Source organism: Ascaphus truei, chromosome 6, assembly GCF_040206685.1.
Source record: "Ascaphus truei isolate aAscTru1 chromosome 6, aAscTru1.hap1, whole genome shotgun sequence".
In the NCBI taxonomy this organism is placed as follows: Eukaryota; Metazoa; Chordata; class Amphibia; order Anura; family Ascaphidae; genus Ascaphus; species Ascaphus truei.
In genome coordinates, this window is record NC_134488.1 from 21,477,008 (window position 1) to 21,544,879 (window position 67,872).

The 67,872-nt window shown below is 45.1% G+C and overlaps 1 protein-coding gene across 4 annotated transcripts; it reads right to left on the reverse strand.

Annotated features, from left to right (window-relative positions):
- Positions 1–14,288: 14,288 nt before the first annotated feature.
- On the reverse strand, positions 14,289–48,762 carry LOC142496731 (GDH/6PGL endoplasmic bifunctional protein-like). Of its 4 annotated transcripts, none has more exons than XM_075603592.1 (6): positions 48,646–48,674; positions 32,921–33,007; positions 30,693–31,339; positions 29,614–29,731; positions 23,144–23,410; positions 14,289–19,154 (listed from the first exon to the last, which is right to left on the reverse strand). In XM_075603592.1, exons 3-6 carry the CDS (start codon positions 31,317–31,319, stop codon positions 17,800–17,802), a joined length of 2,367 nt encoding a protein of 788 aa, XP_075459707.1. In that variant the 5' UTR covers positions 31,320–31,339; positions 32,921–33,007; positions 48,646–48,674; the 3' UTR covers positions 14,289–17,799. The 4 variants fall into 4 exon arrangements, with proteins under 4 accessions (XP_075459707.1, XP_075459706.1, XP_075459708.1 ...); XM_075603591.1 differs by lacking the exon at positions 48,646–48,674 and adding an exon at positions 44,095–44,191; XM_075603593.1 differs by lacking the exon at positions 32,921–33,007 and having other exon boundaries at positions 48,646–48,762.
- Between the last annotated feature and the right edge of the window lie 19,110 nt (positions 48,763–67,872).

Consider the following 67,872-nt stretch of genomic DNA (forward strand, 5'->3'; position numbering starts at 1 on the left):
CGGGGGGGGGGGGTGTCCCTTATAAAAGCAGCACTCCTGAAGCCACTTAAAAAAAGTTTGAAGCAGGGGGGTTATCGGAGCTGAACCGAGTTCATTTCAGTTCCGGGCATTCCCCGGAAGGGGGTGCTGGTAGCAGCTCTGGCTGGGCTAGTTGGGGTTACCATAATGGCAGCTCTAAATGGTCATGCGGGCCAATAGGAAGTGGTGATGTCATCCCTTTGCTGCTTCCTATTGGCCCACGTGACCTGGGACATTTAAACTGAGCAGAGGTACCTACGGAGGCATTTATCTCAGGAAGCAGGGGGTCCCTGGAGCAGCTCCAGAGACAACCCCCCCCCCACCCTGTTACAATCAGATTTGTATTTTTGTTTTAACAACCCTTGTAATGCTGCTTTAACCTTTCACAGACTATATATGAAATTGGTAAATGAGTAACCAGCCCTCCTAGTCTAGTGATATAGTATTATACACTTCTATAACTGACACTCACAGCAGTAAAGGTGATTAGTCTCAAGCACATGTACTGCAGAGGTGCATGGTGCACTAGGTAGGAGGTGAAGGCAAAGACTCACTGGCATATAAACACTGGACTCAAATTAGCCAAGTGTCAGGAACTGTACACACTGACCCAGGAACCTATAAACACTACATTAAAACAGCTCCAAGTAGGAGACTGACAACATTGCGCGTCCAACGCGCGTTTCCCTCCAGCAAAGGAGCTTCTTCAGGGACAAGTTTTGCTAAGGGGAGTGAAAACAGCATTTTTATACCCTGCCGGTACCATAATTGCAAAATCGATTATTTGCAGCTGTTGCGCATGCGCCGCGTTCGCGTCCACAACGGCAGATTTATCAAGTCACATACTCTTAAAACTAATTAGCAGTATGATGTTATACATGTTACCTTGATGGAGCCGTTATTGGTGACGTTCCCGAGCATTTTAGTGACTTATAATGCCGTTCTACCGACGTACCCGCATACACCGAGTACTGCACATGCGCGTGGACTTAGAAATTTTTCAGTCCAAGCATATACAGATTGCGCATGCGCGAACCAGTATAGGAACGTCTAATGCGCAGAAGTGGACTGTTGGTAATAAACAGCCACCCCTAAGCAGATCCTATGCCTCTATATTAAGTATAAAGGCATAATGAAGGGTACTAGCCATGAGGACAGGCAGAGAAAAGATGCTGATTCTAACATCATGGTCCTAGCATGCCACTGGTGCATGCAAAGGGGATAAAGGACCCCCCTATTGTATAGTGCAGAGCAATGTGTCACAAAAATGCAGTGATGAACAGAGGACTTATAAAGAGTTGAAAAATAAATGAAACTATATATGCATGCAACCTAGGTATAAGTAATTTATTCTAGCATACTGTAATAGTACTAGACCCCAAGTGTATGCACACGTTACATAACGCTGCAGTATTATAGTCACTGATTAATGGGATAGCAAATAGTAATAAAGTAATATCATTCAATACCAGAAGACTGACTACCAAAACTATTGACATGGAAAATGGCACAACTGGTCAGGACGAGGGAACATAATGGGTTAACATACTTAAGGGTGGTAAATAAATAAAGGGATCAGACCAAGATAACTCAGATTAAATAAATGGTGTGAAAGTAAACCCTTCATTAAGACCATTAGGGCTCCTTGTTTTTAATTTATAAATCCATTCTGCTTCGATACGAAGTAGAGATAGGTCAGTGTTACCACCTCTCATGGGACATTTAAGTTGATAAATGCCCATGAACTTGTGTAAAAGCTTGAATAACAAAACACAAGTCTGAGGATATATTTTGCAGAATGACAAATAAGTTTATTGCTTGTGCGGTGCACACGCAGAGGAGAGTTTCAAAATAAAACCCTCCCAAAGACATGTTGCATACAGGGCTTATTTATACACAAAATACTAAACCCACGCCCCCTATACAAGGTTGCGTGTCGTCACTACGTAAGCGTAAAAGGTAAACAAATTATGCACACGAATTAATTGAGTTAATGACATTATGGGATGTCTAAATGAGATGATTCAGCAATAATACTTTATTAAGGTGGTGACCTTTTCTCTACATACAGAACCTCAAAAGCCCCCACCTTCGGAATGGGAAATCATGCCTTTCTGTCTTGTATTTTTCATAACATTGGCACATTGCTCTTGTTCTCAAGGTTTTTTGCTTAGCTGAACCGCTCAATATCAATTGGAACTTCAGAAGAAAAAAATGTATTTTAAACTAACGTTCATTCCACTTTCATACAGACAATAGACAATATCAGGCACCTAAGATGGATGCTGACTCAAAATGGTTGCTTAGATCCCAGTGCTGTTATGTCAGACCCCCCCTTACGTCATATTCTCACTTTGTCACTCCCTCCTTTTTTATTCTTAAAACATAGTTTTTGAGAATGAAGTTCATGCTGATAGTCCAGGGATAACTCAGAGGACAAGGGCGCGTGCCCTTCACTGTCATAGTCTCGTAAGGCGCTGCGGCCAATATGTCTTTTGGAGTTGAATAACTGTGATCGGCATCTTCTTTCTTCAAGGGACTGCTGTTTTCTGGCATCTGTAAAGAGTGGCATCCGAATGGAGGAGGGGGTCGCACACCTGTGGATCATACCTTTGCAACACGTGACACACACATATAACAAGTAACACTCCCACACATCCAAGCATTCAAAAGTTTTTGCTCCAAGTGATCTAAGCCATTCAGCTAACCCCAAGGGTGATAATCTGTCACTTCCCTTTGTAACCCTCTTTTGAATCTCTTGTATTTAATCAGGTTCATGCTGCACATTGCTACACTGATCTGGAATAAAAACACAACATTGTTCCTCAATTAGGACACATACCCCTCCTTTTGAAGCTAAAACATAGTCTAAAGCAATTCTGTTTTGTAAGGCCATAAGCCTAATCTGAACCTGTTCTTGGTTTAATGATGAAATTAAAAACTGCAAAATTAAGGCCACATCCTTCCTGTAAATTATTATCTGACTAAACATACATTTTTACACAGGTTTCATTGGTTGGTGGAGACACTTGACCCATAAATTGATTCTTGTTCCTACTGTGGGATACACCCTTTAAAGAGGTTCCCTTAAAAAAATTGGAAAAATACAGAAATTATACACAATACTAAAAACCTTATTTTATGCAAGCAACCTTTCTTTGGATATGCAGTTGCTAGATAAAAGAAATTGCATCTATCTCTATCATCATATTTTCAGAATCATCACAACATTCTATTACTGAGAATTGAGGGGGTTTGGTATCTGTGGAAGCGAAATGCATGATCCTCACCCCTGCACACATTTTATACATCATTCACTCAGAATATCAGAACAGACGATGTCTGCGATGGGTCAACATGGCTGACTTATGATCCTTTCCTTGTGGCTGACACACGCCCCTGGGTGACCCCCTCCTTTCGGTGGAGGTGCAACACACTTCTGGATCAAAGTTTTGCTGCACATGACACATACATAGAGAGTGATGAGTACTGCCAAAACACATACAAGAGCTTTCACAAGCCACGCTTCCAGGAAACCAATCCTCCCATCAAGGCTCAATTCTACATACACCTTAAATTTCTAACTTAACACACTCTAAAGAATAAAAATATTGAGTCTCTGAAAAAATGAAATGTTCTGATAAAACCTGGCCTTAGCCTGGTGTCTTATTTTCCTCGTTGGTTAACGGTTAGAGTTTTGACTCGGCAAGACGTTAACTTGATGCGACTGTGCTTTAGGTGACTTTGGTCTTTGGTGGCGCTGGAACGAGCTTTACGTGCTGTGGGTCCAGGAAAATGACTCTGCCGCTTTAATTGCTGTATTAGTGATTACTTTAGGCCTTTTCACCTGGGATGAAAAGCATGCTTGCGCAGGAAATATGTGACTATTAACCCCATCTCGAGTAGGTGCACTTTCAACTTTGCCTAGAGAGACTCAAAAATGTATTAGTTGCATACAACTTATTGTTTTATTACCAATAACATGGTCCTTAATTCGTTTCTTTGGACTGCTGATAGTCACAAGTCATCCCATATGTGTCTCATAGGGAGATAATTTATACCTAGGACTAAATTCTTGTATCAATGTGTTTACTCCTGTCTTAGCATCCACATATAGACAGAAGTATTCCCTATTAATGTTCCTCAAATTAAAACTAAGTAGCCAATGTGAACCTGACTTTGATACAATCTAAGTTCCTGAAACTTTAGGGCCTCATCCCTTGCTAACCCACTTGCTTCCATAATTAATTCTATCCTGTCTGCAGGCCATATCCCTAAGACCTGGGAAACTACCAGAGTTTGTCCCAATCTTCAAAAGTGGGGACAAAAAACACTATCTCAGACTACAGGCCAATATCCCTTTTCCCAATACTATCCACTGTTATGGAAAAATATTCACTCCCAATTAAGCAATTATGTTACCCCTACAAATTTCCCTAGCCACTCCCTATCTGGTTTTTACCCCAAACACTCCACTGTAATTATTCTGCTAAAAATTGAAATGCCTTGTATATAATGCATACCTTATTCACTTATGTAACTGCTTTTGCAACTACGTATCCCCTGTATTTAACCCTATACACACGACACACCCACAAATGAGAGGTGACTCCCAAATTCACCCCTTCCTGGTAAACCCATTCTAGATTACACAGCAATTTTGACACAACTGCTTACGGACACCTTTGGCAAAAATAAATGGTTAATTCGTTATAACATACATCACATTCAGTTAATAGACAAATGATTTTGTATAAGACTTCACACTAATGTCTTGCTTTATATAATCTCTTTGCACAGTGCTGAGCACACGGTCAGCTTTATCATTTTAAAGACACTCTGCATATTCATCTGACTAAAGAACAAATATTTTCTATAAGACTTGTTTCCGGGCAAAGAGCCATTTTGTTTCTGGGCGTTTCGCCAATTGACCCTGAAAAGATAAGATAACGGTACACCACGGCTTCTTCCTGAAAAATAATAATTATTAGCTTGAAACTTTCGCTTAAAGTTTAAATACATGGAGCTTTATCCAGAGCCCTAAGAACTACATTTTTTATGGCCTTTTAAAAATTAACCCACGGGCTTTTATATAGCTAAGGTTTATATAACTTCTTAACACACAAATAACTCCACACGCTCATGCTATCTCCCTACACTCAGTTCTTTTTAATGCCTTCTGTTTTAACTTTCATAGTTTCACTAACTTAATTCACTACAAATTTATGCTATCTTGTTGCAATTCTGTCCTTTCTCAAGCTACACACACCTATTTCTCTCCATTAGTCAACACTCACAAGTCTAACCCTCACTAACTCTTCCTTCATCTCACCTCAGGACTTTTGCTGAGTTGAATCCATACACCAGAATATTCCCTCTGTTTCCTCCTTCCCTACTTTGCTTCCTACTCTCTTCCTGCTTTCTTGACTCTTTTTCCACTGTATCAGAAGAGAATGTCACCATCACTGTTGATCTCCTCTTCTCCCTCTAATCTGCTACATTTCCATTCTCCTTCCAACATGTAATAGTTATACCATGACTCAAAAATAGCAAGCTTGACCCTACTTATCTTTCTAACTACTTTAAGTACTGAACTTGTCTTGTATTCTCTTGCTTGCTCCATTTTCTCAACACCCATTCTCTCCTTAACCCTCTACAATCTGACTTCTGCACTGCTCCCTCCACGGAGACAATTCTCACTACAATAACTCATGACCTATATGCTGCCCAAGACAGAGGTCATTACACTCTGCTCCTATTACTCCCTGCAGCATTTGCCTCTGTGGACCACACTCTTCTCTTTTCTCTGTACACACTCTCTCTAGGTGACCTAATAACATCTCTTAGGTTTAAATATCACCACTATGCTGACAACACCCTCATTTACTTTTCAACCCCTGACCTTACACCTGCCATACAAACCTAAGTTTCTGAATGTCTCTCTGTTATCTCATCCTGGAAGACCCTCCTTTCGCCTTAAATTTAACATGGCAAAAACAGAGTTCCTCATACTTCCTCCCAAACCTGACCCTATTATCTCCTTCCACATTACTCTTGAATCTTCCATGCAGTAGCTCAAGCACGCTGCTTAGGGATCACTCCCAACTTCTCTCTCATATTCTCCTCTTTTATTCAAAACATTTCTATAACTGTCGCTTTTTCCTCCACAATATCACAAAGATACACCTGTTCCTCTGTTGCTCAACTATTAAAACTCTGATTCAGACCCTCATTCTCTCCCATCTTGATTACTGTAATCCCCTGCTATCCCAGCTTCCTGACTTTCACCTGTCTTCCCTACTATCTCTCCCAAACGCTGCTGCCAGAATCACTCTACTCTTTAAACTCTGATTCTGCGTTTCCCCTCCTGAATTTCCTCTCCTGGCTTCTAATCAAATCCTACTGTTTCTGTACGCTCTCCCTCCCTACCAATTACATTGTAAGCTCCTCAGAGCAGGGACTTCTCTTCCTTAATGTTACTTTTATGTCTGGATCACTTAATCCATGACCTCTTACCTTTACCATTTGCTAACTATATGATTACGACGTGCACCACTCCTGTGAAGCGCTGTGCATATTAATGGCATTATACACATGAAAACATACAATACAATATATACTTCAAACAATGCTTATGATCTTTTACCCACATTTTTAAACACAAAATATTCCCAAACATCTTAATCCTCTAGAAATAAAATTGAAATGTGTTTTTACTCGTTAAACACAATACAGAACACACACAATACAAAAAACTTCTCTCATACACAGCCACACAACATCACAAAAATAACAAATAAATAAAAGAAAAACATTTCTCCCCTATTACCCCACAATTTCACCCTGCAACTAAATTAATAAAAGTTCCCTTCACTTTCTTTATTCTCATAAATAACCTAATTTTAAAACTACTCTGATGCTCCGGAGCTTTTTGAGTTAACTTTCGTATCTTAGCACATTCCTCGCGCTGGAGAAAAAAGTGGGGGCACGCTCTGTGCTGCTGCGATTTTGATTCTCTTTCTTGCAGACATTTGATTTCCTTGTGAGCAAAAAATATTCATGTTTTCGTACGTACTTGCAAGTTTTTGCATGGTGATTTGTGCACACATGTGATACTTAGCATGGTTTATCTTTCACACAGGTAATCATTCAGGAAAAATTCATTAGGGTATCAAATCCATCTAACCACTCTCCATTAAGGGCGCAACAATTTTATTTGCCGGCACCGAAACTTGAGTTTATATCAGGAAATGATTTATAACCACTTATTGCATGTGGGGAAATGGAAGGAAAAGCTTATACGTTCACAACTGATTTCTGCGGTGTCCGCCAGCCGGGTATGCCATGCTTGACTTTTGCCACAAAAACCTCATAAAATCCAAAGATTTATACTGCCACAGACACACAGGGATTACTGAAAGTTAGAAGGTTCCACTATGAGCCCTTGCGTTCGCATTCTTACGAATCAGAAAACCGGTGCGGCTGCTCATAGGTTCACGCTTCCTTCTATAGTAATTTATTGCAAACAAACTTTTTTTCATTGGGGTGGCATGTTTTTCACTGGGACTTGCATGTGTATTTTCATTTGAACTTGCATGTATTTTCATTTGAACTTGCATGTATTTTTCATTGGCCAACAAAACATATTTATATTGTCTCTTCTTGTTCTCTGTATCCATTCCTTATTATCTTTGTCTGCAGACACACAACCACTAACGGCAAATTTTGAGAACTTTGGTTTCCCATTATTCTCCTGTTACAGAAATCAAATTTAATTGACCTGTACAATACACCTTCGGTTACAGAAATCAAATTTAATTGACCTGTACAATACTCCTGATACAATAATCAGCGCAAGCTGATTACGTACAACTCTTTTGGCATGTTATTGTTCTGATTTTTTCACCATAACTATACCCAAGAAAACACTTGAATTACTTCAGCGGGTCCAACACAGTCCTGATAAACCTTATACTTCTATAACATGGATACAGATAAGACCTTCTAAACAGATATCCATAAATAACCTCATTTGGTATGTTACTGACAAGACAGAGCAAATGTACAATCAGGGACCCTTCCTGCTCAGACAACAAAAATATTTATCACAACCCAGGACAGTCTGAAAAACAATCCCTAAAGCATACAAACACTCACCTTCATCACCAAAACACCAAAAATTTTAATGGGACTCTCACCTTAATCCCAATAAAACTTAAAACTTAACACTTTAAAATGGATACAGGAACAGACAAATAAACTTATTTGACACTGCTAGGTTAACCCGTCAACACAGATTGAGACACCCTTCAAAATACATATCTCTACACATCACTCAAAACAACTTTTTAAACTCAGGCTTTCCTTAAAAGGTGCCTTTTACCTTGATTCTTATGAGCGCTCAGATTTGAGTGACCGAGGAGTGGTTTTTTCAGGTGCTCAGCTTCCGGTGTTTTTTGCGTCCCTATTCGGGCGCCATCTGTAAAAGCTTGAATAACAAAACACAAGTCTGAGGATATATTTTGCAGAATGACAAATAAGTTTATTGCTTGTGCGGTGCACACGCAGAGGAGAGTTTCAAAATAAAACCCTCCCAAAGACATGTTGCATACAGGGCTTATTTATACACAAAATACTAAACCCACGCCCCCTATACAAGGTTGCGTGTCGTCACTATGTAAGCGTAAAAGGTAAACAAATTATGCACACGAATACATTGAGTTAATGACATTATGGGATGACACATGGAGACGTGGTCAGTATACATAGATAGTTCCTCATTGAAGACGTGGGTACGCTCCCACCAGCCCAGGTACAGATTGGCATATGTAGGGGCACAAGCTGTGCCCATGGCCGTACCCTGGGTCTGGTGGTAATACAGACCATCAAAAACGAAGTAATTGTGGGTTAGAACATAAGATAGTAGATCTAGCACAAATAAATTGTGTCTATTGAAGCTACAGTCCCTTGTCGTTAGAATATATTTGACAGCGGTGAGACCATTCTCGTGGATGATGGAAGTATATAGTGACTCTACATCTAAACTCACAAGGATGGTCTCAGATGTAACATGTATACCGTTCAGTCTCTTGAGAGTATCTTTCGTATCTTGGACATACGATGGGAGACCGATGACAAAGTCCCTTAGGACCTTGTCAAGGTATATACTGCTGCCTTCAGATAGACAGTTGTTACCCGAAACAATTGGACGTCCAGGTGGGGACTCTAACCGTTTATGTACCTTAGGTAAGGTATAAAATGTCGCCACAGTGGGTGACTTAGGGTACATAAAATCAAACTCGTTGCGGCTTATCATGTCCGTATCCAGGGCATCCTGTAAGATGTTTAACAGTTCTGATTTATATTGGGATGTTGGACTGCACTCGAGAGTCTCATAACAATCTTTATCGCTGAGAAGTCTCATGTTCTCTCTGACATAGGCTTCTGTGTCCTGGATAACGATGTTTCCACCTTTGTCAGATGGTTTAATGGTATAAGCTTTATTAGACATGAGATCTTTCAGGCCAGTCCTCTCGTCACGGGTTAGATTATTGTCGGATTTATAGTGTCTAGGTTCAGCTTCTAGGTCCCTAGTGACACAAGTAACGAATAAGTCAACGGCTGGACATATACTAGCGGGTGGGTTAAAATGACTCTTGGTCTTGAGATGGGTGAAGGGTCCAGTTATATCACACTTTGTCTGGATATTTTGGTCAAACAACTGACATAGATCAGCCACATCCTGTCTTTCCTGTACCTGCAAATCGTCAGTGAGTGCATTAGGATTATCGTTGGCGCGTTTAGAGTAGAATTTGTGTAACAATAACCGCCTGCCAAAGAGGTTTAAATCCTTTACCCACTCGAATAAATTAAAGTCAGGGAGAAAAGGAGAAAAGGAAAGACCCTTCCTTAGCAGATCAAGTTGTACCTCACTGAAAGAATGGCTGGACAGGTTGAAAACTTGCAAGGCATCGTTATCTATACTTGTGTTGGTCACTATTGGGTGGGTTAGGTATTTTTCTTTGTTCTTAGGCTTCTTTTTTCCCCTTCTGGTTTTGTATTTTGGAGAGCCTGGGCTAAAAAACCAACCTGTGTGTCTTTGGTGGCCTTACTCCCTCTCCCTTTATTTTGGCCCTTGGGTCTAGAACCAATCTGTTCACCATCAGAGGCGTCTGTTTCGGATGAGGAATAATCAGAGTAATTGCCCCTCCTCCTAGACCTAGTTGGATACCTATAGATAGTGCCTTGTTCGTAATCGTTGGTATCTCTAAGGAACTTAGTGTGTTTCCTATCCTTTAGCTCTTGCCTGAATTTGATCATATTAAGCTCTAGTTTTTTCTCCATTTCTTCAAAGTCCTGTAATTGATTGTACTTACTCAGGTCTTTGAGATTGTCATCTAGTTCTTTATTGGTGACATCTAACCTAGATTTCTCATGGTCAATGAGGAGATTCATAAGCTCATTAGACCATTTGGATAGGGTATCTTCCCACTTTTTAATGAAGTCCTGTGAAGTGATGTAATACGCAGGACACAATTTCAATCTAAGTCCACGTGGGATCATATTAGAGTCGAGATAACTTTGCAGACTTGTAATCTCCCACCAGACTTGTGATTGGGTCTGCAGGAGTCTAGAGATATTACGGAAGTAGTTGACAATGTCTTGGTTTGTGTCTGATGTACATTTCTAGCCTCATCTTGCCAGCTAGACATATCCATGCCACAAGTGAGGTAGCCAGCCATGGTATGTATGAGAGGTGGATCCACTCCCTAGAAGGGGCTAACCAGAGTACCCCAGAAGCGTACACTTGAAAACAACAGGGGGAGGGTAGGGAGTGATCACAAAACCATACTAATTGAGTGGAATAAATAAATCAGGTATTCGTGTAGTGGGTGCAAACTGTGAACTGATAAAGTGAATCAGAAAAAGGAGGAGGGGACACAGGGTGATTGTGGCCCTCAGAGAATTTACTTAACTGCACACCACAAGGTGTAAAAATTAACTTTTATTGAGTAATTACTTAAAACATATAGTACCGTGGAATTGTGTAACGTGAGTTAAAAATAGATGAAATCAAAAATATCGAACATCTATGCCAACACATAAATATAGCTTACTATCCCAATTGCCCTGCTAATGACACAGTTTGTTGTTTAAACTTAATGTTCACGCATTGCGTCATGCTGAATAGCGGCGTGGTATAATTTAAATGAAAAACACCATTATGTGCATCTTTATTTATAACAAGCGTTCGTCAATATAAATGATTAGTGGAACATTATTTATAAATCACCATACTGCGAAAATAATACATTTTGTTAACCTGCATCGGGAAATAATCCCCGCTGAACGCGACACCCGATTTTTACGCACACTTTTTGTTTAGCACAGAAGCATACATTTTTAATACATCGGATTCGCATCTGTAAGTCAAGTGCAGCTTCTGTCTGTGTACCTCCAAGTCAGTGGCAGTTACTGCAAAAATCGGGGCGCAAAGTACCGCATCACGACTCATGGCCATAGCGTGATAAGGCAACTTGGCAAATGTCAAAGGAGGAAGTCTTCCTACACTCTTATGACACACTCTCAATCCGTTATAAACCGATTTTCTCCCCAATCTGTTTCTGACCTGTGGAAATAAAGACTGATTTCTGATTGGTTGGGAGAATCCTGAAGGGACCTCATTTCCCATAGAAATCAAAGAAGATCTCTCTGCCTGTGTCTGTGACACTCGGAATCAGTACCCGGTGCTGGCATTATTCTCCTCCCATCAACAAAAACTAGGGCTTGACTAGAGTAGAAATTGCATTCTAGCATGTTTTCTCTCTGTAACCATATCTACAGTGATCACTGGGGGAAACAGGGGGCTTCTTGCACTTCTTTTTTAGGACTCTAGCACTGCCTAGAAGATAAGGAAACATAGGTGGTCAAACAATAGAGGTGTGGTACAGTTCGTACTCTTCACTTTAGACATCTTCATAAAGAGAAAAAACTAACAACATTTAAGTTAATTGTTTTAATATCTCACACTACTATAATTTCAGTCAGTCACTCTAATGGTCTGACTACCATTTGGTAATATTATTCTTTGGAACATATGCTAAAGATAGATCACTAGGTGGTTTTATTAATGGCCTGGTTGGTTTAAGCCAGGGGTAGCCAACTCCAGTCCTCAAGGGCTACCAACAGGTCCGGTTTTCAGGATATCCCTGCTTCAGCACAGGTGGTGCACTCTTCAACTGAGCCACCTGTGCTGAAGCAGGGATATTCTGAAAACCTGACCTGTTGGTAGCTTGGAGGACAGGAGTTGGCCACCCCTGGTTTAAGCCCTTCAATGAAACCAGGTGCAATATGGATTATAAAAGCACATATACAGAAGGCTAGATATGCCTCTCCTCTTACGAAGGCATTGAGGCTTTTACCGTGAATAGTGTAATAATTCTAGGTTCTGAAGTCTCGGAAGAATAAAAGGCACGAGACAGATGTAAACAAAATGTCTTTTTATTGTAAGAAAAATACAATTCACATTGAGCAGAAAATAGTTCACATTCTTGTATAGAAATCAGTGCTGTAAGATCTTGAAATCTGTCCTTAAGCCTCAGCACAAAAAATACAAATTCTGTTTGGAAAATTTACAACTAATTCTCATACTGACCAAGAATAGTTGCACATCACACCCCATGCTTTATAGTGGGTGGTGCATGACACAAATGTATTTAAGCAACTAATACCAAAAGTAAACGACATTATGTGCTTTGTACCTATTAATTGTCTTTCCTTAATTTACCTGAAAGTACATCTATTTAAAATACCAGTCCAAGCTGCATATTCCCCCCACCCTCACCCCCCTTTTAAATATGTGCATCAATAATCCACACAATGATAAACAATTAGCCAAGTTGCCAATCGATCGGCGAAGATTTAGCTCGGAGGTTCACTAAATGGTTGTCAGTGCAGCAGAAGAGAACCAAAGATGCAAAGTTCTGTGTGGAAGATCATGTGACCAGGCAGTCACTGGATACAATTGGTGCACTGCTAAAGAGAGGACAGGGCTCAAAAAGGGGTGTGCCAGAGCCTATTTCAGAAGAGGAAGGGGATGTGACTCTGTAAATGGTTGCTATAGAAACAAAAATGTGTTCCATTATTATACATAAAAAATGTCAGAGTTGTTTAAAAAAAATGCTACAAGTATGTTCTCATAGTATACAACTGATTTATTAAAAACAAAAAAAAAACCACATGTACAGTAGCGACATATCTTATTGCACTAAATACCGGCGGCATGCCGGGATCTGCCCCAGCTGCCGCCAGTAATGCACGCGCGCCGCCGCGTTCCCCCACTCACCCCCCCTCCTCCATCGCGCGCAATTTACACACGCTTCCGGACCCCTGTACCCCTTCTGCTCTGCCACTCTGCTTCCCCGAACCCCCGCTTACCTTAATGTCATCTCCAGGGGTGTCGGGGAAGCCTGGGGAAGCCGGGGAAGACGGGGAAGCCGGGCGCGCATGTGACTGTGACGTCACAGTGCGCCGCCACGCGCCGCGGCTACCCGCTTCCCAGCCACATACAGCCAGCGGCTTTTGCTCGAATAAGAGCTGCCGCTGCTGTAGGATATTGCTTGGTCTGCAAGTTTAAGGCAGCGTATCACTTTCTTGGTGTAATGTTTCAAAAGTAAACTGAAATTGTAAACAGTAGCATTCAACAAACTTTAGTCATTTATTTTTTATTTTTAGTGCAGTCTCTATTTTGAGTTCATGCTTCCAACAATGTTGGGTATGTCATCTGGAGCATAAAGTTGCATAAAGCACAATGCATGTTCCACTGGAGTGCGTCTGAACGTTTAGATTTTTCACCTGAACATTCTGTAGTTGAATTTGTATCTAATTGAGACTTTTCTCTGCAGGCTTTTTCATAATCTTCTCCATTTCCTTATGTGTCACTACAGATATGAACAAGGGACATGTACAAGGAAGTTCACTGTAACATTGCCATGACTTGGTATTTAGAAAAAAGAAGAGGGCGTTCTCTAATGCAGACTTAGCAAGTTGTTGTAGCACGTTTCACTATAGAAATGCCTGCTCTTTTTGAAGGCTGTAAAAAAAGAAAAATGATATATAGACCTGCATGCGTGCACAAGTCACGTGTGGACAAGCAAACACGCTTCTGTTGCCAAGTCAGAGTTTGAGACACGGCATGGTCTTTTGCGTTCCTACGTCCACATCCTATCACTTCGCATATGCTTGGTACAAATTAAATAGGACTAAAGTCACAATTAGCAACAGGTTTATTAGAAAATATTAATTTAGTTAGTCCTGAATAGAGAGCATTGCATTGTTCTGCTGGGCTTTACCAGCAACAAAGTGGCTTAATGTTGGCCTAATAGGCTTAAAAAAGGCTCAAAGTTTGCAGTCCTTGCCAACATAGCTAGTGAGACACGTTGACCGAATAGCATGATTTATGATGACCGCCACTGTGCTAAAAGAATTGTGCGTGTCCATCCTGTAATGTTAACTTCGAAATGTCTGGTTCACAAAACTTGCCATGTTTAATCCGCCTCCAAATCAGACAGCAAAGTGGGTTCCGAAAATGTCTAAATAAGGATAAATATGAATTGCTACATGTTAAGATTGTAGAAGTGTTCAGGGTTAGAAGCACCCACGGTACTGTAGTCCTGCTAAGATGTTCATTTATTTAAGTAAAATAATAAAAAAAATATTGAAATAAAAAGATATTGTATAGTTAAAAAAAAAAATATTTAAGGACATATGTGCTCCACATATAACAAAAAATAATTAGGCAGAACTGTGCTTGCATACCCCAACGGATAGCTAGGGGCTTGTTCTATAAACTCTGAAGCACACGATCGCACCTCCATCAGCAGAAAACTCCCATTGACCTGAATGGGTGGTTTCGGCCGAACGCAATGCGATCAGCCAAATGGGAGCTTATAGAATAGGCCCCTAAAAAGTATCCAGGAATGGATTTTTTTTCCCCAAAAACATTTTTTATTAGGCATTGATACATCACATTACAGATATAGTAGAATTCTCTCAACATACTACCTTAATAAATATTTTTCCTTTTTTTGTAACAGGGGGGTTGAAAGAGGGGAGGGGGCACTGAATATCCACCAGAGGGTGTGGTAGACCACTCGGGCCATTCAATGGTCCAGGAGTGGATTTTAAATGTTCTGTAGTGAAAAAAAAGGCAGAATGGTCTGAGTTATAAGTTTCAACTATGAGGATGAGTTCATTTATGGTTCAGCTATTAGCGCACCTACATCAGTGTAGACTATAATAAGTCAGCCACCCTTTTACTGGATCATTATTAAAACTGATCAACTATAACCTTCCAGTGAAGACGAGCAGAGCTATGAAGTCAGATCTGGACTATCAAATGTCTGGGTTTTACCCAATCAAAGATCCTCACAGATGACATGTTTAGAGCAGCCGCCTACTCGTAATATTTTGACTCCTTAAAACGTACCTTAGGATAAGCTAAATCACTTTGCCACTTTTTGCAGGTCCTCTCCAGCACTGCAGAGGTGAAGATAACATGGATTCTGAATTCTGACTCCCAATTATGTACTCCCGGTTTCCCAGAATGCAGCCCACTGTGATAATGCCCAGACCTATTCTTTACACCGGAAGGAAATGACTGAACCAATGACGAAGAATGTTATTTTACTTATTAGGAGCCAATGAGCACATCACTAGGAGTTTCCTACATCCACTCAAAACAGGTACTCTCCAAAAGACCCTAGGCGGAGACCAATTACAGAAGATAGTCCAATGTGTTCAAAGTACTCTTATTTTTGTATTTTTTAATAATGACCATTGTATATCCTTCAGCCTGATACTTGGTAAAAGGGCGCCACCGTGTGTCTAAAAGCAGTCAGGTGTATTTATATTACATTTATATTGTATTATACTCCGGAGAACAGAACGAGACGTCAGGACACAAACAAAAAAAACAAAAAAATGAACCACACAAGAAAACAAATAAAGATACATAAGTGTATCAAAGCAGTAAGACAGAAAATATATACAGTGTAAGCTTGAAATGTGTCAGTCTTTTTGCTTCATAAATATATACTATTTTCCCGTCTTGCTTAAACACTTTGAGTCCCATCGGGAGAACAGTACTATATAAAGTTATTGTAAAACTTATCTAGGGTATGTTGCTTTTTAGTCGATCATAGTGTGGTGACATGCTTTACCTGCAAAGATTCATTACCCTTTTTCTTCATTATTTTAAACAGTTACTAGTCCTTCAGCACAGTTTCCTTATTTTGTTACATACAGTTATGTTGGAGACTCCAACACAGGGCATTCGTGCGCCTTGGGATAAGCTAGAAAAACATGTTTTATTCTTATACATAAAAAGGCAGCTTGGATACAGAAAAGGCACAGGAACTTCAGAATACAAATTGATCTTTTTAATAAAGCACAATAGCAATTACGGATTGCTAATGTCCAACCAAGCGTATGGCTGACCATGACCAATAACTGTTAACGCACATTAGTAAACAGACCTTATGGTCATCCAGTATTACAATCCCTATGTCCGATGCTCTCGGAAACGTTGAAACTTAAGTAGACCTGTCTTGATGCATTAGTGGCTCGATACTTTTGATTATTCAAGAACAGTGGTTTAGCGACATTGATATCCTGAGTAGCAACCAGGTTTAGATCTGGCTATGAATATCAAATAGTGGAAGTGCCATTGTGTGCAATCACAGGAAAGCACACTCCGGTTAGACAAGGCAGCAAAATCCTGTGGACCCGATTTGAAAAGTTGTGTTATTTATCCTATAGGAATAGAAAAGAAAAAAGTGAAAGTGGAGATGAGTGGTTCTCGTAACACTTGGAACCACCACACTTCAACCACTGCCAACAGGAGACTTACTGAACATCTTCATATTGGTATTTAGGCAAAGGTGTGAGGCGATGAATATTGGGAATGTGGTTTCAGATGCCGGCAAGTCTGAAATTTGAGGGTATGGAATTTGGAACGGATAAGAGGTAGTTCGATTCCATCACACTGCAGATTTAACCTATTCATGGTCAAACCATTCAAATTGTGGCAGGGTCCAGTGTAACAGATAGTCTGTTTTTTATGATGGCGCTGAATATCATCTTAACCATTTTGCTATTAAAGGAGCCAGCAAAACAATACATTGCACATCCTGCAGAAGCAAAAGGGGCAGGACTGGTGCAAGAGTATTTCACGCCCTAAATGAACCTTCAGTCATTCTCTCTCCCTCCCACTTTCATTCTCTTCCACTGCCCTCTCTCTGCCATTCCTTCCCCTCCCCGCACCCCACTCCCGCTGTATCATTCTCTCTTCCCCTGCCACAAACACACACAGAACAGGAAACACAGACTCGCCTCTCTCCGCTCCACCCTTAGCCCTGCCCCCAGGCTCCTTACACCCCTTCCTGATTGACTGCTGCTGGGCAATGCAGCCAATCAGGATGGAGGAAACTGCCCGGCCCCCTAGCAATGTCCCAGCTCTCTCCCAGCTCTGGGAGATCTGGGAAATACCCCCACTAAGCAACCGGGAGCCGCCTAATGGATGAACCGGCCCTGCAAAGAGGTTAAACAAAACAGTCCGGTGTGCATATTAGGCTGTAGGAAGATCTGTGTTTTGCGGTGAATCTGCTTGTTTTCAGTCCCATCCTCACTCGGACATATAGATATGTCTTCTGTTCTATAAAAATCCTATGGGGCCAGTGAAAGTAAGAAAGGCACTTGGATGGAAAAACACAAAAAGGTGTTTTACCGAAGCAGAGCTTCGTAATCTATGTACCAAACCATCTTCCCAGAAGTGGGATTCACCCCTGTGATGGGCCACTTCTTGGGATCCTGTTTTACTCGGCTGATCAGAGTTACTATGTCATGCTTCCCCTTCCCCAGCACTAACACCATGACCTTACGGGCCTTGTTGATAAGAGGGAGGCTAATGCTCATCCTCTGGTGAGGCTTGGAAGGGCTCTCCGTAAACACCACAAGCTTATCACCCTCTACCCCATCCCGGGCACCAGGGAATATGGAGGCTGTGTGGCCATCATTGCCCAAGCCGAGCAGCACTAGATCAAAGCTGGCATTGCCTACCAAGGCCGAGATCTCTTGGGTGTATGCCTCTGTGCCCAGGTCTTCCTCTACACAGAGCCTTTGGTTTCTGTGCACTGGCATGGGGTGAATGTTTAAGTAGGGGACTCTCACATGCTGCAACAGATGCTCCTCCAGGTTGCCGAAATTGGAGTCCGGGTCTGTAAGTGGCACACAGCGTTCATCCACCACCCACAAGTGGGTGTGTTTCCATGGGAAGCCGTGATGATGCCGGGACAGCCTCTGAAACAAAGCCGTAGGGCTGGACCCTCCAGACAGCGCCAGGTGGAAGCTGCCTGATCGCTTTATTGCTTCCTCAGCTGCCTCCTGTATATTGTGCGCCAACTGTTGTATCAGGTGCTCGGCCCAATCAGATACCAGTGGGCTGCCAAGGAACTTAGACTGGGCAACTCCAAATGTATCTGCCTTCTGCCCCATGCCCAACACCTCCAAGTGCTGATCTGCAGCAAAATGCAAACCCCCATCCTTCATTACAAAGTCCAACAAGTGACCATTATCTGAGCCTCCAGGGTACATCCGGGGTGACACTTGATCCAGACTCTCCAGAAGCGGAGTCCAGAAATTCCAGGAAGCCAACAAGCTCTTGGTGGTGATGAACGAGTTCTTCCTGCCCAAGTAGATGTTGGATAGCAAAAGGGAGTAAGCGTCTTTCTCCTGCACGGGGCGGTACACGTAATAATCAGAGAGTGGTTGACCAAACAGTTGCAGGGATGGAAGCTCAGACGCTTCTTGCCATTGGCTGGTTGGCAGGTTTGGCTTGAAAAGCCCCCGACTCACTAGGATTGCAGGGAAGCCCAGATCTCCGTGCCCAATGTGGAAAATAATCTGTTTGGGTTTGCAAGGGCTTCTTACAGACGTCCTGTTCGCCTCTTTCTGCATACAGAAGGCGTCGTCTTTGAACACAACACGGACATATCCCGTTCTCTCGTCTAGAGCTTTTCCTGATGTGAGGATGAAAGGGACCCCTTCCCACCGCACGTTGTCAATATGGGCCAGCACACCTGTAACAAGAACAGATTGTACTTTTAATTCTATTTGTACAGCAACCAAACAGAAGCAAATGTAGCGACATGTGTAAGAGGTTAAATCTTTGTGACTGATACCCTTTTCAAGAAAACCATCACCAGCTTACCACATTTAATGTAGGAGGTGCCTGCAGGATACTGAAAAGCCCCTTAAAACCTGTAGGGCTGAATTTTTTTTTTCCAATTTCTTTGTAAACTGGGTTGTGCTATTACTTCCATAAGATCCTGACGATGGCGTCATTGTGTTTTCACAGGGCCTCCCTTCTTACGAAGAAGTCAATAATGGGATGAGGTGTGTGCATAATTACGGTAATCATCAAAACGTGTCAACAATGCGGGAAACAGAATCAGGGTCGTGACGTAATAGTATTAACAATTGGGTGAAGATTACTCACAGAGTGTACATTTATGGTGCACACCACACTAAATATTTTTATTATTTGTGAATATATAAAGTGAAACACAAAGGTGAAAGTGAAAAATAAAAAATAATTAAAACCGACATGTGGTATTAATGTAGCCGATTCCTGCTCAATTGTATGTAGGTAATGATTATGTGATTACACAATACTATAATATGGTGTTAACCTATCCTCCTGCTCAAGTTGATAAATCAAGAGTATTGCACACAGTTAATAACTCTGAAATCTGGCACTCAAGCTCATATATCTATGCCCCAGCATCTAGATGGATAATACATAGAGTGAAACAAAATAACACATGGACTAACATCCATGCAAACTCCAGAGTCACTAATAAACAGTTTTGTCTCAGAGGTATGTTTGCAAAGCAAATGAGCGAATTCTCTAATCAACTAAACTACCATATGAACGCTGCTTGAAATCAAACAGCACAGCTCCAACATCGCTGTCAAATTTTACTCGGGAGTCCCTGTAGCTAGTGATGAAAATCATATACCTTGCAGCATAACACTCTGTACTCTGTACCATATATTATATAGTATTGTGTAATCACATAATCATTACCTACATACAATTGAGCAGGAATCAGCTACATTAATACCACGTGTCAGTTTTAATTATTTTTTATTTTTCACCTTTGTGTTTCACTTTATATATTCACAAATAATAAAAATATTTAGTGTGGTGTGCACCATAAATGTACACTCTGTGAGTGATCTTGTGATGCGTCACAATCTTCACCCAACTGTTAATACTATTAACTATTGTACATAGGTAGCACCCATTTATGATATAAATAGATTTAAGTAAAACATTTAAACTAAAATTAGTGAGCGGTGTGATATGTCTTCTGTGTTTCTTGACGTAATAGACTACATTTAAAAATGAATTCATTTTGCCATTAGAATTGCATTTGTTTAAGAGAGCTCGTTATATTGGCAAGTATTTTTGTGAGCCAAGTGCGAGTCTTTTTAGAATTCCTCGCTCTCAAAAGCCTGAGAAATATTAGAAAGAGCAGCTATGGGTTTAGTGCAATGGTGGGTTGAGGGGAAGGGAAAGGGGGGGGGGGAGAGAGGGAAAGAGAAATGGGGGGGGGGGGAGAATGCCCCTGACGAAGTGACTTAGTGTCATGAAACGCGTAGGGTAGTTCCTTACATTGTGCTGATCACTTGTGTGGATTTGGTCTAGTTATAGGTTGGCTCTATTGCCTCTATTTGCCATCATTTGAGTTCCTAAAGACTTTGGAGTGACTTTCCACTGCAGCGCTATATGCGCAGGATACATCAGGGAATCCGAGTCACGACGCATGCGCATTGCGTTATCCGGCGGCGACGGCAACAGCGGGTATGTGAGCGCGCCAGCGGGGTCACGCGGTGCCAGCGGTTGAGGTCTGCAGACGCCCTGTGATACTTCTCCATCGGTTCTCACTCTGAGGCTCCATTGCAGCTGGTGCTGCTACTTGCGGCCTTACTGTTCATATTTCGTGAGTAGGATTTCAGTTTTCTCCGGAAGTGATCTCCTATCAGTGTTTCTCTTATTTGAAGTCGATTGTTATCACATCAATCATTTTTCAAACAAATAAGTGCAGACTACGGTTTAAAAGCTTGTTTGGTAGTGAACTATGGACTAGTCCACCAACCCGGTGCTCCAGAAACCTTTAATATACAATGCTGTGATGCTGTGGTCCCTTATAATGTGCTTGTGGTAGGGATGCCTGTCCCCTCTGTATGTAATAAAGTCACTAACTCCCCTTTAACCATGGAGGAGGGGGGGGAGGGGTGCAGGGCAAAAGTGAATGCCGTGTGGGAACGAAAGCAATATGTGCTCTACTGAACCCAAACCAACACCAAAAATAATGCGTAACGGCTAACAACTGGCTTAGCAAAAAAGCACCATAATGTTGTGTTAAACACACTCACGATCTTGAGGACAGACAACCACTGCTTCAGCGCGGCGAACTCCCAAGTAAAGAATCCTGCTGAATTTGGAAGCACTGTATGGTAGTAGCCGGTCGCCAACACAAACTCAGACCTCACTGCCTGGTAGCGCGCTGCGCTGCAGCTGCCCTCAACAAACCTAGATCCCACAGAGAGAACCGGCGCCCGGGCGAAGGAGGCTGGACACAAAGTGACCTTCTGAAAGGTTTATTGTTTAAAAAAAAAGCCCCTATGTGTGAAACATGTTGGAGGATGTGCCAGGACTCCATCTTCATGGTTTTTAAACAATAAACCTCTCAAATGGTCACTTCGTCCAGCGTTGCCCCCTTCGGCCGGGCACCGGTTCTCCTCTGTGGAATCTACGTTTACGGGTTAAAAGTTCACCTTTGACCTGTCCTGTGAAAAAAAACTAATTATGTTTTTTTTAAATTTTTACCGCTTCTCATTACATTTCTTATGACCTAGTTTCTTGCCCTGTCGGGTTTGCCAAGTCATGGCTCCATAATTACATTACAACAAAATAAATGGGAATTGAATATATACACAATAATATCTATACTATTGCCAACTACCTCCTGTATCTATAAAAGCGTACCACTGCCACTATACACTCTGGTACTGCAAAGGGGCAGCCCCGCCTGATCAACGTGAACTAATTATAGAGTTGTGTTCAATGTTGGCTATTTGGAGGCTTTAAACAAAACTGGGACAAATACGAGCATTTAAAACGTTTTTTTTTTGTTGGTTCCCATGGCAACCACATGCTTTGGCGGCCCTTTACCTAATCTGCTTTGTGATAAGACTATTTGTGGAGCTTTATATCTGCAGGTAAACGGCGAGTCATGTGTGTTCTTGGTTGCAAGGTTATTTTGATGCCATCATTAACCAAACAGATACAATTGTAGAACAAGACATATCTGATCAGCATGTATTTCCCCAGAACGCGTGTAATGTAATGATCTGGCTTTACTCTGTGCAAAACATACCCTTTTTAAATTCGTTTTTTATAATGGTGTTTTTGTGGCCAACGGAACATTTTGATAAAAAGTCATTTCATATAAAAATAAATGTTTATTATGTTAAATCTGCAATTTGAAAATAATTTTCAATTTAATATGGTATTATGATAGATTAAAAAAATATTTGTTGGTAATCTCTTATTCTTTATTGATATTTTTTGCATACATATTAATGCTTCTTACTACGGTCATATTTCTGCATTAAATAATATATCTCTAATAAAGAAAAGATAGGAATGTGCAATAATGTATTCATATTTTTTTTTTAGAAGACTTTTTTTATTCCAATTATCTATATTATTTTTTACCCACTATAATGGGTAAAGGGAAAATAATATATATATTTTTTTTAGCTCAAGGTACCATTAATGGTTGTTTTTACATTTGTGATAATTTCCCAATTATTCGATGATACGACTTCCGGATGCTTCCTTATAAATATCCATAGATTTAATTGAGAATTTAAATACATATGTAAACCTACATAATACAAATGTTCCTAATTTTTCGTTCCCTGGTGCATTTTGTGAACTGTATCACTTCCTCCGGGGGTAATTTGTGATAGGCTTATTTCGCTTACAACTCACCTGCAAAGGTTGGCGTGTTACTGAAGAAATGTGTCCCCTTCTCCAGCTCTTCCCTCACCTGCGGCAGGTAATCCAGGTATTGACCAATCACAGTGCTGCTTTGTTCAAGGTTGCGTAGAGACCCCAGTAGTTCCAGCTTTTCTCGAAGGACCTCAGAGTTGCTAAGGTTGAGCGGAACCTCCATGGCGACGTAGGTCAGGATCTCGGTCAGGTGGTTCTGGATGACGTCACGGATGACGCCATATTCCTCATAAAAGCTGGTACGTCCTAATAGGATAGAAACAGAAAAGTTAGCTGAGGCGCTTATACCAAATACTAAAGTGCCAACAGTAACAGTGTATTGTGTTTAGTGATGTATTCACTTATAATATAAAAAAGTGATACAAAGTGAAATTCCAAGTGAAAAAAATCCATACACATGTAGGAGGGGGGGGGGGGGGGGGGTGTATAAATAACCAACCAAATACACAGATATGTTGATTACATCTCACCCTTGTGTAAATTGCTTTTTTAATCCTGTTTTGCAGATCATGGGGAGTACAGGCCAATATGAAAACAAATATTTGATAGACATATTGCACTATGACAATATGTGGACTGAATATGTGAATGTACAGGGACATACTCACATATTCCCAGTTCTTTTTAGCATATCTTAAATCAGTGGCAGTAGTGTGTAAATACTTTTACAAAAAAGGTAGAGGACCCAATAGTGCAGACTTGTAAAAAAAATGTTATCAACATAAACCGGTATAAATCTGATATATTCACATGGCGTCAACTCAAAAGCATTGAACACAGTTTCAGGCCCGACGGTGCTATCACAGCCCCTCTTCTTTGCGTTCTCCGCGTCTCTCACAGGCAACTCCCGCACTTACGGGTTGAATCCCCAGATGGTGAATAGCATCAAAAGCAGCACTATGTCGGCGTCCTTGTATTGTATTGTATGTCTTTATTTATATAGCGCCATTAATGTACATAGCGCTTCACAGTAGTAATACATGGGGTAATCAAATAAATAACAGATAATATAAATAACAGATCATAGGAATAAGTGCTTCAGACATATACTGTAAGTAACATTAAGGAGGAGGAGTCCCTGCTCCGAGGAGCTTACAGTCTAATTGGTAGGTAGGGAGAACGTACAGAGACAGTAGGAGGGAGTTCTGGTTAGTGCGTCTGCAGGGGGCCAAGCTTTATGTGCCATGTGTTCAGAATATCCACAGTGCTATTCATATGCTTCTTTAAGCAAGTGTGTCTTAAGGTGGGTCTTAAATGTGGATAGAGAGGGTGCTAGTCGGGTACTGAGGAGCCTGCAGGAGACAGCAGCGTTTTTTTCCATCTCCGCGGTGCCGAGATCCGGATCCTGTGCAGACACCGCGAGTCTGCTGACTGTCTCAGTGTGAGAGTCCGTTTCCCCTTGCCAGTGCCCAACCTTATGGCGGTTTCTATACAAATCTGTTGATAGGTTGTTTTCATGTTTGTTTTTTTCTTTCATGTGTTTTTATATAAATTTTACTGTATTTGTATACTGTGCAGCTTAGGGTTTAGTCACCATCAGGTGTTCTCCTGGGTAGTACTTAGCCGTCCAGCTGTTCTGAGGTGGGGTTGGATCCCCTCAGAGTTTGTGTGTATTTTTAATAAATTACCTTCCACTAATCCCTGGTGCGCATTTGTGCATTTTTTATTATCTTGTATTTCAGGGTGCCCTCCCCCCTTTTTTAAGGGGGGTTCACCTAGATTTGAGAGTTTCTGGGGAGACGCTTTATGTACATGCTGCAAAGGGATCATCCACACCATCATACAGCACGAGCGCTGAATATCCTGTTTTTTCTACATTCTGGCAGCAGCGTTTAGGATAGATTGTAGGGGAGACAGGTGAGAGACAGGAAGGCCGGACAGCAGGAGGTTACAGTAATGAAGACGGGAGAGAATGAGGGCCTGAGTCAGAGTTTTAGCAGTCGAGCAACAGAGGAAAGGGCGTATCTTAGTTATATTGCGGAGGGAAAAGCGACAGGTTTTAGAAATGTTTTGAATGTGAGGGGCGAATGTGAAATAGAGGAGTCGAGTGTGACCCCTAGGCAGCGTGCTTGGGCTACTTGGTGAATGATGGTAGTTCCAACAGTAATGTGGAAGTAGGTAGTAGGGCCAGGTTTGGGAGGAAGTATGAAGAGCTCTGTTTTAGCCATGTTGAGTTTAAGGCAACAGAGGGCCATCCAGGATGACATAGCAGAGAGACATTCAGAAACTTTGGTTTGTACAGCAGGTGTAAGGTCAGGTGTTGAAAAGTATATTTGTGTGTCGTCAGCATAGAGGTGATAATTAAACCCAAAAGATGTTATTAGGTCACCTAGAGAGAGTGTGTACAGAGAAAAGAGAAGAGGTCCCAGGACAGAGCCCTGGGGTACCCCCACAGAGAGATCAATAGAGGAGGAGGAGGTGTTGGCAGAAGAGACACTGAAAGTACAATGGGAGAGGTAGGATGAGATCCAGGATAGAGCTTTGTTCCGAATACCAAGAGTATGGAGAATGTGAAGGAGAAGAGGGTGGTCCACGGTGTCAAATGCTGCAGAGAGGTCGAGTAATATGAGCAGAGTGTAATGACCTCTGTCTTTGGCAGCATGGAGGTCATCAGTTATTTTAGTGAGGGCTGTTTCCCACAGCAGCTCACGACGCGTTTTACCGTGGGGGTTTTGCCTGTGACAGACGCGGAGAACGCTAAGGAGAGGGGCTGTGAGAGCGCCGTCATTCCTGAAACTGTTTACAACACTTTTATTGAATTGACACCATGTGATTGTGCTTTTTGTTATACCGTTTTACCTTGATATAGGGTTTTTTTTTTTTACAAGTCTGCACTATCGGGTCCACTACTTTATTTATAAAGGTTGTCCCACTCCAAGACTGACAAGTATTTACACACTACTGCCACTGATTTAGGACATGCTAAAAAGAAGAACAGGGAGTATTATTATGCGAGTATATCCCTGTGGATTCACATATTCAGTCCACATATTGTCACAGACAGATTGCACTATTATATGTTCTTTATGTTATCATATTTACCTGCTCTCCCCATGATCTAGAAAACAATGTCCTAAGAGGAGACAGGGAAACTGATGGTTCGACAAGTTGGCTAGAAGATGGTGCAGGAGTCCTGGGGTAAAGCAGGGGTGCGCAAAATGGGGGCTGGGGGGGTGAGATTTTCCAGGGGGAGGTGCAGCATTTACAGAGGCCCCACGCTTCCCGAAGGCATTTAGATTAAAAGCAGGGGGACCGCGTGAGGCCTCTAAATTCTCTTACCTTGGCTTCCAGCGACACGTCGCCATGACAATGTGACATCACATGGCCCCGCGGCATCATCTGACACCGGAGCCAAGGTAACAGGGGGTGGGGGGGGGGAGACAGCATATTGGGGGGCACAGGGAGAAAAGTGTGCGCGCTCCTGGGCTAAAGGACTCTGCCTTTGAAGTATATGGGCCAGGTCTGAATCAGTGTCAGCTCTTCCTGTAACCCTGAGAAAGTCACTATCTCTGTGTGCCTCGGGCACTAAAAGAAAGCGCTCTGGGGAAGGGACACAAACGTCTGACACACAGCACTGTGTACACCAACTGTGCTATATAAGCAAACAAACATATCAAATAAACCACTGCACATGACCTCTGTGACCTTCAGCAAAACTGCTAGGATCCAATAAATGCACCTTATACATGCTATAACCATGTTAGCGGGGATGGGGGGGGGGGGAAGCAGGTCTCTATTCATCATCTGAAAATACCCTCATGTGAAGCATTGCTTTAGATCACCATTATCAGGTTGACACTGAAAATGCGGTCATGTACAACAACACTGAGTGCACGGCTATATAGAAGGCAATAAAAGTGATCCATGTCAAAACCCTTCCTGTGCCGGAAGTACAGCTGCACGGCTGCCGCAAATTGCGACTTTGATTGTAAGCTCTTTGGGGCAGGGACTCCTTTTCCTATTGTTTTATGTCTGAAGCGCTGTCACGGTAGCTTATGACAAGATATAAATGAACACCAAATATCTGGGTTGAACTGAACGAGGCTTAGATATAATAAAATATATTTATTCCTTAAATAAGGTGAAAACAGCAATATAGTACAATTAACAGGCAAGAAGGAAACACTTACTTAGGGTTGGGGAATGGAGAAGTATCAGCTAGCAATTCTCCAGCAATCCGGTGACATTCCAGGTGGAATCAGAAGCACAACTAAAAACTGTAGGGTTGACACAGTTTATATACCTGTGTAACCCTATTCTTAACATTGAATACAGACTAATGGTGAACAATTATCTGTATCCAATCCCTAACGTGGAGACACAGATTAACCCATGCCCTCCAGCTAGTTAGCCCATGTGTACTGGGACTCTGTGTCTTATTTCTGTAGCCCCATAATTAAATCGGGCGAAGATCAGTCTACAAAATGAAGTAGCTGGCAGGAGCTTCATTGTTTGTAGGTGTAGACATTACACTTACAAACCACTCCAGTTTGATGTTCCTCCGCCCTCAGGTAACAATTAGAGTGGCAGAGTCGTTTGACCAATACTTGGTTCCTAGACTTTGGGTAAACAATCAGGGCAGTTAATTTTTTGATCACAGTGCTAAGGCTCAATCAGCCGGCTGCCCTTCATGACCTATTAGCCTAGCAGATGGCGTCTGCATTTTCAGAACAGATCCAAAATACCATACATATACACTTTAATATCTACACATATTAATAAGTTCCATTCTGGTGGTCTCAGTGGGTCGAACTTTGCCAGTTTTTAATGCCTACAGTGACTCCACATATTGGCCAAATATCAACTCTCTGCGACCTACAGAACTGGAGATACAGAAATGCACTTTAAAACATCTTTAAAATACAGGATTATAATGAAACATGGGAACAAGGGAACATACATTTTCATGACATGACAAGGTGTAAACCACATTCCTGGACCGCAGTCCAGATAACACCTTGCCTCCCTGGTGAGGTCTGGGGGTGGCCATATGGGGTGCAACCCCTTTAATACCGGGCCAACCCCCTCTCCCTCTACAAGCGCTTCTTCCCATAATGTGTTATATCCACATGTCCTGTGTATTGTGCAGCGCTGTGCACCTGGACGGCGCTACATAAATATGGATATAAATAGCTTGGAGCAGAAGGGGTTCCCGGAGCAGAACCGCGTTCATTTCACGCAGGAGAGGCCAACGCTATTTCGTTTCCCGCGGAGGGGATGCTACCGGCGTCATCTTCCCCCCCAGAAGGTATCTCGGGGAAACCAGGGGGCCCCCGGAGCTGAAAGGGCCACGGTTCAGCTCCGGTGCCAAGGCCACCCCGGCACTCCAAGGGTTAAAAGTGCAGTCTGCCCTGGGATAAGAATGATCACATGGTAGCGCCATTCTACAATCCGGATCATTCCTCTACTTTCTACCAAAACCGGAAAAACTATTTCAATCTGTATTTAAGTCAGTTTGGTAATATTGTGACCTTCAACTGCAGGGTTCCATGGGCCCTGGCTGCTCCCTTTTGAGCGATATCATGATGTACGGTTTGCACAGACACACCCCTCTCTGGGGTGGGCTAAAGGTTGAGTCCACACTTGACTGGTGAGCACACCCCAAACCGGCTCAGTTAACCAAATCAGCCAAGTGTTTGCTTTAACTTTGATTACATTTGTTTAAGGAAGACAATTTAAGGAGAGAGAGAGAGAAGAGAGAGAGAGAAGAGCGCGAGAGAGAGAGAGAAGAGCGCGCGAGAGAGAGAAGAGCGCGAGAGGGGGGGGGGGGGGGGCAGGAGAGAGAGGGGGGGCAGGAGAGAGGGGGGGGGGTTCCTTGTCCTGATATGATACAGCTTTAGATATTTTTTAATGCCTCTCGTGTGAACGTGGTGTTTAATTGTTGCAGATTTTTGTATAATTAAATGTAATTTTTAGTGTGTATCCGCTGTGAGTATATATGTCTTAGTGTTTACTGATATATAGTGATACTCTTGGGGGTTGTACTTGGACCCCTTATGTCAGGATATTGGGTAATACCAGTGTTCACTTGCGAGTGTGGAAATCTTCGGTTTGATACTGAAGATTAATCAATTTACAAACGCAAGACAAAAACAAAGCTAATCAATTACAGGGGGCTTGAAGGACTGGCAAACAGTCTTTAGATAAAGATTGTAAAAACCTACATACAAACAACAAAAATGTTACTTTAAAAAAAATTACATTAGTCAGATTTGTTTTGTTTTTTTAAGGGGTCAATAAGCTGCATTATGCATGCCACTTCCATCAAATAAATGGTTAAAGGAAACAGCTGTATCACTGTAAACCGTAATGCCAATTCATTTCCCTAACCGACTGCCCACCCGCTTGTTGTACGCATTGTATTACTTTTTCATTTTATACTTTCAAACTCTGCCTAAAAAGGTTTTTCTTAAATAAATAAAACAAACATCCACGTTTTCCTTAATTACCTTTTGCATCCACGGTTTCCTTTAGGACAATCTCGACTCTCTCCATGTGCCGCCGGTTCCAGATCGGATCCAGATGCTTTCGGTTTCGGCGTCGGAAAGGCAGAATCTGGTCAACAGTCTGTAAATAAAATGGGAGAAAGATTTTATAGCCAGGTATATGGCAAGGCAGGGGGGAACCCCCCCCCCCCCAAAAAACGAAACTCTTGCGCCTGTAGCATCCGCAGAGAACGGCCTCGGACATAGTTCAGGCGCACATGCGCGTGACCGAGCGCGGGGATATCCTGAAAAACTGACCTGTTGGTGACCCTTGAGGGCTGGAGTTGGCCATCCCTGATTCAGGAGGTCAATTTATATTTGTCTGACAGTTGTACACAACTTTAGGTGAAGAGCAGCAGTAAATGTGCAGTATACAAAGGAAACCGGAGAATTTCATAGCTTTACTAATTGGGTATTTTATATCGTTAAAAAAAAAAGTCAGTTTTTAAGAAGTGATGAGGTGCGCAGAGGTAAAGTTTTATTAGGATAGAATAGTTGATTTTCACTTTGACCAAGAGGCTTAATTGTATATTAGGTGAAGCGGACGATTGGGCAGGTTCAGACGTCAACACTGTCGGTCATTTCAGCCGAAGAAAGGCTCGAGCGGCCAATTCTTCCATTACAGAATAAGTCCCGAAGAGTAAATGCTCCCCTGCCTTTGCTGCGATGGAGACTTGCACAGCTTTGCTTGCAGCATTAAAGGAGCATTAAAGGAGCAATCCCCTCCACAGGAGGAGTCGGAGTGATATACCAGCTTACAAATGCACTATTTATTTATAAAATGTGTTACCAGGAAGTAATGCATTGAGAGTTACCTCTCGTTTTCAAGTATGTCCTGGGCACAGAGTTAAGACAAATAGTAAATGGCTACAAGTACAGTTACATAAATGAACAGGGTATATACATTATATACAAGACATTGCATGCACAGTTAAAGAAAATATATATTATGGGCGTATGAAACAGTTACAGACCAGATTAAAATGTGAGACAGAGGGTTAGATTGCAGCTCACGGGCTGTTGCAGCCAAAGTTATGGCTCACCTGTTTTCCCAAGTAATGGTCAATCCGGTAAATCTCATCCTCTAGGAAAACTGTCTGCAGCTCACTGGCCAGCTGCTTCGCGGACTCGTAGTCATGGCCAAAGGGTTTCTCCAGCACCACACGCAGCCAAGCTCCAGGGGGTGGCCGACAGCTGGCATTGATGCTTCGAGCAATATCGGCATATGCAAAAGGTGGCACAGACAGGTAGAACAGTCTCCCAGCCTCATGCAACCCTTCATCAAACAGCGAACTCACAATGTCTTGGTGCAGGGCTGTGTAATTCTCTGCCGTCTTTAGCTGCCTATAGCGGCTGAGCTTCAGGAACTGATCCTTCATCAGGGCACACCTGTTCGGGGTGACATCCGCGGGACACGTGAGGGTCTTCAGCACTTCGAACATCAGCTCCTGACCCTTCTCTGGGGGAGTTAGAGCCGCCCCATGGAAGCTGAAGCTGTTCCCTTTGGCAGCCTGATCCAGGTAGAGCTGAAAGAGACCCCGCCACAGGTACTTTTTGGCTAGGTCCCCTGTGGCCCCCAGAAGAACGACAGAAATGTGCCCTTTGTGCTCCATACAGATAACAGGGAGGATCCCCAAGAGGAGGGAGCAGCATAGAGCTCTCAGCAGCATCCTGACAGGGCCCCGGTAGGCTGGATAAAGAAGAACATACAGAAGATCAAGCAAAGAACCGGACATCTGTGCTTATAAATGCAATCAAACACAGCAAACAACACCCTCCCCCTCCTCCGTGCAGATTCCAAAGAACACTTTGAAACAAATATTTCCTTGCCAACCTCTTCTCCCTCACCCTTTTCTTGTGGCTCTATCCTCATCATATATCATTTCTGTTTTCCAGTACATTATGGTTATGGCATTTTTAATGGTTAAGTGAAGGAAAAATAAAGATAAACATGTCTGCATTTAACACATACTATACCATGTGACATACAATACATGGAAAAAAAGGAAAACGAGCAATAGAACACACTTTCACATACATTTGGAACTTAAAATCGTACCAGATATTATTGCCCAGGTTATGTAGTAAAACGTATAGCAAAATTCTCACACTAGTTCAGTGTTTTTCAACAGTAGTACTTAAGAACCCTTGGGTTTCCCTGCATTTTACAGGTCATTTGAAAATTGCACCACATACAGAAGAATTTACAATGCATCTGATCTCAGACGCGCTATTAGAGAGAGTTGGGGTTCCTTACAATGCATCTGATCTCAGACGCGCTATTAGAGAGGGTTGGGGTTCCTTACAATGTATCTGATCTCAGACGCGCTATTAGAGAGGGTTGGGGTTCCTTACAATGCATCTGATCTCAGATGCGCTATTAGAGAGGGTTGGGGTTCCTTACAATGCATCTGATCTCAGACGCGCTATAAGAGAGGGTTGGGGATCCTTACAATGCATCTGATCTCAGACGCGCTATAAGAGAGGGTTGGGTTTCCTTACAATGCACCTGATCTCAGACGCGCTATTAGAGAGGGTTGGGGTTCCTTACAATGCATCTGATCACAGACATGCTATTAGAGAGGGTTGGGGTTCGGCAGAATTTTAAAATATAATTATAGGGTTCCTTAACAAAATATTTTTTTTCCTCAAATATATATATATAGTGTTTCAAATTGCTGCACTAGATAATAAAAACTGGAACTCAATGGCTTGTGGAGGTTATTTGACCCTGCTATTGACATAAGGACCTAAAGCAAACACTGCAGTCATTTCTGGTAATAATGGTTTAATCACTTCGGTTTCGCTGAAAAACAAAGTAGTAACGCTGGATTGCAAAATGGGGTCATTTTGCAAAAGTTGCCAGTTTCCAGTCCTATTTTGCAGCTTAATTAACACCACATATAGGTTCTCCAGACAATGAGGGTGTATTGCACACTTTAGAGCCCAATCTCGCTTCCCCTGCATTCACACTGCATCGTTTACGGTCCCATACGCACGTTTCCCGTTCACACTGCATTCCCCTGCAAACTCCTGCCACAACGGTGCACTTCACCCCAAGTTGTCACTGCAGTTTCATCTACAGTACAAAGCTGCTGCTGCCCAAACTCTTTCAATAAGCCGCGTGAGCTTCTCCATTACCACTCTTCCATTAATCTAGCACTGGCCAACCTACTTTCTCTAACCGTACTCCAGCATGTGCCATAACTCCACAAGACTGCCACATCCAGCTCTGCTTCCTGGAAACTTGCCAAACACACAAGGAACTTACCTCTTGGAGAGAACGTAGTCAGCCAATTTGACGGAAAGCAAACCCACTCAGGCAGAGTCCCTGCTGCATGCACTAGGCTGACACACACTGCCACGGGGAGAGAGTTAGAGGCGGTTCAGCTTTTCAACAATCATTACACAGAAAAAACCTTTCAACAATTAATCATTACACAGAAAAACCTTGCGTAAGTATCAGACAGAATCTGAAAACGGTTCCCGGCAGTAATATTCCAAATATTCCCAGCGCGTTCTATTGCAGCAGGCCTCATCAGTCTTCTTCATTTCAGCTAAGAAGAAGAGCAAACAAAGACAAAGAAAACTGGCTTCTTACGGCTCTGACCCTGTACGGGGGGGTGTCCCTTATAAAAGCAGCACTCCTGAAGCCACTTAAAAAAAAAGTTTGAAGCCGGGGGGTTATCGGAGCTGAACCGAGTTAATTTCAGTTCCGGGGATTCCCCGGAAGGGGGTACCGGTAGCAGCTCTGGCTGGGCTAGTTGGGGTTACCATAATGGCAGCCCTAAATGGTCATGCGGGCCAATAGAAAGTGGTGATGTCATCCCTTTGCTGCTTCCTATTGGCCCACGTGACCTGGGACATTTAAACTGAGCAGAGGTACCTACGGAGGCATTTATCTCGGGAAGCAGGGGGTCCCTGGAGCAGCTCCAGAGTAACCCCCCCCCCCCCCCGTTACACTCAGATTTGTATTTTTGTTTTAACAACCCTTGTAATGCGGCTTTAACCTTTCACAGAACAATGCGTTGCAGCAGCAAAGGTGTTACACATCGCAGCGCACTTAGGCTGAGGACCCGCTGCACGCGCCCGCACGGCTGTCTTGCTTGCAAGTCACAGCACCGCAATCTGCAGTGAACTTTTTTCAGCGCGGGAGGCGTGGCCAAAACGGGTCAGGGGCGTGACCATTGAGCCCGGGGGCAGATTGATCGGGCTGTAAAGTCCCCCTGTCCCACCGGCTGTGCGAAACACACACAACACACACATATATACACACACTTCCCCCCCTACCTTTTGGAGGTGACGGAAGCTCTCACAGCTCCAGCCCCCGGTGCTGATTGGCTCACCAGCGCACCACGTGACGCGTCACCGCTCGGGATCACAATCCTATTGCATCCCCTGCTGGCTGACATGTCACAGCGCGTAGTGAGCCTCGCAGTGAGGAGGGACTGGGGCCGGCTCGGGAGGATATCATGGGCAGGTGAGTGACGCGCGCGCCGCCGACCGCAGCGGGTCATCAGCCTTAGGATCAAGAAAAACTAATGGCAGTTACATGTACTATAATAAAATAAATAAATGGAAAAAAAAAAAGGGAAATATCAGACAACTTTATTGGGCCTATGTACGAAGATCACATTTCATTTTTTTTGTGCGACAATTTTAGTGCTAAAAGGTTGTACAAAATTCAGAAAATGTGAGTTTTGCGATTAAAAAGGCATCGTGCATACGACAGTTTTGTTGTTTAAACTTAATGTTCACGCATTGCGTCGTGGTATAATTTAAATGAAAAACACCATTATGTGCATCTTTATTTATAACAAGCGTTCGTCAATATAAATGATTAGTGGAACACTATTTATAAATCACCATACTGCGAAAATAATACATTTTGTTAACCTGCATCGGGAAACAATCCCCGCTGAACGCGACACCCGATTTTTACGCACACTTTTTGTTTAGCACAGAAGCATACATTTTTAATACATCGGATTCGCATCTGTAAGTCAAGTGCAGCTCCTGTCTGTGTACCTCCAAGTCAGTGGCAGTTACTGCCAAAATCGGGGCGCAAAGTACCGCATCACGACTCATGGCCATAGCGTGATAAGGCAACTTGGCAAATGTCAAAGGAGGAAGTCTTCCTACACTCTTATGACACAGCCGCCTGCCTTCCTCTGTAACTTACACGGGACATGAGGCAGGTCAGCAAACCTTGCAGTAAAATTACTGTCTAAACCAGGGGGAAATCCCACTTTTTTTTTTTACTTGTGTTTGAAACATTATATGATAGATAGACCCCAAAATGTAATATAAAACAGACAGGGGAATATGCAGAAAAATGTGTTGTGTGCTTTACTGAACCACAAGACTGGGCGTTTTACTTTTAGGATCAGGGTGTCAAGGTTTATACAGTTATACAGAAGTGGGACAAGTTACATACAGGCATACCCCGCTTTAAGTACACTCACTTTAAGTACACTCGCGAGTAAGGACATATCGTCCAATAGGCAAACGGCAGCTCACGCATGCGCCTGTCAGCACGTCCTGAACAGCAATGCCGTCTCCCTACCTGTACCGAAGCTGTGCGCAAGCAGGGAGACTATAGAGCATGTTACACATGCGTTTATTACATCAGTTATGCACGTATATGACGATTGCAGTACAGTACATGCATCGATAAGTGGGAAAAGGTAGTGCTTCACTTTAAGTACATTTTCGCTTTACATACATGCTCCGGTCCCATTGCGTACGTTAATGCGGGGTATGCCTGTAGTTACATAGTAGCTGAGGTTGAAGAAAATACATATATGTCCATCAAGTTCAACCTATGCTAAATGTAGACAGATACTTCCCCTACAGTAGATTTTTTTTTATTTACAGTATTTTGATCCAGAGGAAGGCAAACAAAAAACCCCAGTGACACATTATCCAATGATGTCTCATAAGGGGGAAAATAAATTCCTTCCTGACTCCATATATTGCCAATCAGATTACTCCCTGGATCAACATTCTTCCCATGTTTACTTTTTTGGTACAGATGCAGCGGCCGTTATTCGAACATTTCACGGAGCCGGTTTTGTGCGCTCTGCTGTATTCCACGCGGTATTCACGCCGCCAATCACACCAGGCACACGGGTGTTTACCGGGGTTGATATGTTTGAATTTCATGGATTCTGATTTCTTTGGGTGCAATTCTACGCGTATCTGTGGCAGAAATGAATGAATTGTAATGTGTACAGTACTGTGCTACTGTGTCAATTTGCAGGTGTTTAAAAACCAGAACACTAAAATACCATTTTCTGCACTCGCGTCTGAAGGTGGCAAGGTTGGAAGAAATCCTGCGCCATGACATGGGTATTCCAAGGTATACAACACGTGAAATGTTCAAATAACAGCCGCTGCATCTTGTATATCCCTGTATACCAGTGTTTCCCAACTAGAGTCCTCAGGGAACCCCAACAGGTCAGGTGTTAAGGATATCCCTGCTCCAGCATAGGTGGCACAGTCAAAATGACTGAGCCGCTGATTGACCCGCCTGTGCTGGAGCAGGGAAATCCTTAACACCTGACCTGTTGGGGTTCCCTGAGGACTGGAGTTGGGAAACACTGCTGTATACCTTTCCTTTCTAAAAAGAGCTCCAACCTTTTTTTGAAGATATCTACTGTATCTGCCATCACAGTCCATGGGGTAATAAATTACACATTATAACTGCCCTTACTGTAAAGAACCCTTTCCTTTGTTACAGGTGAACTCTCCTTTCCTCCAACCTTAACTGATGAGACTGTGTCCATTTTGACTGCCCTTGGGATGAAAACAGGCATACCCCGCATTAACGTAAGCAATGGGTCCAGAGCATGTATGTAAAGCGAAAATGTACTTAAAGTGAAGCACTACCTTTTCCCACTTATCGATGCATGTACTGTACTGCAATCGTCATATACGTGCATAACTGATGTAAATAACACATGTGTAACAGGCTCTATAGTCTCCCCGCTTGTGCACAGCTTCGGTACAGGTAGGGAGCCGGTATTGCTGTTCAGGACGTGCTGACAGGCGCATGCGTGAGCTGCCATTTGCCTATTGAGCGAAATGTACTTACTCGCGAGTGTCCTTAAAGTGAGTGTCCTTAAAGCGGGGTATGCCTGTAGTTATTTTGAAAGCTCCTCGTATTGACACCTTATATATTTGTATATAGTTATATCCCCTCTTAGGCTGAGATTATACCTGTGCCAAACACAAATGGCATAGTCCCTGTGTGTCTGCCCCTTGTGCGCGCAGGACGGCGCAACCGCGTTTGGAGAAGACAAAAAAAAGTTGTCTTTTCAAGCGCGGCCGCGTGACGTCAGCGGTTCAGCCAATGAGGGCGAAACAGCTTCGTGATGCGTCCGCCACGCCTCCACAATCTCCTGCAGCCAAGTTCACACATCGCTTGGGCAACAGGCGTGCGAGAGGCAACGCGGTCCGTCCGTCGCGTGCAAGTAAGGACTATAATCTTAGCCTCGGGGTTAGAGGAGCATTCCCCCCTAACACAAAAGTAAACTAAGGCCATCACCTCTTTAACAAATCCTTAAATAATAATAATTTAATTACAGTACAGGGTTAACGGTCAAATTAACCAAAGAGGGATGAGGCAGGGGGCAGTGGGGAGTATTGAAAGCAAAATGCTAAAAAGGGGGAAGGAAGGGAGAGGAAGATATGAACCATAGATGAGCAATATTTGAGCAAGTCAAAATATATTGCAGGGTATTAACGCAGCAAACTCAGCTGCTAGTTTTATTTTTTCCCTTACCTGAACCAGGGGGAGTAGCTGGAGGTCAGGGGACAACCTGGTTCAGGCAACCTAAAATATGATGTATATGATAAGTCACTCAAATGGAGAATTATAGATTCCACTGGGGTATCTTCCCCCCTCCTCCCTCCACCCCATCGCGCAAACATGCAGGCCACGAATCTCAGCAAGTGCGCGTGACTTCATGCTTTTGGTTGCGCGATTGCACGCGCGCATGCAGTATGTCTGAGGCGTTAGGCTGCGCTTAGTGTGCCGGCGACGCAAACAAATGTATTGCCGTCGTCGCGTGCGCTTATAGTAAGCGCAACGCGATGGAGTGATGGCTTGGTCGCGATCGCAGGAAGTCATCTCAATTTGATTTGTCCAGCGGCCCCAGCCTGACATCACCGTCGCAGGCCCTATAAGCGCAGCCTTAGTCAGGCCTCAGCACCTTCCTAACGGGCACCTAGGAAGAGACTACAGACAGCGCTCCCAGAGCACAGTGATGAGACTATACATGAAGTAATCTGTACCGTGTCAATGAGACTTTATCAATGGTGATCAATAAAGATGCTGTTTGTATGAATAAAGTTCCTGGCGCCCATCATTGCATTACCAACGCCCAGCCTGCACGTATCCAGCACCCTGACACGGTAATCACTGAGCGAGCCAAGTTAAGAGACATTTAATGTAAACTCATTAGGAGCCGTGCAGGGAGGGTTACATAAAGATTTATAGTAATTCAGTATTAATTTCAGATAGATCATGAGCAAGCATTCCATCCACCTTCCTAATAGCATAAATATTTAAGTTGGTAACCTTATCTCTTAGCCTAGCAGCAAGGAGACGATACACTTTATTTCCCTGCTCATAAAAAAATGCTTTCCCTGCTGAGATTTTCATTCTGTTCTTGTGTGATCAATTTGCTTTCCAATACATGATGTGACATTTTGAGCATACGCTGATTCTATAGGTAAGTTTAGAATTGAAAGGGCTTACTTTACTCGCTTCTCAATCTGTCTCAGCGTCTTTCCTGCTGAAATTCCTCTCCTAGCTTCCCATCAACTCCGTATTACTCACAAAATGCTCCTCCTCACTATACGTATACTCTTCTGTCCCTCCTTACATCTCAGCCCTGATTTTTTGCTACTGCATACACCGTCCCGACTCTGGCGTTCTGCTCAAGGATGTCTTCTGTCTACCCCTTTTGTATCCAAAGCCCTCTCCGGCGTAAAGCCCCTCAATAACTGCCCCAACCATCTGAAATGCCCTTCCCCTCAAAATCCAACTAGCACCCTGTCTCTCCACCTTTAAGTCCCATCTGAAAACGCACCTCCTTAACGAGGCATATGGGTAGCTCCGTGATATGCAACCCATACATGGACTTTGACCCCTTGTAGACCCCAAAACACTCTCCTACTGCTGTCTCTGTACGTTCTTCCTACTTACCACTTAGATTGTAAGCTTTTTGGGGCAGCGACTCCTTTCCCTGTTACTTTTATTAAAAGGAAGATAAATAGAGGTGTCCAGCTCCATCTTCCTTTTAAGAAGAAAATGGATACGCCATATATGTCAATGACTGAGCCACTGATTGAGCCACCTGTGCTGAAACAGGGATATCCATAAAAGCCGGCCTGTTGGCGGCTCTTGAGGACTGAGTTTGGAGACCCCTGTTCTAGACTGATGTTTGAATGGAGTCCATGACAGTAATTAAGTCTCCAATTGTTTTTACATTAGAATTATGAGATTCCAGATATGTTCCAATACTGTGTGCATGTAGACAGACATCTGGTCCCCGGAAGAGTGGCAAAAACGCAAATGCTGCAGTGACGGGTGGGGGGGGGGGGTCAATCCTTCCATATCGGACTTCCCCGCTGTTATCCCCCTGCCTGCGGGGGGTGCCACATATCTGTGGCTTTCCTCCGCAGCATGGACAGCGACAGTGGCTACATCTGTATGTGAGTGACCTCAAGTAGTCCTATCCTCCCCACCACCACCAACCCACCATCTCCATCTCCATCTGTCCGACTTTAAAGTTTCAAAGGGTCATCTTGCAGTAAGTAAAATTGCTACTCCTTTTTATTTTTTATATGTTGGTAGGAAAATGTGGGGAAACATCTTCTTTATATCTGTGCGTATCCTGGACCATTATAATATCACCCTTTATTTTTTAAGTAGAGTGTTTAAAGGCAGCGTTCCAGGTTGCACATCTGGCTTTTTTAGCTGTAGGGTTGAAGCAGGAGGTCTCCCGAGCTAAACTATGCAGATTTCAGCTCTGGGGATCCAATGCTTCATAAAATACTTACTTCTCTAGGGGGTGCCAATATGTCCAGCTCCAACGGGGCTAACATCATGACTGTTTTAAATGTCCCGTGACTTGCAGGCCCAATAGGAAGCTATGACGTCATCCCTTGTGGCTTCCTATAGGTCTGTGTGAGGGACATTTAAACACGAAGATGCCGGAGAGAAGTATCTCGGGAAGCAGGGGGTCCACAAAGCTGAAATTAATACAGTTCAGCTCTGGAGACCCCCTACTTCAAACCTGTAACTAAAAAAAGCAAGACATGCACCCCGGAGTGCCACTTTAACCCTTTAAAGTACATGGAACAATTGTCGGCCCAGCTTAACCAAAGACTAGAAGAATTCCACAAGGTTTGGGATCTTTGGACCCCATCCTAGCCTTAAGTCAGAGATGAAAAAAAAAAAAAAAAAGAGGGAAGGGTGCGATCTGGTTTCAGGACGAGCTGAGACCAGAACCCTGGACACTGTTTGCGTACGCCTCCCCCCCCATTCCCCCCTTCTTTATCTATCCCTACTCTTAATCTTTTCTATCCCACAAAATAAGGATAAGTCAGAAGGTGAAAAGTATAAAGCTATGGTACATATGTGAATCCATCTCAACGTAATACAGAGTATGAAGATGTGCACAGTTAACACAAAACATTAAGCTATGTTAAGATAAGGGTTTTCTGAACAAATGTGTATAAATGCTGAATTGTCGACTATAATATGATATGTACACTGTGAATCTGTGAATGTAAAACAATAAAAAAATTGAAAAAACAAAAAGTGCTATCACACAGTCAGACAGTTGAATTTCTTGAATGGGGAAGTGATATATATATATATATATATATATATATATATATATATATATATATATATATATATATATATATATATATATAAAAATATAAGAAAAAAAAAAGCGCCAAATCCTAGTGCATTACTGTGCAAAAATCAATATATTTAATTCCCAAAAATCTCAATAAAAATGAACTCACAAACATAAAACAATTAAAAGCATTGTATGAGTAATACTCATGCTCCTAGGACCAGGAAACGCTGCTTTGCTGTTGAAGTCCCTCCGTGGCTCCACTGGAACAGATTGCTGCCTCCGTTGTTCACTGCCTGCAGGAACTGACGAATCAGGCACTCCACGATGGTCTCTCCCCCGGTGCACACCAACCAGTTGCTTTTTAGTTCCCACCGGGGACGGTTGAAGTCGCGGACCAGCGGATGACGTCACGGGAACCGTTCTTAATACCGGACCGGTATAGATATCCAGCAGTTCAATTGCAAGCGTTGAAAAGTCCACTGCACACCTTCCCTACGCGTTTCATCTGATTAACAGACTTCTTCAGGGGATGGACTCTGGGTGTGTGGTGTCTCATATTATATACCCCCCAAGTCCAATTAGCTTAATTAGTTGAAAGGCAAAAAACACTGTGTTGGCAGTTTAGGTGGAACAGATTAATTACACATGTGAACACCTAATTTTGCATCCACATCACTGAATACTTGCCAGCACATAGAAATGTATATAAAATACTGATGAATACCAGTTGTACTGAAAAATAAATAAAAATAATTAAAACAAACATGTAGTTGATGTCCTTGTCTATATTTTTAGTTATTATACGGACTACAAGGGTATACCTTAGGATATCGAGAGAGTATACTGTAGTTGCCACCACCTCAATATAAATGATATTTAGCAACAGTTGGGCATTTCATATGTTAAACGAAAAATTATTATTCTTATACAACAAAAGTTATTTTGTAATCAATGTCCTTATTTGTTTTGATTAAACATACTATAAGGGTATATCTCAAGACATCCTAAATACCCCAATATATCTATTAGTAAACAGAAGAGTTAGATATTTAGTTAATACAATATAAATGTGGCTTACGGAGGGTGGATCAATTAATGAACAAGAAAGAGCACAATACTCTATTAGATATTAATTGACTTTTATCTTAGTACATTATATTTTTCTTAGTGTTATCATGGATAAAGATTAGAGGTTGAAACCATAATCCCTTATGGATGGTTCTACTCTTGATATTGTAGAATCATTTAATTAATTTTAAGTGATAAGGGAACATGTGAGCCATGTTCAACCCAGACCTCCGTGGTCTGGGTTGAACATGGCTCACATGTTCCCTTCGTGATCGCCAGACATAAGTGATTATTAATATTAATTCACGCATCATAGTGTTAACAATTTATGTTGGCACATAATCATTTAGTTAAGGGTTCATATTATTGGTAGCACACACATATATATATAGCATAGTGCCATACTAGGACACATTTATTAAATATTTGTTATTTACAGTAGATTTTGGAATTTTATTCACATCCACATTAAAATTCACTCACTTATCACATACATATAGATTCCCTTTTTTCACTTATACATTTCCCCCTTTCCCTCCCCCTTCCCCCCCCCCCCCTCTCCCCCCTTCCATTCCCTTACCCCCCTCTCCCTTACTGAGGAGTGTTGGGAGTAAGCTGAACCATGCAATCTTGCTGGGCTGACGATTCAAGTGACCTAGGATACATGCCCGGTCTAAACTTCCCAATATACTTTCTAACTCCATATTATATTTTCTATGGAGTTAAATACTGCTTTTTTCCACGCTGGTTCTATTTCATAGTTCAAATTGGTTGCATACACATAAACTTAAAGATACCTTAACCTCTATCTTATGGGACACTGACTAATACTCATATTCAAAAATTAATTAAATGATTCTACAATATCAAGAGTAGAACCATCCATAAGGGATTATGGTTTCAACCTCTAATCTTTATCCATGATAACACTAAGAAAAATATAATGTACTAAGATAAAAGTCAATTAATATCTAATAGAGTATTGTGCTCTTTCTTGTTCATTAATTGATCCACCCTCCGTAAGCCACATTTATATTGTATTAACTAAATATCTAACTCTTCTGTTTACTAATAGATATATTGGGGTATTTAGGATGTCTTGAGATATACCCTTATAGTATGTTTAATCAAAACAAATAAGGACATTGATTACAAAATAACTTTTGTTGTATAAGAATAATAATTTTTCGTTTAACATATGAAATGCCCAACTGTTGCTAAATATCATTTATATTGAGGTGGTGGCAACTACAGTATACTCTCTCGATATCCTAAGGTATACCCTTGTAGTCCGTATAAATACTAAAAATATAGACAAGGACATCAACTACATGTTTGTTTTAATTATTTTTATTTATTTTTCAGTACAACTGGTATTCATCAGTATTTTATATACATTTCTATGTGCTGGCAAGTATTCAGTGATGTGGATGCAAAATTAGGTGTTCACATGTGTAATTAATCTGTTCCACCTAAACTGCCAACACAGTGTTTTTTGCCTTTCAACTAATTAAGCTAATTGGACTTGGGGGGTATATAATATGAGACACCACACACCCAGAGTCCATCCCCTGAAGAAGTCTGTTAATCAGATGAAACGCGTAGGGAAGGTGTGCAGTGGACTTTTCAACGCTTGCAATTGAACTGCTGGATATCTATACCGGTCCGGTATTAAGAACGGTTCCCGTGACGTCATCCGCTGGTCCGCGACTTCAACCGTCCCCGGTGGGAACTAAAAAGCAACTGGTTGGTGTGCACCGGGGGAGAGACCATCGTGGAGTGCCTGATTCGTCAGTTCCTGCAGGCAGTGAACAACGGAGGCAGCAATCTGTTCCAGTGGAGCCACGGAGGGACTTCAACAGCAAAGCAGCGTTTCCTGGTCCTAGGAGCATGAGTATTACTCATACAATGCTTTTAATTGTTTTATGTTTGTGAGTTCATTTTTATTGAGATTTTTGGGAATTAAATATATTGATTTTTGCACAGTAATGCACTAGGATTTGGCGCTTTTTTTTTCTTATATTTTTCTATGCAGGTGGAGAGGGAGGTCGTTGTGCCCTTTTAAGAAGCTGCCGGTTGATCCTAATAGTGCTTCTGTCACTCCCCAATTATTGGACCTATTTGTTGGACTCTAGAGGACTATCTGCAATTTAGCAGATTAAGGCAAAGTTCACAGCACCACAAAAATTTTTTTGTATAATTGTATGTTTTAGCTTTTTTTATATATCAGACATTCACAGTGCACTTTTGGTATATGAATTGATTTCACCATTCAGGATTTATTATAGTAGTATTCATTATATTGTTTTATTAATAATATGTTTATATATTTATGATTTTTAATCAGTTAAATCAATTTTATATATCCTATATTTCTGGTTTTCCACACACAAGCGCAGACCCTCATTGTATATATATATATATATATATATATATATATATATATATATATATATATATATATATATATATCTTGTTCTAGGGAGCTACTAACCTTTTACTCCTGATGAAGCGGAGGGAATCTTTGCGAAACGCACATCGGGACACCATACACAACCCTGTGACGTCACACGCATTTAATCTAGAAGCGCTGCCGCTCTGCATCTGGAGGACGGGCTAGAGCAGAGGAGCAGAGCGAGGAGGTGCTACTATACTAGAGAGGATATTTGAAGTGATTTTAAAGTATCAAGACATATTTGGGAGTGCATTTATTGCCTTTTAAAAAGTTTATTGGATATCAAAAGAAGTACACTTGACCTTTTGCGTTTTGTATCTTTAGTTTAATTCTACATAGGAGGGGGTGGGGTGCGAAGACCCTTCTACAACAGAGTAGCATCTGAGACTCCTGCAATTGGACTTTAAGGACTTTATACCATTTGCACCGCAACAGCTGATGGTTCCCAATGGCCTGCGTAACTCTAGAGATTGAAACTACCATTTTGTTTATCCGGGAGGGGGCGGTACCAGCGCTACGTTCACGGATTTGTATTTCAGGATCCCCGCAGCTTAAATTAACATGTTAAGGGACCACCTGCTCCCCACCTCTGTTAAAACAATTGCAGCTTTAACCCTCTATATGCCTCCCCATGTTTCACCAAGCCCCCCCAGGCTTGTTTAGCGTTCTGGCAAACAGCCCATCGCACAGAAATATCTCCAACATTTCGCAGTTATAAAAAGGGAGCATGGTCTGCTGGGAAATTCTCCCACACAGCAATGCTGAGAGCGCAGAATGCCTTCACTCTGCAGATAATTCACTGCTGCAGGAGGTGTCAGTGTTAGGAAGATAAGTTAGAATGGCCTTGTCAAAAAAAAAACAACAACCTCATGCATTGTCTTAAGTATATTGCAGTATAGATCCCTTTGGTGCACTGTGTATAGTTCAGAACCAATATTCAAAGGACATAAGCACACAGATGTAGATAGGATATTTTAAGGATGGGTACATTCACTCATGTTTTGGTTCTGAACATTTGCTGCTTTGGTTTCGGTTCTGGTCTCGCCAAAACAATTTGTTTGCTTTTGGATTTTTACTAAAATTAGGTAAAAAAAAAAAAAAAGCCGAAAATGCTTAAATAGCATAACAACGCATAAACAATGCTTAAAATACGTGTAAAATCATTAAAAAATAAATACATTTGGAAACTGAAATAAAATAGTTGAAAAACATCACATATTTGAAGATATGGCCTAGTGTTCTGGTTTTGGTTCTGAATACATTGTTGGTTTTGGTTCTTAAAATCTTAGGACCAGGGATGGAAAAATCCAAGGCACCTAAAATGCTGTCGGTGGCGCCTGTGCTGCGGTGCAGCACTGAGTGACCCGTCACTCACCTCCACGACCTGCAGCAGAGCACCCTATCCTGCTCTGCTGGCACGACCACAATGCGTGACTGGGCGTGCCATCACCGCAGCAGCGGTCACGGACAGGTCAGTCAGTGCTGCTTTGGCTTGGGGGGGGAGGGAAAGGGAAGAGACGTGGTCAGAGAGGGTAGGTACGAGGTACAAGAGATAAGGCAACGGCCCCAGTGCCTGCCCTCATTGGTTGAACCGCCGGGGGGCGTGCCCTAGCGCTCCGTCGCTATTTCCCTCGCAATTTTCTTGCAGGCTGGAAAAACGGACGACGCAGTTGTAGTAAAAGCAAAAGTCTGTCTAGCAGGGGACAGTGTCTGCCACGATCGCACTGCGATGGTCGCTCCCGCCACGTTAATCCTTCAGTGCCGTGACCACAACGGTCGCGTGACTGCAAGTGGCCGCAGCACAGAAGATGTTAACTCTTCTTGCTACATCGGAACAACCAACTCATGCCACCACCCTGGTAGACCTTGAAACTGGTTGTGTTTGTTTTCCCTTTGTTTGGATAGTACATACCAGGTTGTGACGCTGTCAGACCAGTTAAACCTGGAGCTACATTTTCTGGTGTTCTTACAGCATAATTTATAGCATTGAAACGGTAGGAGTGATAGCCTTTTTGGAAGATGTATTGCAGGGAAAGAATTAGTATAATATCTATATGATCATAAAAGTAAACAAATATCACATTACATTTAGGCTACGCAGTGATGTATTGGTGTCTGGTACAAGATGGCAGAGCTATTGTTTTAGCTTCACAAAAGTCACCATGAACATAAACCTCCCATTGCTAGAACACCGCAATGTTCCGACAAGATTTATATCTATTAAATGTTTAATAAGGATCCTAGGAGGTGTCTGCATTATAAGCTGAACATGAAATATACAGAGTAAGGCCGCGATTATACCGGCGGTGCGCGTGCGACGCCACAAACTAATAAATACCAATGAAGGCGCACACAGTGCGCACGGTTCTCAGGCAGACAAATACATTTGACTTTGACGCGCGACGGTCACATTCAGCAAATGAGAGCGAACCACTCACGTGATGTCATAGCCACGCCTCCCCCTCGACTGAAGCACAGTTCACATTCGCGCAAGCGACAGGCGTGTGCACCACGTTCACGCACTGCGAGTATAATCTCAGCCTTATCTGCACTACATCTTCTGTAGACACAACTGGTATACACTCTCCATGTTCCTACACCCTCTGCAGACCTTTAACACAGAGGTGCGCAAATCAGGGGGGGGGGGCGCGCAGCGCTTAGTAGCCCAATGCTCTTCCCCAAAGCATTTAAATGAAATGCCGGGTGACCCGCGCAAGGTCTCCGATGGCTTCGGGCAAAGCGTCACCATAACAACGCTGCATCAAATGACCCTGCAGCGTCATCTGACGCCAAAGACAAGGGGGGGCGCGAGCAGGTAGGGGAGCGCAGGGGGGAAAGTTTGCATACCCTTGCCTTAGCACATATTCACTGCATACCCATATTCCATACGCACTGCAGACCCAGAACCCAATTCCTGCATCCTCCCCCAGTTTCTTTAATATAGACCCCACAAATGTGCAGTATACTGGCCAAAACGTGAAATCACACACACTTGGCATTTTCACACTTCAGCCATTATCATTATCCTTAAATTTGACCCCTTACTGATGACTTGTACCATATCCTGAACCGTGACCGGGTCTCCCATGCAAAACCCTTTGTAATAATCTCACCCACTAGCCACCTTCATCCCATACTGCATCCTCTACTAACCACTACCTGACCAGCACATCCAGAGAATCCCCCCACACGGCACCACCCATGCCAGGTCACCTGATAATGTCTTCCTACAGGGGGGCACCTGCTGAAGACCTCTAATCCATGCTACACCAAAATGTCCCTTCCTGCTGTAGTCTCTGACCTCCCACATTGCAGTCTCACGATCATTAACTTTGTAAAGTGCCAGTTTATTTTGCAACGTGGTACAATGGGGGGCACAGTTATGCATAATACATAAACTGAATGACATACCGGATAAGGATAAACAAGAGCAACCAGATACAAAAGGAATTGAGGGCCCTGCTCATGAGAGCTTACAGCCTCCACAACGACTATCTCCACTGAACTCCCACCTTGCACCCTCCTGATGACCTCCCCACCACACTGCAATCTGTAATCTGTAATGACCTCCCACCTTGCACCCTCCCCACCACACTGCAACCTGTAATGACCTCCCACCTTGCACCCTCCTGATGACCTCCCCCACCACACTGCAATCTGTAATGACCTCCCACCTTGCACCCTCCTGGTGACCTCCCCACCACACTGCAACCTGTAATGACCTCCCACCTTGCACCTTCCTGATGACCTCCCCCACCACACTGCAATCTGTAATGACCTCCCACCTTGCACCCTCCTGATGACCTCCCCCACCACACTGCAATCTGTAATGACCTCCCACCTTGCACCCTCCTGATGACCTCCCCCACCACACTGCAATCTGTAATCTGTAATGACCTCCCACCTTGCACCCTCCTGGTGACCTCCCCCACCACACTGCAACCTGTAATGACCTCCCACCTTGCACCCTCCTGATAACCTCCCCCACCACACTGCAACCTGTAATGACCTCCCACCTTGCACCCTCCTGATGACCTCCCCCACCACACTGCAATCTGTAATGACCTCCCCCACCACACTGCAATCTGTAATGACCTACCACCTTGCACCCCCTGATGACCTCCCCCACCACACTGCAATCTGTAATGACCTCCCACCTTGCACCCTCCTGATGACCTCCCCCACCACACTGCAATCTGTAATGACCTCCCCCACCACACTGCAATCTGTAATGACCTCCCACTTTGCACCCTCCTGATGACCTCCCCCACCACACTGCAATCTGTAATGACCTCCCCCACCACACTGCAATCTGTAATGACCTCCCACCTTGCACCCTCCTGATGACCTCCCCCACCACACTGCAATCTGTAATGACCTCCCACCTTGCACCCTCCTGATGACCTCCCCCACCACACTGCAATCTGTAATGACCTCCACCACTATTTATAACCAGCATGCTCTGCAATCCCCAGTCTCCTCATTCATTGCTGCAACCCCTTCTCCCCCCCCCCCCCCCCCCCCCCCCCCCCCATTGCACCCACGGTGGCCTAAAGCCCTAACCTGAGCCTCTTCCTTACATCCACATACCTGTCACCAGAGCCACCCTGCAGAACTAGTCTCCTCCTACCTAGTTAGTTTTCCAGGGCGGGCGGGGACACCCCGACTCCACTCTTTCAGCAAAAGCGAAACCAACCGGGCACGTCCTCGCACGGGATTGGTTGTTGCCCGTTTACTCCCGCCTCCTCTTCATTGTTATGTGACTCCGATATTCGAATTGGATTAAAGTGAAGCAGGAGGGTAAGAAAAAAAAAAGTAACAGCCTACTAGTATAATGTGCAAGTCAGCAATACTAAATAAGGACTGGATACATAGGTTTATAATGATGCAGTTTATTCAAAGTGTACTATAGGAAGTGGCCAGTGTGTTATTAAACATGAATGATGCTGAGTTGTAATGCACAAGCCAGCAAACCTCTCTAAATCAGCGGTCCCGAACCTTTTCGGCACCAGGGATCGGTTTCGTTAAAGACAATTTTTCCACGGGGTGGGGTGGAGTGGAGTAGGGTGGAGAGGGGTGGAGAGGGGTGGGGGTAGGAGTGGAGAGGGGTGGGGGTAGGAGTGGAGAGGGGTGGGGGTAGGAGTGGAGAGGGGTGGGGGTAGGGGTGGAGAGGGGTGGGGGTAGGGGTGGAGAGGGGTGGGGGTGGAGAGGGGTGGGGGTGGAGAGGGGTGGGGTTTGTGGGTTCCGAGATGATTGAAGCGCATTACATTTATTGTTGCACTTTATTTCTATTATTATTACATTGTAATATATAATGAAATAATTATACAACTCACCATAATGCAGAATCAGTGGGAGCCCTGAGCCAAGTGCGCAGTGCGGGAAAGAGGCGCGGACTAAAATAAGTGTCGGATTCTGACTTCTCATAAGGAGCGCGCAAGCTAGATACCGCGCAGGCGCAGTTTGCAGTAGGGTTCGCGCTCCCATGAGAATCTAATGCCGCCACTGATCTGACAGCAGGCGGAGCTCAGGCGGTAATGCGAGCGATGGGGAGCGGCTGTAAATACAGATGAAGCTTCGCTCGCTCGCCCACCGCTCACCTCCTGCTGTGCGGCCCGGTTCCTAGCAGGCCACGGACCGGTACCGGTCCGGGGGTTGGGGACCCCTGCTCTAAATGATTTAGCAATAACTTGGGCATGTTACATATACATGTCCTCATTTAGATTGTAAGCTCTTCGGAGCAGGGACTCCTTTTCCTAAATGTTACTTTTAAGTCTGAAGCACTTCTTCCCTTTGTGTTATTTATATCTTATTATTTAAATGATTGTAACTATTACTGCTGTGAAGCGCTATGTACATTAATGGCGCTATACAAATAAAGACAGACATACATACATACATATGTAGCCAGGCTCCCCAGACTCACCCTATTATATATGTGTTGGAAGGTTGCAGCCGTGCAGGGAGCGCTCCGGCGTACCGGAGGCTCCGCAGTATCAGAACGCGATCAGGGCGCCGCCATGTTTAAACTCGCGCAGGCGCGGCGGGTGGCGGAGGTGGCTAGGGAGCAGAGGTCGCGCATGCGTGGCCACAGGTTGCAAAGCCCGCAAAGGAGGGACGGCTCCTATAGGGTGGAGCGTACGGGACTACGAGTCCCAGTAGGCACAGCGAGACCATGTGACGCCAGGGAGCCTATAGGGTGGCCAGGATATCGGGAGGAAGGTTAAAGGGTGGTACAAGGGAAGCACGTTGGGCAGAACAGAGCGGGAGGAGGAAGGAGACAGAGCTCTATGTGTAGGGAGGCCAACAGCCCCTATACTAGGCCTTATACCCCGGCCCAGTTAGGACCTATGTCCCTGTAGAGTGGAGCGGATGTAAGGGCCGGCCCCAGTAAGGTTACAGTTCCCCTTTAGAGGGAGAAAGGGGGTGGCCCGGTATTAAAGGGGTTGCACCCCATTTGGCCACCCCTAACCACACCAGGGAGGCAAGGAGTTAACTGGACTCAGGTCCAGAAATGTGATTTCACCCGTTATAACCTGTAAATGTGTATTTCCTTGTTTACCGTGTGTTATTGTAACATCAGTGTCTGCATCACACACACACTAGAATCCATCCGGGAGCACAAGGGTTAATAGTCCGTTAATACTGTGTCCCAAGGTATGGACAAAGCTTCAGAGAAATTCCTTGGCCTATCAGGATGACAGATGGCCCTAAAGACATGCCAATGTCTAGAACTTAAGTTTTGTTCAAAGGGTTTTATCACCCTCCCTGTCTATGTGAGGGTGGAGGAGGCGCATACCATAGCAGTTTTTAAGTGTCCCACTTATCACTGTCCAACACAGGTTATCTTGTCTGAGATCAGGAGGGGTAGCTGGGCTGGCATTCCATTTACACATGTGGGGCCTCAGAAAGGAGACCCCAGAGTTCTACTGCGCATGTGCCAGCTAGCAGGGGGTCCGGTACTGAAATGTGTTCCCCCATCAAAGATTGGCTGGAGATAATTGAAAGCCAATCACAGGTACTTAATGTTACAGATAGAGGGAGAAAGGGTGTATATACGTGGCTGTTCCCCATATATCCTTTGTCTTCATTTTTGGTCTTCATTGGGTCTTCATTCGTTTTCGTTTGCTGATATGGTAACCTGATATCACCTGAATGATTTCCTGACTGCTGAGAGAAATGCTACATCATACTTCTCATTCCCCAACCCCAATGTAAGTGTAGTTCTTGTTTTGTTACTGTATTATCTCGTGTGTTCACCTATCCTAAGGAATAAAATCACTTTATTATATCTTAAGCCTCGTTCAGTTCAAACCCAGTTATTTTTGTGTGTAATATTAATAAGCCTGTGGAAGCTATCGTCACAGGCGTATTAATAAAACTGGTGGCAGCGGTGGGATTGAACTGGACCTGGATTACAGTATTGTGCGGGGTACTGTGATCCAGTGGGAACTTGATGGTAATTGCAAGTTCCTGGGACTAAAGATATTGAACACACAGTAGTGCAACAAGTAACGCAAGTTGTCACACCACCTCACTGCTGCGACCCAGAAACCAGAGCCATGAGTGAAGCGGAGAACCTCTATTACCTGAGAACTAGAAATCAGCTAAAAGACAAGTGCCGTGCCTATGGACTGGAATATGAGGAACAGGAGGTCGAGGACATGGTTGCTTTAGTCACGGCATATGAAGCCGAACATCCAGAGGTGCTGGAAGCGGCTCAACTTGCCCTTATACCGCCGCCCGGAGATCAGGGACTGAACCCAGTGCCGGGCCGGCAGGATCCCGTGGAGGGACCAAGTGCACCCCCCAGGACAAGTGCGACAGGAGGGGCGCTGATGGCTGCGGCTACCAGCCCGTTTACCCCTGAGATGTTGGCACTGATCACCAAGTGGGGAGACCGAGGGACACCGGAGGAGCGGCTAAAGTTTATCTCTATGGCAGTGAACAGACCCGCTTATTGCTCCCCGGTCCGACCCCCCAAAGATGGACTCCAACTGGACAAGCACAGTCTCACCAAGTATGTGGAGGGCACTGATCAGATTGACATGTTTCTAAGGAACTTTGAAACGCAGTGCCGGCGGTACGGGGTGCTTCCCCAGCATAGGGTTGCACGCCTGGACCCGCTACTCTCCGGCTTGGCTAAGCAGACCTTGATGGCGCTTCCAGATGAGTTTGCTGATGACTATGACCACCTGAAAGAACTTTTGCTGTTTCAGCACGGTTTTACCCCTGAAGCTTACCGGGGTAAGTTCCGGCTGGAGGAGAGGCACCCCCAGGAGACCTATGTCACTTATGTGACCCGCATGGCTTTGTACGGGTTACACTGGGTGGAGGGCTCTGAGGCCAAGACTTACCAACGCCTGCTGGACCTCATCTTTCAGGAGCAGCTCATGCAGCAGTGCCCGCCGGCGGTGAGGGATTTTGTGTATGATAAAAAGCCCAAGACGTACACCGAGGCGGCGAGGATGGCCGATGACTATGTGGTCAGCTGGTCCCAGATGACCGCCAAGGTACCAGCCCAAGCGGTAACCCCACCTGCGCCAGCAAAGAAAGCTGTGAGTACCCCCCAGTGGACCCAAAAGCCGCCTGCGGGCAGCGGGTCACAGAAGGCGGGAGAGCTCCGGCATGAGCGCCGGTGCTACAATTGCAACAGCACTGGTCACATCAGACCAGATTGCCCGGAACCTCTGCGCTCCAACGGACCCCATCGGGGGAAACGCACCCCAGCTGCGAAGCCGGTAGCCCGCGTGCGGGTGGCTTCCACCAAAGAACAAGGACCGGTCATGGAAACAACTCCCAGCGAGACGTCCCATGTCACCCCTACCCCGATTTCTTCGGTGCCTACAGCCAGGAGCGGCGGACAGCACAGCGCAGACCTGCAGCAGACGGCCGGCCGGAGCAAGCATCTCACCCCGGTCACAGTCGGTGGCCGGCAAGCAGTCGGCTTGCTTGATTCAGGAGCTGCAGTGACCCTGGTCCGACCTGATATGGTCCGGCCAGAGGAATTGCTCCCAGGCCCTGGGATGCAGATCACTGTGGCTGACTGAGAGCCACGTTTCCTGCAGGTGGATGCACCTTTCCCGCATCTTTTTGGATTGGGGGGTGGGCAAGGGTGTGCGGGAGGTGGGGGTTTTACCCGGTTTGGATGCCGACATTCTTTTGGGCAACGACCTGGGACCGATGACCTGCACCTACGACCGTGTGCCCCAGCCCGCTGCAGTAGCGGCGGTTACCAGGAGCCAGACCGCGGCAATGCCGGCGGCGGCCACTCCAGTCCCCCAGCCTTTGGGACCAACGTTAGCGGAGGGCACAGAGGAGCCCGGGGAGGTAAGCCAGGATCAGTTGCAACCACAGGCTGACTTACTGTTTCCCCTTACCCTGTCCCCTTCCCCTGACAATGACATGACTGGGGGGTGGCCAGACTTAGGAGCCCAGTTTAGGGAGGCAGTGAAGACAGACCCTACCCTGGCCGGCGTGAGACTTCGGGCATCCGAATCTCAGGCAGGGGAGGGCACTGAGCGCTGCCTATGGCATAAGGGACTCCTATACAGAGAAGAAGGGAACAAGGGGATAGAGAAGGGATTGACCGGTAAGCGACAGCTAGTGGTGCCCCTGGGGTACCGACAGCAATTGTTACGAGTAGCTCACTCTATTCCATTAGCGGGACATCAGGGGGTCACCAGGACACGAGCCCGGTTATTACAGCGTTACTACTGGCCGGGGGCATCCCGAGATGCGAGCAATTTCTGCCGCTCCTGTGATGCCTGCCAGCGAGTGGGTAAGGCGGGCGACCGTGTGAAGGCACCCCTGAAACCCCTACCGATAATAGGGGAACCCTTCCAGAAGGTAGCGATGGACCTGATAGGACCCCTCATGATTCCTAGCAAGTCAGGGAAGCGCTACATCCTCACGGTGGTGGATTTTGCCACCCGGTACCTTGAGGCGGTAGCGCTGGGCACCATAAGTGCCAAGACAGTGGCAGCAGCTTTGCTGAACATTTTTGCTAGGGTAGGTTTCCCTAGTGAGATCCTAAACGATCAGGGGTCGCAGTTCATGAGTGAACTGTTACATTGTCTCTGGGATGCCTGCGGTGTACAGCACCGGCGCACTACCCCTTACCATCCCCAAACAAACGGATTATGTGAGCGGTTTAATGGCACCCTGAAGCAGATGCTTCGGACCTTTATAGAGGCGGAGGGGAAAGACTGGGAGATTCACCTGCAGCACTTGCTGTTTACATACCGAGAGGTACCGCAGGAATCTACAGGCTTCTCCCCCTTCGAGCTGCTATATGGCCGCAGGGTACGTGGACCTCTGGACCTCTTCCGTGAGGGATGGGAAGGGGAGACTACTGCTACTGATGCTTCAGTGATCCAGTATGTAGTAGATCTCAGAGACCGGTTAGAGATGCTTATGGGGGTGGCCCAGGACCACCTCAGGGCTGCTCAGACCAAGCAGAAGCAATGGTATGACCGGCATGCCCGTAGCAGAGAATTCATCCCAGGACAGCAGGTGCTTGTTCTCAAACCCACTCGGGAGAACAAGTTAATGGCTGCCTGGTCGGGACCGTACCCGGTCATCCGAAAGGTGAATGAGTGCAACTATGTTGTACAGGTAGCGCCTGAGAGGCACAAGACATATCACATTAATATGTTAAAGGAATACAGAGCACCGAGTATGGGAGCAGTAATGGCCATTTGTAGCCCACTGCTGGAGGATCCGGCGAGCAATGCTCTGCCTGATCTCCTAGGGGAGGCTAGGCAGGGAAACACTGTTGAGCAGGTAGATATAGGGGCACAGTTGAGTGCTAGGCAGAAGGGAGAAGCCAGGGACCTGCTAGCTCAGTATAGCGCCCTCTTCACTGACATGCCAGGGACCACACATCTCACCAAACACCCAGTACACACAGGGGACCTGCAGCCTCTGCATAAGCACGCTTATAGAGTGTCAGCAGAGGTCAAGACAAGTATGGAGAGAGAGATTGAGGAGATGCTGACCCTAGGGGTAATTACTCCGTCCCAGAGCCCTTGGGCAAGTCCAGTAGTCCTAGTGCCTAAAAAGGACAAAACCACCAGGTTTTGTGTGGACTACCGGTTGCTCAACGCTGGGACTGTGTCAGATGCTTACCCCATGCCCCGCATGGATGAGTTACTAGATGAACTCGCGGGGGCAAAGTATCTGACCACCATGGACCTGAGCAAAGGCTATTGGCAAATCCCACTGACCCTGGAGGCTAGGGAGAAGTCAGCATTCATCACTCCAAGTGGCCTCTATGAGTTCTTAGTGATGCCATTTGGGATGAAGAATGCCCCGGCTACCTTCCAACGCCTGGTCAATAGGTTACTGGAAGGGATGCAGAGCTATGCCAGGACTTACTTAGATGACATTGCTGTCTTTAGTAATTCCTGGGAATCTCACATAGGACATGTAGCTGCGGTACTGGATAGGATCAGGGAGGCTGGGCTTACCTTAAAACCCACTAAGTGTATGGTAGGGATGGCAGAAGTCCTGTACTTAGGGCACAGGGTGGGTGGAGGGAATCTCAAACCAGAGCCAGCCAAGGTAGAAGCCATAGTTGAGTGGCCTGTTCCAAAAACCAAGAAACAGGTCATGGCATTTTTGGGCACCGCAGGGTACTATAGGAAGTTTGTCCCACAGTACAGCGCCGTGGCCAAACCCCTGACTGATCTGATTAAGAAGCAACTGCCTGTGCTTATCACCTGGACTCCTGCCTGTGAAACTGCTTTCCAGGCACTGAAAACCGCGCTTGCTGGAGCCCCTATACTGGCTGCTCCAGACTATACCAAGCATTTTCTTATTCAGACTGATGCCTCAGACTTTGGTGTGGGGGCTGTGTTGAGCCAGGTGGGGGAAGACGGCAAAGAGCACCCTGTGGTGTATCTCAGTCGCAAACTGCTCCCCAGGGAGGTGGCATATGCCACCATTGAAAAGGAGTGCTTGGCCATTGTGTGGGCACTCAAAAAGCTCCAGCCCTATGTCTATGGGAGGGTTTTCACGGTCATCACGGACCACAATCCCCTGAGTTGGCTACAGAGGGTATCAGGGGAAAATGCCAAACTGCTGAGATGGAGCTTGGCTTTGCAAGAATTTGAATTTACCATTCAACACAAGAAGGGCAGTGAAAACAGCAATGCTGATGGACTTTCACGCCAGGACTATCCCTCTGAGACTGAATTCATTAATGGTGCCATCAGTGCCGCACTCCCCGTTAGGGCCAGTGGGCCACAGGGCACGCATTAAGAAGGGGAGGTGTAGAGGGAGAAAGGGGGTGGCCCGGTATTAAAGGGGTTGCACCCCATTTGGCCACCCCTGACCCCACCAGGTAGGCAAGGGGTTAACTGGACTGAGGTCCAGAAATGTGATTTCACCCATTATAACCTGTAAATGTGTATTTCCTTGTTTCCCGTGTGTTATTGTAACATCAGTGTCTACATCACACACACACTAGAATCCATCCGGGAGCACAAGGGTTAATAGTCCGTTAATACTGTGTCCCAAGGTATGGACAAAGCTTCAGAGAAATTCCTTGGCCTATCAGGATGACAGATGGCCCTAGAGACATCCCAATGTCTAGAACTTAAGTTTTGTTCAAAGGGTTTTATCACCCTCCCTGTCTATGTGAGGGTGGAGGAGGCGCATACCATAGCAGTTTTTAAGTGTCCCACTTATCACTGTCCAACACAGGTTATCTTGTCTGAGATCAGGAGGGGTAGCTGGGCTGGCATTCCATTTACACATGTGGGGCCTCAGAAAGTAGACCCCAGAGTTCTACTGCGCATGTGCCAGCTAGCAGGGGGTCCGGTACTGAAATGTGTTCCCCCATCAAAGATTGGCTGGAAATAATTGAAAGCCAATCACAGGTACTTAATGTTACAGATAGAGGGAGAAAGGGTTTATAACCGGCTGTTCCCCATATATCCTTTGTCTTTATTTTTGGTCTTCATTGGGTCTTCATTCGTTTTCGTTTGCTGATATGGTAACCTGATATCACCTGAATGATTTCCTGACTGCTGAGAGAAATGCTACATCATACTTCTCATTCCCCAACCCCAATGTAAGTGTAGTTCTTGTTTTGTTACTGTATTATCTCGTGTGTTCACCTATCCTAAGGAATAAAATCACTTTATTATATCTTAAGCCTCGTTCAGTTCAAACCCAGTTATTTTTGTGTGTAATATTAATAAGCCTGTGGAAGCTATCGTCACATCCCCTTTATTGTGTACCGGACAAATCATAAGTACAGAGACAGTTGCATATCCAAACCTCTACTACTACTCAAACCTCTACTACTACGCAGCAGCAACCGACCGGGTAGGATCGCCCCGGAAGGTAGTTCCAGTACTCAACCGTCGTCTGATCCTTTGTGAAGCTCCCTGGCAGGCCCGGGCACTGCAGGTAACCATCAATAAGTGCACCAACTATACCACATATCTATACAGGACATAGTGGCTGCGCAGTCACCCTAATTTATATCTCACTCGAGGGTGGGGAAACACTAAGTGTGGGTACTGGACATGGGGTGGGATCACCCGGTGAAGGGGGGTAGCGTCCTGCGAGATGCAGTAGTTAGTGCCCCCTCTAGAGAGGGACACCTGTTGATATATGAAGCTTATGGTTGCGATAGTAAAGTCATTGGTTGTTTTACATGCTGTGTGTGTAGAGCTATATATTTGTCCTGCGAGGAACCACTCCCCTCTGGTGGGAGCCATCGCAGGTGGAGACGCTGCACCAAGTACGAGGTTATCCATATTATTACATGTGCCCCAGGCTCTCCGTGGCGGAGGCTCAGGCCCTGCGAGCCTACAGGTTATACAGAATTGGTAGCGGTCTGTGTTCACTAGGAAACAGGGCTACATTTGGAGGCGCTGCTGAGATCTTAGACCTGGGGTGCCCCTTTTATACACACACACCGCGACCTGTCCACAATGACTCTCCCCTCGCATCAGAGTGTGCGCGACTGGGCGCGGCAAATGCAAACGCCCGCCGCGTGGTGGCTGTGAGTCATGTACCTATGGCCTTACCCTTAGATACATTACAAACGGCCCTACGACAATTACCAGGATTTGCCAAAGCCCGCCTGGTGGATGTTCTTATAGACCACGACGCTAAGTGGAACACCTTGCTAGTTGATTGTCGCCGAGATTTGGTGGTACTCGAGCCCTCTGTCCCCCAATACCTGCAACTCCCCAACTCCCCTCCCGGGGAAGCCCCTTTGTCTACCCACTCCGGGACATACCCCCTGAGGGGCTGGGCGACGACTGCCATACTCCCACCTCCGCTCGTTATTCGGCAAGTGAAGCGGGTAGCTGTCGGTCGGACTTCAGTTACCAAGGATCCAGTGTATCTGAGGAAGCTGGACTGTGTAGGGAGATGCTACAGAAACTTAATGACACGGTAGGCCAGCTAACCGCCCCACCCAGTTTGCCACCATTAGTGGAAGCCCTCACACTGGCCACCCACTCCCAAAATTACCAGAAGCTGAAAGCCTTCTCCGGGACCCTCCCCGTTCCAAAGAGGGAAGATGGGATAGACCCATGGAAGGAACACACCCGGGGTGTAATGGAGGAATGGTCCTGTACAGACGCGGTAAAACGCCAATGCATCATGGAATGCCTGAGGCCTCCAGCGTCCACTCTGGTCAGCATTCATCGAGAGCAATATCCGGACTTGACTTCTCGAATGATGGTCGAATTCTTGACAGAGGCTTATGGCGTAACCGAGGATGATGGAGCCCTGTGGGCCAAATATTATGCCATCAATCAAAAGGATGGAGAAGAGTTATCCGCCTACATCCATTGGGTACAGATAGCATTAGGGCCCTTGCTTCACCATAAGTATGTTATGGCTTCTCAAATGGATGAGTACCTCCGTAAATAATATCTGCGAGGGTCCAGCCCCAATTATCCCATTGCCAACATGATCCGCGATAACCTAACCCGGGGGAGCCCCCCCCCCTCGTTCACCAAGTTGTTACAGCAAGTCAAGGAACATGAGGCTCACCTAATGCATCATTCTCCGCAGAAAATAAAAGGAGCCGTCACTCCCAAGAGTAAGGGAGTTAGTGAGAAGAAGGAAGACCCTCCGGACAAACCCGGGCCCGAGCGGTCGAAGTACTCCGGGCGAACCTCGCCCCCTTACAACCGCCGCACCCCGCCACGGGATCTGTCCTGTTATAAGAGTGGAAAGAAAGGGCATATTTCCTATGATTGTCGGATGGGGGAGCCTCGTGACCGGAGTCCTTCCCCCAAGAAGTTCACGCCTAACGCCATGGTCTGTGGAGTATACGCTGCCAACAGGGAAGCTGGAGCAGCACCCACCCTCACCGGACCCCGGGAGGCCCCTGACCCAGATCCGACCTCCACCCGAGATAGCGAATGTCCCCGTGAGTGGAATAATCAGGTGGGACCTGTGGCTCTTATACGCGTGCTGGTGGACGGCATCTACTCCTCTACCTTATTGGACACGGGATCTCAAGTGACCATCATATATCGGGAGTTCTATGATCAACATCTCCAGAATAGGCCCCTGAAGTCGGCCGAACATATCAAGGTGAGGGGGCTGAGCAATGAAGACTATCCTATCGATGGCATCGTGACGGTGTCTCTGGAGATTCAGCAGCTCAACACTGGGAAGTCACATCCCATGAACGTGGACGCCCTTGTGTGTCCGGAACCCAAGGATCTACCTAAATACTCGATCATTCTGGGAACTAATGCGGACATTGTGCAAGCAGTTATCCGGGCCTATTTGCAAGAAACGAATGAATTGCCCATGTCCAGTCTTCAACTGCAGCTTGTTCAGGTGGATCCGGGACCTTCCCCCTCGGTCCCCGAAGACTGTGGGCTGTTGTTCTGCGGCAGAGCTGGCTTAACCAAAATTCAGCCAGGGGCAATACAGAGAATGCCAGCCTGGTGCGCATATGCTGAACGAGCAATCACTGAACAGCTCTTTTCACTGGAGAGTACGCCTGAGAAGGACGCTAGAAGAGGATACCGGCTAGTGCCGGAATTTCGGGATTGGCCGGCCGCCATCCCTCGTCGCATCTATGTAATGATCCAGAACCTATCCCCCTTCACCATGGCTATAGATGCGGGACAAGTATTAGGGAGGATCTACCCGGTCAGTTTAGTGGACGAGGCCGTCCAAGTCAATGCCACCTGAGCGGAATGCTCCTCGACTGGGCTGGATTTCGATTTCGGCTTGTCCGGGCTGTCCGAAGAGTAGAAGGAGCGATTGAGGGTCCAATTGGAAGGAAGGCGAGACGTCTTCTCTACTGAAGAAATGGATGTGGGGTGCAGTCGCAGTGCCCAGCACACTATCCGGATGAATGATACGACCCCCTTCCGGGAGCGCTCACGGCGTATCGCTCCTAGGGACGTCGATGATGTACGGGCCGTGCTTCAAGAGATGGAGGAGGCTGGGATAGTCACGGTGTCCAGGAGCCCCTACGCCTCACCCATCGTGGTGGTGAGGAAAAAGAATGGGACGGTGAGACTGTGTGTGGATTACAGGACTCTGAACAATCGCACGGTTCCTGACCAATACAACCTCCCCCGCATAGAGGAAATCCTGAATGCCCTCAATGGGAGCAAATGGTTCAGTGTGTTAGATCTCTGGTCCGGGTACTACCAGGTACCCATGAGCCCCGCGGATCAAGAGAAGACTGCTTTCATCTGTCCGTTGGGGTTCTATCAATTCACTCGCATGCCCCAAGGCATTTGTGGGGCCCCGGCCACATTCCAACGGTTAATGGAGAAAACCTTAGGGGACCTGAACCCCCGAGAATGTGTAGTGTATTTTGACGACATCATTGTCTTTGGCCGAACGCTAGAGGAGCATGAGACTCGGCTCCTGAAGGTGCTCGACCGTCTGGCCCGAGAGGGGCTCAAGTTATCCTTGGATAAATGCTGATTTTGTAGAACATCTGTGACCTACGTGGGACACATCGTGTCCCGGAAGGAATAGCCACTGACCCAGCTAAAATAGAAGCCGTAGTAAGCTGGCCCCGACTTGATAATGTGGTGGAATTGCGCTCTTTCTTGGGGTTCTGCGGATACTATCGTAGATTTGTGGAAGGATATTCTCATCGGGCCAAGGCCCTCAACAGTCTTCTCAAAATATATCCCGAAGACACGGGGTGAAAGGCTACTCCCGCCCGACAGCCCTTCGGGGACAAATGGACTCCTGAGTGTGAACAGACTTTCCTGGACCTGAAGCAGAGTCTGACAGCAGCTCCGGTGTTGGCCTATGCCGACCCCGACCAACCTTATATACTACATGTTTTACGCTAGTCTTAGTGGACTAGGTGCGGTACTGCATCAGAAATATCCAGAAGGATTACGGCCTGTAGCCTACATCAGCCGCAGTCTGATGGTCAGTGACCAAAACTATCCCGTACATAAGCTTGAGTTCCTCGCCCTGAAGTGGGCCATCGTGGACAAGCTCCATGACTACCTTTATGGGACCACTTTCGAGGTGCGCACAGACAATAAACGCCTCACGTATCTTATTACTTCAGCTAAACTGGATGCGGCAGGACATCGCTGGTTATCTGCACTTTTCAACTACAATTTCACCCTGAAATACAAACCGGGCCCCCTGAATGTGGGGGCCGATGCACTACTGCTGCGGCACAGTTTATTCGAGCATTTGCCCGTTCTGTGCCGCAGCAGTAGCCTGGCGCGCGCCCGAGTGTGACGGGCGCGCGCCGAAGCAGCGGAAGAGCGCCCTCCGATCGGGGCGCTCTCCCTCCCGCTGCCGGGTCCGCCGGGTCCCCCGGAACCCCCTGCCGCTGTCCCGCGATCGCGGGACACCAGGGCTCCCTCAGGGAGCCCCTGGACGTGCGTGCAGGGGGCGCACGCTCCCGAAGACGCGTGACCGCGCGTCTATGACGCGCGGCACGCCGAGGGGCGGCCACTAGCAAGCCGGGAAATCTCCCGGCTTGCGGATCTGGCCGCAGTGCAATTAAATGTGTCGCCAGTGTATCTAGTATGCATGGACTTCCTATGTATTGAGCCGGATAGCCGGGGAATCTGCAATGTGCTGGTTATCACTGATCATTACACGAGATATGCGCAAGCCTTTCCGACAAAAGACCAAAAAGCCATCACCGTAGCCAAGGTGCTCTGGGAAAAATACTTTATATATTATGGGCTTCCTCGCCCACCGTCATTCACTATCTCCAAGCCACCGTCATTCTCCCACCCACCCAGCCACCGTCATTCACCCACCCAGCCACCGTCATTCACCCACCCAGCCACCGTCATTCACCCAGCCACCGTCATTCACCCACCCAGCCACCGTCATTTACCCACCCAGCCACTGTCATTCACCCACCCACGCAGCCACCGTCATTCACCCACCCAGCCACTGTCATTCACCCACCCAGCCACCGTCATTCACCCACCCAGCCACCGTCATTCACCCACCCAGCCACTGTCATTCACCCACCCAGCCACTGTCATTCACCCACCCAGTCACCGTCAAGCCACTGTCATTCACCCACCCAGCCACCGTCATTCACCCACCCAGCCACCGTCATTCACCCACCCAGCCACCGTCATTCACCCACCCAGCCACCGTCATTCACCCACCCAGCCACCGTCATTCACCCACCCACCGTCATTCACCCACCCAGCCACCGTCATTTACCCACCCAGCCACTGTCATTCACCCACCCACGCAGCCACCGTCATTCACCCACCCAGCCACTGTCATTCACCCACCCAGCCACCGTCATTCACCCACCCAGCCACCGTCATTCACCCACCCAGCCACTGTCATTCACCCACCCAGCCACTGTCATTCACCCACCCAGTCACCGTCAAGCCACTGTCATTCACCCACCCAGCCACCGTCATTCACCCACCCAGCCACCGTCATTCACCCACCCAGCCACCGTCATTCACCCACCCAGCCACCGTCATTCACCCACCCACTCACCATCATTCACCCACCCACTCACCCAGGCAGGCAGTCACATGTCTTTTGTTGAAAATATAAAAATTAAAAGGTTGCATTGTAATGTTTTTTTCTGTATTACAATAAGAAAACAGTTAAGTAAAAATTGCGCGCTAAAAGATATTTTTTCGTAGTAGGTGCGCTATGGGTTTGGGGGGGATGGGTGCGCTATGGGTTGGGGGGGGGCCTGCTCCTTTCATTTGTCCCAGTCCCCATGATTTCTGTTGGCGGCCCTGGCCTCAGGCACCAAAATCATAGACTGTAAGCTCCTCGGGGCAGGGACTCCTCTTCCTTAATGTTACTTTTATGTCTGATGCACTTATTCCCATGATCTGTTATTTATATTATCTGTTATTTATTTGATTACCGCGTGTATTACTACTGTGAAGCGCTATGTACATTAATGGCGCTATATAAATAAAGACATACAATACAATACAGTTACTATGTGCTGCGTACCGCGAGCTGTACTGTCATTGTGACGCGCTGAGTCCCATTGGGAGAAAAGCGTTATATGAAAATAAATACATTGTATTGGTAATATGATCTTGATAAGATGACGCTTGCAATATCCTCTTAGCATATATATATATATATATATAGCAACTGTAAATATTACTGTTGCTATATATGCTTTACTGTGGAGTTTTTTTGTCACTTTTTTTACCCACCATAACCTTAATAAGTGTGATGTATATATATATATATATATGTATGTATATCATTTGGTATGAATGATTGGGTTCGCGTTTTGATTTCACTTCATTGATTTCCTATTTTATTACGTCCCAGGAATCCAGCCTTTTTAGGCGAATTATCTCAGGTATGGGAGAGAGCAGTTTCAAATGGTGCAAAAGAAGATGACATCTGTATTTTAGTCAAGCAATGCATATTGTTAATTTAATCAATAGAGTAAAGCAATCTCAGCATAATTACAAAAGATTTATGATACATACATAAATATCTGTAAAATATAACTTTTTTTTTGCAATTAGAGAAAAAGATGTTTAGGTTCGCAAATAAAGGGATTGGATTTTTTTAATCTGACTGGTGGGAGGAACATAAGGTTTCAAATAAATATACAATGGAAAAGTGCCCGGGCGCTACCTCAATGTAGAGTGTTGGGGAAAATATATAAATAGGTGTTTTGTGACCTTATTGGGGTTTATTTTCCAGTTAGCTTCGTGATGCCGTCCTGTGACTCTGACCCCAACAGGACCTAGCCAGGATCCTTGATGATAATTGGAATACAGGAAAGAAAGGGGAGCTCAAGTTATCCCTTAAACTGTGCTCCCCTTTCTTTTCTGTATTCAAATAAATATACTCCATATCTGTCCTAGTTAAAACATTGCACGTTTAATTAAGGTGAGATGCTGAAACAGTGAGCTAATTATATTAAAGATGACTGACCTATTTTTACATCGCCATGTGTGCATGAAACCTATCCCAGCTTCATATTATAAACACACTGATGAGACCCAGAAGGCAGAAAGTAGGTTTGCTGGCTATGCGTTTCATTAACCCATGTTGTGCCGCTTATAGGGCTCCATGTTAAAATGGATTAGAAGCAAAAGGTGACACTGTGCTCATTTGGATGTCATTATCCAGAATCCCTGGCTGCAGTGAAAGCACTGTGTGCTAAGACAGGGGTGCGCAAAGTCTTCTCCCTGAGCCCCCTTGCTCGCCCCCGCCCCCCTCCCTCTCCATCTCAGCTCAGGCGTCAAATGACGCTGCAGGGTCATGTGATGTCACGTTGCCATGGCAACGTGCCGTCATGTGACCCCCGCGGTTGCCATGGCGATGCGTCGCTGGAAAGTTAAGGTAAGTAAAGTTACAGAGGCCTCGCGCAATACCCGGCATTTAATTTAAATGCCTGCGGGGCCTCTGTAGCCGCTGCGCCTCCCCCAGAAAATCTCGGGTCCCCCTGTGCTAAGAGACAAATGGGGAAAAGCAGGGTTGCAGACCTGTCTGAAGCATGTGAATGTGCTATTTTTATTTGCTGGGCACCGTATTTGTTCAAACGAGCTTGAAACTAATTGGTTTAAGGGTCAGGGATTCTGGATGTGTGCAGTTCTGGTCATAACTATGTGGGCACTTGTTCAAACCTGTTATGTAACTCCTGCGTGATTTTATTATGTATAATATTTATTTCCCCAAGTTGTATTTCCTAGCCCACATATGCTTGACATGTAATGTTCTTTTCTTAAGACCAGTTTTGGTCTTTGAAGAGGTTGTAGGCCAACATGTAAAAATAATAGAGACGGTGCCAACACATCTTATACCTATTGATGAAGATACCCATATTTAGTGATGTTTAATATAATTGGTAAATGGGGAATGACTTCAGAATCTGTGTGACAAAAGATATAATAAATGTGGGAATCAAACCCCATGGGGAAGATCCCTTGTAAAAAGATCCTTCTAAAACGAAAAAAAGAATACGTCTCACAAAATGTCCTCCAAGAGAAATAAATCCAATGGGAAATATCTAAACGTATACAAAATTTGAGTGATAGGTGTACAAATAGTGAAAATACAGTAAAAATGCAATACACAAATCCAGTGTACAAATGATGATATAATACAATATAACTAAGAAATAACTTAATTCCTGCTGCCAGAAAAAACCCAGCCCAAGCCTCAAGATGCCTCAGGAAGCATTGCTGCGAAACGCGTAGTGTTTTTTTGAGCCAGTTTGAGCTTCCGTAGGTGCCGTATGGATCGAAGCGCGATGTCATGTCTCTAGAAGGTCTCGGGACACTGAGGCACCCCTCCTGCTCTGTAGAAAATTCTGCATACAGACTGCTCTGGAGAGGACTTTCAAATGTCATTTACATGCACAAAACAAAGACTTGCGTTTGTGAGGGTATTTTGTCGTTTTTTTTATTGTTCTAAAACTAAAACTATATTTCACTATTTTTGGTCAACATCTCTCATACGCGGTTAGGAGCTGGATAGAGTTTCTCCCATCAAGGAGAAACTCTGGCGTTGCACTGCATTCATATATCTGGCAAGGAATAACTGATGTCGCCGGGTCACTTAAAAATTATGTTTATTTGCATTTTCAATCCATAAAACAACTGTGGGTCCCTCGAGGAGAACGCTCTGACGCGTTTCGTGCCGACGAGCACTTTGTCACAGACGAGCTGACTTTGTAGGACAGGACTGTGGATCTGCAAGTGGAAGCATGAAAAAGAAAGACACTGTACCATGCAACTCACAAGAGAATCAAATGTGAGTGCAGCTCTCACCGATTTCTTTGTCAATTATTTGAACCGTTACAATATCACACCATTTTATTTTTTTCCTTCCCTTTTCAGTTCCCCTTACCTGCCCTTTTTCTCTCTGTGCGCCTGAGGACTCTTTTTTGGGGGCAAACATTTGTAAATAGATTCCCCTCTTATAGTAAGTATATAGTATATCCTACGGATACTATCGATCCACAAAGCAGGATTTTTGTTTTTGTTTTGTTAGAGTAGGTCTCATAAGTCTCTTTTAACGATCAATGAATTTATATATGAGACAAGAATCAACGCTCCAGTCCTCTGCTTAGACAAGTGGTTATCCACCGTTTTTCTCTCAGGCAACCTTAATCACAATGTCCAGTTGCTGAGGACCCCCCACAACAGGACAGTCAGTCACAGAAGACACAGGACAGAGACAGACAATCACAGCAGACAGAGGGCAGAGAGTCACAGGAGACAGAGCAGGGGGCAGAGAGTCACAGGAGACAGAGCAGGGGGCAGAGAGTCACAGGAGACAGAAGAGGCAGAGAGTCACAGGAGACAGAGGGGGCAGAGAGTCACAGGAGACACACACACACAACAGGACAGAACAAATACACACAGGACAGGGACAGACACCCACAGTCTCACCCCTCCTGTCCATGCTGCTTCTTCTTCAACTGGGCCACACTCTCTAGGCTGCTGCCCCCTCCTCCTAATTTGCTGCTGCTGAGTAATGCGGGGAACCAGGATAGAGGAAACAGCCCTGCTCTCTCCCTGCACTCTGAGAGCAGGGAAATCCTGCCACACCCTTTTGATCCTCTCACGGAACCCCAAGGTGCCACAGAACCCCGGGTGGGAATCACTGCGCTAAACACAATTTCATCTAGCATGTGTTAACTTTCTTCATGCTGTTCACACAGCACATACATATATGCAAAATTGTTTTGTTCACTGGAAAGGTTAAGCCGCGCTTATAGTGTTGGCGACGCGGCTGATGACGTCACCCATCGCCGTCGCCACCGGCGAAAGTTGTAATTTGACTTCTAGCGACAAGGCCAGGGACGTCACTAAAAGGGGCGGGCCGCGCAATTTGATTGGTTTAGAGACAGTCATGTGGCAACTGTCTCTAAAAAATTAAATTTATCCGGCTTCAACATCGCTCCGCCGCCGCCACGCTTACTATAAGCCGGTGCGATGGAGTCAATTGATTGTGTTTTGGAGCGACGTCGCAAGGCACTATAAGCGCAGCCTTACTTGTGCAAAATATTTTCGTACTGTTTCATTCTTTCCTCATACAACAACAGCAACATTTATAAACATGCAACACACAGGATTTGGAGCTGTAATAGTTTCAGATCAAAGTGAGGGTCCTGCAACACCCCACACGGTAAACAGGAAACAGACAAAATAAAACAAAAATAAGTAAATGTCACTTCAAAAATAAACTTTAATGTCCCAGTGGTTCCCTTCATCACACTGTGACACACACAGTCACACTCACACACTGTCACACTCACACACTGTCACACTCACACACTGTCACACTCACACACTGTCACACTCACACACACTGTCACACTCACAGTCACACTCACACACACTGTCA

Bases quoted from the DNA above. Each gene is read 5' to 3' on its own strand.
- LOC142496731 (XM_075603591.1), bottom strand. From the start codon at position 44,176: ATGCGTGTGACGTCACAGGGTTGTGTATGGTGTCCCGATGTGCGTTTC. The intron at 29,732-30,692 runs GTGAGCCATAAC...TTTTATTTACAG, and splicing joins ACCATTACTTGGGAAAACAG to ACTGTTGACCAGATTCTGCC. The intron at 19,155-23,143 runs GTGAGTTGTAAG...TTCTTGTTACAG, and splicing joins TAACACGCCAACCTTTGCAG to GTGTGCTGGCCCATATTGAC.